The 71,342-nt window shown below is 44.0% G+C and overlaps 5 protein-coding genes and 1 long non-coding RNA gene across 12 annotated transcripts; 3 read left to right on the forward strand and 3 right to left on the reverse strand.

Moving 5' to 3' along the window:
* The first annotated feature begins 22,276 nt into the window (after positions 1–22,276).
* Positions 22,277–28,127, forward strand: LOC127319227 (disease resistance protein Pik-2). Its single transcript, XM_051349459.2, has 3 exons — positions 22,277–23,644; positions 24,323–24,937; positions 26,037–28,127. Exons 1-3 carry the CDS (start codon positions 22,313–22,315, stop codon positions 27,843–27,845), a joined length of 3,756 nt encoding a protein of 1,251 aa, XP_051205419.1. The 5' UTR covers positions 22,277–22,312; the 3' UTR covers positions 27,846–28,127.
* A 3,011-nt stretch (positions 28,128–31,138) lies between these two features.
* LOC127319206 (uncharacterized) lies at positions 31,139–33,754 on the forward strand. The gene is made up of 5 exons (XR_007862451.1): positions 31,139–31,283; positions 31,470–31,586; positions 31,701–32,700; positions 32,838–32,883; positions 33,469–33,754. It is a non-coding gene; the product is annotated as an uncharacterized lncRNA (long non-coding RNA).
* A 287-nt stretch (positions 33,755–34,041) lies between these two features.
* On the reverse strand, positions 34,042–37,145 carry LOC127319205 (cysteine-rich receptor-like protein kinase 8). Of its 2 annotated transcripts, none has more exons than XM_051349436.2 (7): positions 36,907–37,145; positions 36,591–36,782; positions 36,234–36,498; positions 35,799–36,045; positions 35,536–35,686; positions 35,264–35,455; positions 34,042–34,250 (listed from the first exon to the last, which is right to left on the reverse strand). In XM_051349436.2, the coding sequence occupies exons 2-7, from the start codon at positions 36,732–36,734 to the stop codon at positions 34,182–34,184; spliced, it is 1,068 nt and encodes a 355-aa protein (XP_051205396.1). In that variant the 5' UTR covers positions 36,735–36,782; positions 36,907–37,145; the 3' UTR covers positions 34,042–34,181. The 2 variants fall into 2 exon arrangements, with proteins under 2 accessions (XP_051205396.1, XP_051205395.1); XM_051349435.2 differs by having other exon boundaries at positions 36,591–36,736; positions 36,907–37,144.
* A 2,430-nt stretch (positions 37,146–39,575) lies between these two features.
* On the forward strand, positions 39,576–50,631 carry LOC139829703 (F-box protein At5g03970-like). 6 transcript variants are annotated; one of them, XM_051349402.2, is made up of 4 exons: positions 47,038–47,541; positions 47,658–48,322; positions 48,405–49,620; positions 50,325–50,631. In XM_051349402.2, exons 3-4 carry the CDS (start codon positions 48,423–48,425, stop codon positions 50,330–50,332), a joined length of 1,206 nt encoding a protein of 401 aa, XP_051205362.1. In that variant the 5' UTR covers positions 47,038–47,541; positions 47,658–48,322; positions 48,405–48,422; the 3' UTR covers positions 50,333–50,631. The 6 variants fall into 6 exon arrangements, with proteins under 6 accessions (XP_051205365.1, XP_051205362.1, XP_051205364.1 ...); XM_051349404.2 differs by having other exon boundaries at positions 47,658–47,969; XM_051349403.2 differs by having other exon boundaries at positions 47,658–47,857.
* LOC127319185 (SKP1-like protein 1) lies at positions 41,899–42,683 on the reverse strand. The gene has a single exon (XM_051349414.2). It carries the CDS (start codon positions 42,568–42,570, stop codon positions 42,067–42,069), a length of 504 nt encoding a protein of 167 aa, XP_051205374.1. The 5' UTR covers positions 42,571–42,683; the 3' UTR covers positions 41,899–42,066.
* On the reverse strand, positions 44,892–45,601 carry LOC127319186 (SKP1-like protein 1). Its single transcript, XM_051349415.2, has one exon. The coding sequence runs from the start codon at positions 45,511–45,513 to the stop codon at positions 45,010–45,012; it is 504 nt and encodes a 167-aa protein (XP_051205375.1). The 5' UTR covers positions 45,514–45,601; the 3' UTR covers positions 44,892–45,009.
* Positions 50,632–71,342: the final 20,711 nt, after the last annotated feature.

A 71,342-nucleotide genomic window follows, 5' to 3' on the forward strand; every position in this document is an offset into this window, starting at 1 on the left:
GTGAACTGACTCAACATTGAAAGTAAAAGAATGGTCCTCCATAGAGGAAAAGCATCGATTGCTATATTTGTGCTAGAGCTTTGATTTTGAAAACATGAAACAATTTTGTCAACGGTAGTAATAAAGCATATGTATCATGTAAATTATATCTTATAAGTTGCAAGCCTCATGCATAGTGTACTAATAGTGCCCGCACCTTGTCCTAATTAGCTTGGACTACCGGATCATCACATTGCACTGTTTTTACCAAGTGTCAGAAAGGGGTACCTCTATGCCGCCTGTACAAAGGTCTAAGGAGAAAGCTCGCATTGGATTTCTCGCTATTGATTATTCTTCAACTTAGACATCCATACCGGGACAACATAGACAACAGATAATGGACTCCTCTTTTATGCATAAGCATGTAACAACAATTAATAATTTTCTCATTTGAGATTGAGGATATATGTCCAAAACTGAAACTTCCACCATGGATCATGGCTTTAGTTAGCGGCCCAATGTTCTTCTCTAACATTATGCATGCTTAACCATAAGGTGGTAGATCTCTCTTACTTCAGACAAGACGGACATGCATAGCAACTCACATGAAATTCAACAATGAATAGTTGATGGCGTCCCCAGTGAACATGGTTATCGCACAACAAGCAACTTAATAAGAGATAAAGTGCATAATTACATATTCAATACCACAATAGTTTTTAAGCTATTTGTCCCATGAGCTATATATTGCAAAGGTGAATGATGGAATTTTAAAGGTAGCACTCAAGCAATTTACTTTGGAATGGCGGAAAATACCATGTAGTAGGTAGGTATGGTGGACACAAATGGCATAGTGGTTGGCTCAAGTATTTTGGATGCATGAGAAGTATTCCCTCTCGATACAAGGTTTAGGCTAGCAAGGCTTATTTGAAACAAACACAAGGATGAACCGGTGCAGCAAAACTCACATAAAAGACATATTGAAAACATTATAAGACTCTACACCGTCTTCCTTGTTGTTCAAACTCAATACTAGAAATTATCTAGACCTTAGAGAAACCAAATATGCAAACCAAATTTTAGCATGCTCTATGTATTTCTTCATTAATGGGTGCAAAGCATATGATGCAAGAGCTTAATCATGAGCACAATAATTGCCAAGTATCACATTACCCAAGACATTTATAGCAATTACTACATGTATCATTTTCCAATTCCAACCATATAACAATTTAACGAAGGAGAAACTTCGCCATGAATACTATGAGTAGAAACCAAGGACATACTTGTCCATATGCTACAGCGGAGCGTGTCTCTCTCCCATAAAGTGAATGCTAGGATCCATTTTATTCAAACAAAATAAAAAAAATAAAAACAAACCGACGCTCCAAGAAAAAGCACATAAGATGTGATGGAATAAAAATATAGTTTCAGGGGAGGAACCTGATAATGTTGTCGATGAAGAAGGGGATGCCTTGGGCATCCCCAAGCTTAGACGCTTGAGTCTTCTTGATATATGCAGGGGTGAACCACCGGGGCATCCCCAAGCTTAGAGCTTTCACTCTCCTTGATCATGTTGCATCATACTCCTCTCTTGATCCTTGAAAACTTCCTCCACACCAAACTCGAAACAACTCATTAGAGGGTTAGTGCACAATAAAAATTAACATATTCAGAGGTGACACAATCATTCTTAACACTTCTGGACATTGCATAATGCTACTGGACATTAGTGGATCAAAGAAATTCATCCAACATAGCAAAAGAGGCAATGCGAAATAAAAGGCAGAATCTGTCAAAACAGAACAGTTCGTATTGACGAATTTTAAAATGGCACCAGACTTGCTCAAATGAAAATGCTCAAATTGAATGAAAGTTGCGTACATATCTGAGGATCATGCACGTAAATTGGCTTAATTTTCTGAGCTACCTACAGGGAGGTAGACCCAGATTCGTGACAGCAAAGAAATCTGGAACTGCGCAGTAATCCAAATCTAGTACTTACTTTTCTATCAACGGCTTAACTTGGCACAACAAAACACAAAACTAAGATAAGGAGAGGTTGCTACAGTAGTAAACAACTTCCAAGACACAAAATAAAAACAAAGTACTGTAGGTAAAAACATGGGTTGTCTCCCATAAGCACTTTTCTTTAACGCCTTTCAGCTAGGCGCAGAAAGTGTGTATCAAGTATTATCGGAGGGTGGTGTATCGTTATTATGAGCTCCCCCATCCGCAGTGGTACTAAGGGCTTTGTCAATCTTAGGCCTATAGTAATACTTCTTTGGTTTAGGCACTTTAGAGACATACATAAACTTTTGCTCCTTACCCACATAAGCTTTCTCCTTATATTTAAGAGAAGAAAATGTTGAACCCAAGGTTCCCATAGCTTTTTCAAGTTCATCAATCCTATTGATTTGGTCATCATGGTCAACACAAGTTCCTAGGACACTAATTCTTTCATCAATTCCTCCTAAGGATTTATCAAGTTCATCAGTTTTATCAAGTAACATTTCCAATTTAGCTTCAATACTTGGAAAATTTTTCTCTATGGTTTCCAATTTTTTCATAACATCTTCAAGAGAGATTTCAGTTTTAACTTTATCAACAGGGGGTATTCCAAATAAACTCTCAATAATGCAACTAGCTTCTAATGCAGGAGTACTTAGGAAGTCACCTTTTGCGAGACTATCAAGAACATATCTATTCCAACTAGAGATACCAACATAAAAATTCCTGAGTAAAATAATGGTGGAGTGTTTCTTAGTGCATCTATTATGGGCATCACTAATTCTATACCAAGCATCTCTCAAACATTCTCCCCCTCGTTGCTTAAACGTACGAACTTCAACTTCGGGATTACTCATTTTAGTAGTAGTAAATAAAGCAAACTAGATAAAGTAAATGCAAGTAAACTAATTTTTTTTGTGTTTTTGATATAGCAAACAAGATAGCAAGTAAAGTAAAACTAGCAACTAATTTTTTTTGATTTAGTGCAGCAAACAAAGTAGTAAATAAAACTAAGCAAGACAAAAACAAAGTAAAGAGATTGAGAAGTGGAGACTCCCCTTGCAGCGTGTCTTGATCTCCCGACAGCAGCGCCGAAATTTACTTGCTGGCGTGTAGTTGACGTGGGAGTTAGAAATCTTTGTGGTGTAACTTTTCTTCAGTTCCCCGGCAACGGCGCCAGAAATTTAGCTTGATGACGCGTAAAGCACACGCTCGTTGGGAACCCCAAGTGGAAGGTGTGATGCGTACAGTAGCAAGTTTCCCTCAGTAAGAAACCAAGGTTTATCGAACCAGTAGGAGTCAAGAAGCACGTTGAAGGTTGATGGCGGCGGGATGTAGTGCGGCGCAACACCAGGGATTCCGGCGCCAACGTGGAACCTGCACAACACAACCAAAGTACTTTGCCCCAACGAAACAGTGAGGTTGTCAATCTCACCGGCTTGCTGTAACAAAGGATTAACCGTATTGTGTGGAAGATGATTGTTTGCGAAAACGATGAGAACAGGTATTGCAAGAGATTGTATTTCAAGAAAGAGAATTGGACCGGGGTCCACAGTTCACTAGAGGTGTCTCTCCCATAAGACAAACAGCATGTTGGGTGAACAAATTACAGTTGGGCAATTGACAAATAAAGAGAGCATGACCATGCACATACATATCATGATGAGTATAGTGAGATTTAATTGGGCATTACGACAAAGTACATAGACCGCCATCCAACTGCATCTATGCCTAAAAAGTCCACCTTCAGGTTATCATCCGAACCCCCTCCAGTATTAAGTTGCAAAGCAACATACAATTGCATTAAGTATGGTGCGTAATGTAATCAACAACTACATCCTTAGACATAGCATCAATGTTTTATCCCTAGTGGCAACAGCACAACACAACCTTAGAACTTTCACATCCTTGTCCTGTGTCAATGCAGGCATGAACCCACTATCGAGCATAAGTACTCCCTCTTGGAGTTACAAGCATCTACTTGGCCAGAGCATCTACTAGTAACGGAAAGCATGCAAGATCATAAACAACACGTAGATATAACTTTGATAATCAACATAACAAGTATTCTCTATTCATCGGATCCCAACAAACGCAACATATAGAATTACAGATAGATGATCTTGATCATGTTAGGCAGCTCACAAGATCCGACAATGATAGCACAATGGGGAGAAGACAACCATCTAGCTACTGCTATGGACCCATAGTCCAGGGGTAGACTACTCACACATCACACCGGAGGCGACCATGGCGGCGTAGAGTCCTCCGGGAGATGATTCCCCTCTCCGGCAGGGTGCCGGAGGCGATCTCCTGGATCCCCCGAGATGGGATCAGCGTTGGCGGCGTCTCTGGAAGGTTTTCCGTATCGTGGCTCTCGGTACTGGGGGTTTCGTCACGGAGGCTTTAAGTAGGCGGAAGGGCAAGTCAGGAGGGGGCACAGGGGCCCCAGATGACAGGGCGGCGTGGCCAAGGGGGGGGCCGCGCCGCCCTAGGGTTTGGGCTCCCTGTGGCCCCACTTCGTTTCGTCTTCGGACTTCTGGAAGCTTCGTGCAAAAATAGGCCCCTGGGCGTTGATTTCGTCCAATTCCGAGAATATTTCCTTACTAGGATTTCTGAAACCAAAAACAGCAGAAAACAGAATCGGCACTTCGGCATCTTGTTAATAGGTTAGTTCCAGAAAATGCACGAATATGACATAAATTGTGCATAAAACATGTAGATAACATCAATAATGTGGCATGGAACATAAGAAATTATCGATACGTTGGAGACGTATCAATGACGACGTCCTTCTCCCCGTTCCAGCGGGCAGCAGAAGTAGTAGATCCTCCTCGGAATCCCGCCAGCATGACGGCGTGGTGGCGGTGGTGGTGTAGATCTCCAGCAGGGCTTCGCCTAAGCTATGCGGGAGAAAGAGGGAGGAGGGAACCGCTAGGGTTTTGGGAGAGGGGGTGGTGTGGGGCGCCGGCCTTAGGAGCCACTTGAGGTGCGGCTGAAGTGGTGTCCAGCCCCCTCCCTCTCCCTCTCTTTATATAGGTGGAACTCCAAGGGTTAGCCCAAAGATTCGAATAAGACCCCAATTCAAAAACTTCCATATGGGCGAATCCTAGGGGGAGTGGGACTTCTCCCCTTCCATTCCTCATGGCCGGCCAAGGAGGTGGAGTCCACCATGGACTCCACCTTCCCTCTTGGTTGGCTGGTTAGGGTTGGTGGAGTCCTTCCGGGACTCCACCTTCCATGGTGATTTCTTCCGAAAGGTTCTAGAACATTCTAGCGCCTTCCATAAATGCATCGGATCATTTCCAAACTTGGAAAGTGACTTCCTATATATGAATATTATTCTCCGGACCATTCTGGAACTCCTCGTGATGTCCTGGATCCCATCCGAGACTCCGAACAACATTCGAACTCCATTCCATATTCCATATCTACTTAAAACGACATCAAACCTTAAGTGTGTCACCCTACGGTTTGTGAACTATGCAGACATGGTTGACATAGGCATCCCCAATGGGCCTGCCGAAGATAGTACCCGGGGTTTTCCGAAAGCCCACGACCCGAAGTTTATGAAGCCTGGAAGCCCAATTAAGAGATAGTTTGGAAAGATAGAGTTGTACTAGGAATAATGACTTGTAACTATTACGGGACGAACTCAAAGAGTCTCCCGGACTTTGTAACTTGTACATCGCGAAACCCTCGGCTCCGCCTCCTATATAAGGGGGAGTCGAGGGACAAAGAGAGGATCGATTCCATTGTCAACATAACCCTAGCTTTTAGCAGTCGAGTACTTTTTCGGTTGAAACCCTCGAGATCTACTTGCCCTCTACTTCCGCTAAAACCCTAGTCTACAATCCGTAGGCATTGACAAGTTAATACCTTGTCAATTGGCGCCGTCTGTGGGAACTAGAGGCGACAAGGAGCTGATCTCGATGGCACGTTCAACATCGTCGACATCTTCGGTGGCAAGCAATGCGATGGACGGAGGTAAACAGATCGAAACTGGTCTAGTTGATTTTGTTCCTCACCCTCCCGCCCGTTTGGGTGCATCTGCCTATTTGGAAGAGCCAATGGAGATGAAGTTCGGGAGCTTCTACTTCTGCGTCGGGAGAGAAGGATCACGTCGTTTAGCGGCACCGATCCGTTCGGGACCGCTAGCGGTTGGTTCTGATTCCTCAGGATCATCGTCAACAACAAAATCAAGCGGAAAAACCTCATCGACAAGCCGCACCACGCCCGCCGTCGGTGGAGATCTCGCCAATCTGTTTGGCGAGATGTCTTTTGGGTCGTTCACGGACTCCGATCTGGATAGCGACTCGGAAAGCATCGACAGCTTCAGCTTCATCGACAAATCTACCCTTATTCGGGAGGTCTTCGCCGATCGTTACGACGGTGTCACCGACCCAGAGGATAACTACTCAAGGTCAACATATCATCAAGTATACGTGATTGGCGAGTCCAGTCACCCGGAGAGCGAAACATCAGAGGCTTTCGATGATTTGGGAAATCCATACGTCGATCCCGCTGATCTTACGCGAGGTTTAGGGACCAAATATGTCGGGACTACACCACGCCAGAAGTTGCAGCTACCGCAAGCAGCTTGGGATAGAGCGACAACAACCTTGAACGGTACCAATCCGTTGACCACTGCCGCTACGGTGGATGAGTTGCAAGCATACCAATATAGGCTCGCGCGTGCTAGTCGAGAACCGGAGAAGCAAAGGGTGATACTTGAGCAGAGAAAAGCGGCAGCTTCCGCGTCGAGTAGGCGAAGAGCTGAGCTGAGTCGACAATCAGGAACTTCGGGAGATAATCACAGAGAAGCTCGTAATAGAGGAAGATCTCGGCTGCAGCACATACCAGAGGGCGAGAGGGAGCATCTGGTCCAAAACCTCGACATGTCTTTTATGTCGATTGACACGAGAGGAAACATTATTCCCAAAACACCAGAAGCTGGATACATGGCGACTCAGGCTTACATACTGGCATCCAGGCCACCTCCCGGAGATCCAAGAGAAGCGTTGTACAATATGGCTATGGCAGGAGTTGGCGTCATGGGAACAGCGTTTGCGGGTACAAGTACGCCACCCGAAGGTGCCCCAAGGCAAAATAGTCCACGACCTGTGGCGACAGTGCAAGATCCTCCAAGAACGGGTGATGCGAGAAATACAGCAACACAGGCGCGGATCGACAGAGCGCGGCAAGAAAGAAGAGAACGTCAGCAATCACCAGAAGTAGATGAGGAAGATATGTGCGGGCTCCCTTGCTTCACTCGATGAGTTCGTAAAACTCGAGTCCCGTCTGGGTTTAAATTACCCGATAACTACAAGAAGTTCGATGGTTTGCAAGATCCTGAGGACTGGTTAGTCGACTACCTGGAGACAGTAAAATTGACGGGAGGAACCAAAGCAACTGCCATGCAGAGTATTCAGGTACACTTAAGTGGAGCGGCGAGATGATGGATAAAGAAGTTACCACCTGGATCTATCGACAGCTGGGAAACTTTCGAGGACATGTTTGTGAAGAACTTCCTATCCACATGCAAGAAACTAGCGTCAATTGAGCAGCTGAGAGCCTGCAGACAAAAGTATGATGAGCCAATGAGGACATACATCCAGAGATGGAACATCATCAAAAATTCGGCAGAGAATATATCTGACGAAAGAGCAATATACGCGTTTGTCGCTGGTATTAGAAGGAAGGACCTAATCGAGGATTTGGGAAGGACCAATCCAAGAACAATTGCAGCACTCATGGAAATAGCGAATCGCTGGGCAGATGGAGAAGATGCTGTTCAAAATAAACAGCACAGGTCGCCTGAGGACGACCGCAACCGAAATAATTAAAATAGATGGCGTTTTTCTCGACAGTTCTCAGATTATGACGGTCCTGGCCAAATATCGGCTGGCTTCCGAGGAAATAATGGAGAAAATAATCGAGATGACTATCAAAGGGGTAATGAACAGCGCAGCGACTATAGGGATGCTCCCCGTTCTAACAGACAAAATAGTGGACCAAGGTTCCAGAGACCGTATGTATCACCCGAGGACCTTTTGAACGGACCTTGCCAGATGCATTTCTTTCTCGATAATACTGGGAAGAGACAGTCGGGTCACCTCCAGAAAGACTGCCGAACTTTCCTAGCATTGCATAGATATGCGGGTCACGCCAATGCACAGGCAGCAAACAGAAACCCCCAGGGGCCAAGGAGTGAGATTCACCTTCCACCTCCACCCACAATTACAGACGAAAATCGACACCAGTTGCAATTGGCGGCAGCTCCAACCAACGGTCCTTATATCGACACCAATGGGACAGTCTCGATGAATCAGAAGGGCAGACCCTCCAATAGAACTCAAAAAGTGATTTCGCGACAAGTTTACATGGCGGAGAAGATGCCTCCACCAACGGTTGAGTACCTGAATTGGTCGGGGCAAGACATCGGCTTCACCACAGCAGACCACCTGCAGCAAGTTCCACGACCAGGACAATTAGCTTTGATCTTGCTGGCGGTGATTGCAGGATTCGACGTTTCACGGGTGTTCATAGATGGAGGCAGCAGCTTAAACCTCATGTACGCGGATACATTGAGGAAGATGAACATATCTTTGGCGAATCTAAAACCAACTGACACGCGTTTCCATGGCATCACCCCGGAGAAGCCAAGTTATCCATTGGGAAAAATCAGTCTCGACGTTCAGTTCGGTACCCGAGAAAATTACAGAAGAGAAAAACTAGAATTCGAAGTTGTGGATTTCCCGTCACAGTATCATGCTCTGCTAGGACGACCAGCTTATGCCAGATTTATGGCGGTACCACACTACACATACTTATTGTGGAGGCTCCCTGGACCCAACGGCCCAATCATAGTAAAAGGCAGTTTCGCGCTGGCGGATAAGTGCGACAAAGATTTTCATCGGCTGTCAGAAACTTTCGGGATGCAAGCGGAATATATGGCGTCAAGGCTAACAACTGATTATGATGTGTTGCCTGATGGAGGGAGGCCGCTGAAGGAGCCAACCTTCGATACCACCAAGAACTCGAAGGAAGTACAGATTCATCCGACAGATCCCAAGAAGACGACAGCTATCGCAACAAATATGGATAGTGCATAGGAAAGCGTGCTCGTCGAGTTCCTCCGTGAGCGCTGGGAAATCTTCGCATGGTGTCCAGCTGATATGCCAGGAGTACCCAGGGAACTTGCCGAGCACCCTCTTAATGTGGATCCAATGGCTAGGCCAATTAAACAACCTTTGCGGCGTTTTTCGGAACCAAACCGCAAAGCTATGCTGTCGGAAATTAATCGACTTCGAGAAGCAAACTTCATCAAGGAGCTGCATACGGAGGCCACATGGGTCGCTAACCCAGTCCTGGTCCCGAAGAAAAACACTGACGTCCTTTGCATGTGCGTCGACTTCACGTGTCTCAATAAACATTGTCCAAAGGATCACTTTCCCCTACCGAGGATCGATCAAATTATCGACTCCACAGCGGGATGCGAACGTCTTTCCTTCTTGGACGCGTATTCTGGTTACAACCAGATCCGCCTAAAAGAAGAGGATGAGGTCAAAACAGCTTTCATAACACCTTACGGTGTGTTCTGCTATAAAACAATGCCTTTCGGGTTGAAAAACGCGGGAGCTACTTATCAAAGGATGATGCAAAAGTGTCTTGCCGTATAGATCGGCAGGAACGTTCAAGTATATATTGATGATGTCGTGATTACAACAAAGCAGGGGTTATCTTTAATCCATGATCTTAAGGAAACCTTCGACAACCTCGACAAGTTTCGCCTCAAGCTAAACCCGACGAAGGGTTCCTTTGGCGTTCCCGCGGGAGAACTCCTTGGATACTTGGTATCAGCCAGAGGCATTGAGGCGAATCCTGAGAAGATACAAGCAATTGTGACAATGAGAAAGCCGACGAAGCTTAAGCAGATACAGCAGCTGATAGGACGTGTCGCGGCTCTGAGCAGATATGTCGCCAGGCTAGGAGAAAAAGCGCTACCCTTTTATGCGCTGATCAAGCAAGGAGAGAAGTTCGAGTGGAACGAAGAAGCAGATAGGGCATTTGAGCACCTCAAACGCACAATCTCGACACCTCCAATACTGGTGGTGCCAAAAGAAAAGGAACCTCTCCTGTTATATATCGCGGCCACACCTCAGGTTATCAGCACAGTACTTGTGGTAGAAAGAGAAGAAGAAGGGAAACTTCATGGAGTCCAGAGGCCGGTATACTTCATCAGTGAAGTTTTATCGCCTTCAAAACAGAGGTACCCGCATTATCAGAAACTCGCATACGGAGTATTCACAATAGCAAGAAAGTTACGGCACTATTTTTCGGCACACCCGATCATAGTAGTCAATGAGGCACCTCTGTCGAACATCTTGAACAATCCAGAAGCTACAGGCTGTGTCTCCCTTTGGGAATAGAGCTTTCCCCTCGGGACATCACGTATGAAAAAAGAAAAGCAATAAAGTCGCAAATCCTGCCGGACTTTGTTGCAGAGTGGATGGAGCTGCAAAGTACAGGACCCCTGGATTTGTCGAGTACCTGGACTATGAACTTTGACGGGTCCAAGAGGGTAGAAGGAGCTGGAGCAGGCGTGATATTAGTATCACCTCAAGGAGACAAGATGAAATATGTGCTGCGGATGACGTTTTCCAATGCATCCAATAATGAGGTGGAGTATGAAGCACTCTTACATGGGATGAAGATGGCGAAAGCTTGTGGAGCAACCCTCCTAAAAATTTTCGGTGACTCCCAATTGGTGGCTCAACAGGTGATGAACCAGTGCGATGCAGTCAATGACAGCATGATAGCATACAAGGAAGTATACAATGAACTCGAGAAACTCTTTGATGGGTGTGAAGTGAACCACATTAGTAGACTCAGCAACGATGAAGCCGATGTTTTGGCAAACATCGGATTGCAATGCTTAGCAATACCACCAGGTGTATTTTGGGAGGAGATAAGCGAAAGGTCAACTAAGGTGAGGAAAACATCGAAACAGCCAAAGAAGAAGCTCGAGAAAGACTTGGGGGCTCCAGTAGAATCAGAAGCAAATACGTCGGAAGAAGAAGGGGAATCACATGAGGTGATGATGGTTCAAGTTCCTTGGATGCAGGTTTACGTCGCATATATCCTAAGGAAAGAGATACCCGAAGACCCAGTAGAAGCAAGGCGAGTTATTCGACGATCCAAAGCTTTTATTGTAGTCAAAGGAGAGCTGTACAAGCGAAGTATATCGGGAGTATTGCAGAGATGCGTTACACCTGAAGAAGGAAGAATTATCCTGAAGGAGGTACACGAAGGAGTGTGTGGACACCACGCAAGCAGTCGAGCAATAGCAGCCAAGGTCTTCAGGGCAGGATTCTATTGGCTCACTACAATAGAAGATGCGAAGGACATAGTGCGTACTTGCGATGCGTGCCAAAGATTTGCGGCAAAACCTCATTCTCCGGCAGCAGAGTTGATGCCAATACCTTTGTCCTGGCCGTTTGCACAATGGGGTCTCGATATGGTGGGGAAATTACATAAGGCATGGCCAGGAGGATATGTATACATGCTCATGGCTGTCAACAAGTTTACTAAGTGGATTGAGGCAAAACCGATAACTTCGCCAGATGCAGCATCGGTGGTAAGCTTTGTTAAGGGCATCGTTTTTCGTTTTGGCGTCCCCCACAGCATTGTCATGGACAACGGCAGCAATTTCACCTCCAAGGAATTCAAGGCATATTGCGCAGAGGTAGGCATCAAACTACACTTTGCATCAGTTGCGCACCCGCAAACCAATGGTCAAGTCGAGAAAGCAAACGGTATCATCTGCAATGGTATCAAGAAACGATTGTTGACACCTTTGGAGAAAGCTCGACACACCTGGCCAGAAGAGTTGCCTAGCGTGTTGTGGAGTATACGGACAACACCCAATACAGCAACACAGGAAACTCCGTTCTTTCTAGTCCATGGGGCCGAAGCAGTGCTCCTGATTGGAGATCTTGGATCTCTCCCATCCGGAGATCTCGAAGCTTTCCGTTGCCATGGTGGTCTCTGGAGTGGTGTGCCTTGTGAGTCTTGCCCGCGGTGGCATCAAAGTGAGCGCTGGAGAGATTGAGGAATACAGGCGCAGGAGCTTGGTGTTTGCAATGGAGGTTTTTTGGAGAGAGAAAGAGCAGGAGCGCGGCGCAGCGAAGGGGATAACAGGAGGAGGAAGAAGGTTATTTATAGTAAGCCAGTGAATCGCCGCGCCGTTGGATGAGGGGAGAATGGATTCGATGCCCTACGCGTGTTTCTAGGGGTAAAAAGGTCTTTTTACTGCGAAGGAACTGGACAGGCGCTACAGCGCGCATGCCAGGGAAAGTGGAGGACGTGTGCCCCCACTTGCGTAACGTGTCAAACGACGCAGTGGTGAGGGCCCGCATGTTAGTCAAAGAACAGAACTCGCACCTTCCCAACACAGCGATCGTGGCTATCGTCAGCATTGATGTCACTAATTGGGACATTTCGACTTCAGTTCTTTGAAGTTTGGCGACAAAGGAGTTCTTGTGATACAGACAAAACAAACTCGGAAGCCTTTGATCAAATACAAGTTTTTGTTCAAATGCTCGGGGGGCTACTTTTTGAAAGTTCAATATGCAATATTTGGCAAAGATAGAAAAGTTGAGCCTACAGCCAAGTATAAATACTCGACTGTAGCCTCGGGGGCTACTCCCATCGGGAGCGCTGGTCGCGCACCCGATAAAGATGGAAGCACTGGAAAAAGTCGACAATATAGCAATTGAGATCCTAAAAAGGTGAGCCTACAACCAAGTACAAGCACTTGGCTGTAGCCTCAGGGGCTACTCCCATCGGGAGCGCTGGTCGCGCACCCGATAAATATGGAAACATTGGAAAACGTCGACAATATAGCAATTGATATACTAAAAATGTGAGCCTACAACCAAGTACAAGCACTTGGCTGTAGCCTCGGGGGCTACTCCCATCGGGAACGATGTTCGCGTACCCGATGAAATTGAGGAAGTCATGATAAGCATATTTCGAGTTACGATATAACTCTTCATATACTCCCATCGGGAGGACGAGATAAAAAATATATACAAGTCATCATATGACTCGGACAAATGTGCTATTCCAGCAGCCGAAAAAGGCACTCGACAATATATTCTCAGAGCGCCTCAGTCGCGATTTAATCTCTGAATGCCGCAATACTTTGCGAAGGTAAGACCCCAAGATTCGTTCTGCGCGGCGTGGCACCGCACCCGAATGCGCTCTGCTACTTTTTTCCGTATCAACAGATGCGAAGAAAAATCCTAACGGACGCGTTAGGTACCCGATAAAACGCGACTGGAGTTCGGCATATGGTAAGACCTTAAGTGGCGCATGTCGAAACTACGTCAGTATACCGAGATCATGTCCAGGGACTTGATCTTGAAGTAGGTATTTGCGGGATTGCCACGAGAGCAGTTAAATGGTACCTGATCCGTCAGATGAACCAGCCCCAATTACCATATCCCTGTACAATATATGATTGACTTATAAAAATCATTTGATAACTCGAAGAAATTAGGTGTTAATTGTAATGATGGATATTTTCCTTGATTCTTTGATTCAAGCAAAATCTCGGGGGCTACTGACATAGGCATCCCCAATGGGCCTGCCGAAGATAGTACCCGGGGTTTTCCGAAAGCCCACGACCCGAAGTTTATGAAGCCTGGAAGCCCAATTAAGAGATAGTTTGGAAAGATAGAGTTGTACTAGGAATAATGACTTGTAACTATTACGGGACGAACTCAAAGAGTTTCCCGGACTTTGTAACTTGTACATCGTGAAACCCTCGGCTCCGCCTCCTATATAAGGGGGAGTCGAGGGACAAAGAGAGGATCGATTCCATTATCAACATAACCCTAGCTTTTAGCAGTCGAGTACTTTTTCGGCTTAAACCCTCGAGATCTACTTGCCCTCTACTTCCGCTAAAACCCTAGTCTACAATCCGTAGGCATTGACAAGTTAATACCTTGTCAATGGTCGAGACTCCTCTCCGACCAATAACCAATAGCGGGATCTGGAGATCCATAATGGCTCCCACACATTCAACGATAACTCAGTGATCGATTGAACCATTTACATACGATACCGATTCCCTTTGTCACACGATACTTTACTTGTCCGAGGTTTGATCATCGGTATCTCCATACCTAGTTCAACCTCGTTACCGACAAGTACTCTTTACTCGTACCGTGGTAGGTCATCTCTTGTGACCTAGTCACATGCTTGCAAGCTAATCAGACGACATTCCACCGAGAGGGCCCAGAGTATATCTATCCATCATCGGGATGGACAAATCCCACTTTTGATCCATATGCCTCAACTCACACTTTCCGAATACTTAATCCCATCTTTATAACCACCCATTTACGCAGTGGCGTTTGATGTAATCAAAGTACCCTTCCGGTGTAAGTGATTTACATGATCTCATGGTCGAAGGACTAGGTAACTATGTATCGAAAGCCTATAGCAAGTTTGAACTTAATGACTTGATCTTATGCTATGCTTACTATGGGTGTGTCCATCACATCATTCACCTAATGATATGATCTTGTTATTAATAACATCCGATGTTCATGATCAGGAAACCATGATCATCTATTAATCAACAAGCTAGTTAAATGAGAGGCTTACTAGGGACTCTGGTTGTTTACACAACACACATGTATCAATGTTTCCGGTTAATACAATTATAGCATGGAGTGTAAACATTTATCATGAACACTAAGATATAACAATAACTATTTTATTATTGCCTCTCGGGCATATCTCCAACATCATCAACTTCCCCAAGCTAGACTCTTGCTCGTCCCCGAGCAAGATAGAAGCTTTAATGGAGAGAGTCTGTTCATGAAGCGAGAGTCATTATTAAAACAAATGAGGCATTTTCAAGAACAAAGATTATAACATCGGATGTAAAACTAGAGCATGAATGACACCATACTATTCTCAAACTCAAATGACTTAAAGGTCTCCACACCTTTCTAGGTTTAATAAAAGACAAGAAGATTACTTTATCTAAATATCATAGAATCATGAAGTTAGCTTTTCTTCATGAATCTTTTACTAATACTCTTTCTTTTTGCACTTCTTTTTTCTTCCCTTCTTTTTATTTCTCATTTTCCTTTTCCTTTCTTTCTGTGTTTTTCTTTTTCACACGAAGGAACCAATGATCATAAAATACTTTGTTAATAATTTTCCTATATCCTATCAAAACTTTCTGGTGTGGAGGACCATAAAATCATTATCATGATGCAAGTACAATTATACTCATCATAATTCATACACACCTAATGCAATAATCATAATTCAATCACACTTCAGATAGGATAACGGCTCAAGATTCATTGGATAAAAATCATTCACTTTCCGAGCGAAACTAAACAAGTGCTAATGCAATCCTTATCAAAATTCGAACTAAAATGCATGGTGGAAAGTAAATATTCGAACTAAAGGGATAGATTACAAGGTGTTATAGATCTCCCCAAGCTTGGAATCAAGCCAGGTGGGATCAAATAATCCTTGTGATTATTTGATACCGTTGCAGCTTCAAGGTGGATGGATGGCATTGGAGAAGGTTGCACGGAGCTTCCTGTTGGACTCCTCTAGAGCAGATATCCGACGGAAAGCACACTGCAATCCATAGCGCGTCGAGTTCACTGCTTCAGTCATTGCCTTCACCACTCTATTGAGTTCCTTCTTCTCGGCCAAGTCCAGGAGACGCCGGTGCACAACCTCTCGATGGATAAGCTCATGATTTTGGTGCTTTTCCAGCAGGCGAAGGCGCAGCTTGGTCCTCATAGGTGGCTTGACTGGCGAGGTAGGCTCATCCTTAAGCACAAAGCCCCATTCATCCATGGGATTCACGCTGATGCGAGTGTTCAGCGCCATCTTCTTTGTCGTGGAAGTATGGGCGGTAGTCTCCTCATAAGTTCCTGCATCAACATCATTATGCTTACGTTTTGGCGACGCATAGTGAGTGGTGAGGAGCTTCAGGGATTCCACGCGCCCTTTCCTGTGTGGCTTCTTGGCTTCTTCCTCATCTTCTGGAGTCACCGTAGCTAGGTATGGCTGCGTCCAGCCACATGGAGCTGGAGTCATGAATGGCTGATTGTCTTCATCATACGAGTCATAGTATATCTCGCGCTTCCTCGAGCCGAAACCTTGAGCTTCACGCTTGTCATCCTCTTGGGACGATGTCTCGGAGTTGTCCCATGATGGAGGCATGAGGCCGAAAGGCTTCCCTTTTCCCGGAGCTACGTAATGCATCTTGTGGTGAAGATCTGAAAGGATGGAGAAGGAGAGGCTTTGGGAGGCCTTATTAGGGGTGAAGCAGAAAGAAATCTCGTGGGTTTGGAGTTTATAGTCGCACAGAAAAAGAATCCCAACAAATTGGAAACAGATAAACTTGAAAAAGGAAATTCTGGGCAGCACGACGGTTCGTGGTACGGGCGCAGACCGTACCGTTCGCCCGTACCCGACGTCCTGCCAAAATTCGAAAGAGACAAAGTCGGTTCGGGGCTTTGGTACGGGAGGGTTTACACCGTACCGTCCGCCCGTACCGACTTACCGACATAAGAAAGGCGGCTAATTTTTATTTATCTTATGATAAAAAACGAAAACGAAAGAGAAACGTACTGTAACTTTAGCACCCGTCGGTACGGGCAAATATGCCCGTACCGTCCGCCCGTACAACAATCACGGTTAGAAATGAAGTTCGATGACAACTTACTGTAAGTTTAACGACCACTGGTACGGGCGGGTCCGGCCGTACCGTCCGCCCGTACCGAGGTCGCGAAAACTCCAATCAGCTTAGAAAATTGTAAGGACCTCGAAAACGCACATAAAAGAACGAAAATCTAGAAACTTCAAACCTATAAAACCAAAGAAAACTCTCTTGCAACAATTAGGAGTAAAGAGTACCGTACTTTCTAGATCATCATATTATTCCTCTCCTTCTTCCATAGATGGTGGGTAGCAAATTCTTGCTTGCACCATCATAAAGAATAGGAGGAACTCCTTCACAAAGACGAAGTGTACCTAGTGGAACAAAGACTGTAGATATGCTGCATGATAATGTTTCTTTGTCCACGGAATCTCGTTTTTCGAGCTGTTCTTCACTTCTTTGTATAATCTGCAAATCGAATTCTTGCAAAAGAAAAATCCACCGGATCATTCTGGGCTTAACATCAGTCCTTTCAAGGATTTACTTCAAACCCATATGATCAGTGTAGACTCCAACTTTTGAGTCAGTGATATACGATCTAAACTTTTCATAGGCGAATACAACTGCAAAGAACTCCTTTTCTATTAATAGATAATTTTTTTGTGCATCATTTAGAGTCCGGCTAGCATGATGGATGAAATTAACTTCATCACCATCCCGCTGGCACAAAGTGGCTCCAACGGATTCATGGTTTGCCTCACAAAGTAGATCGAAAGGTTTCTTCCAATTAGGTGGTTGTATCATATGAGCCTTAAGTAGAGCTTGCTTAAGAATGTTGAAAGTATTGAGACAATTTTCATCAAACTTAAACCGAACATCTTTTTGTAAGAGATTAGTAAGGGGTCTTGCTATCTTAGAAAAAGTTCCTAATGAATCTTCTTTAGAATCCAGCATGACCAAGGAAACTTCTTATACCTTTGATGTCTCGCGGAGGTGGTATTTTCTCTATGGCTTCCACCTTTGACTTGTCAACTTCTATGCCTCTTCCTAAGATCTTGTGCCCAAGTACTATCCCTTCTTGAACCATAAAGTGGCACTTCTCCCAGTTCAAAACTAGATTAGTATCTTCGCATCTCTGCAACACTTTATGCAAATTTCGCAAGCAAAGGTTAAATGAAGTTCCATAGATGGAAAAGTCGTCCATGAACACTTCCATTATATTCTCAATATAATCGGCAAATATAGCGGCCATGCATCTTTGAAAAGTAGCTGGAGCATTGCATAATCCGAAAGGCATTCTACGATAAGCATATAATCCGAAAGGACAAGTAAAAGTTGTTTTCAATTGATCTTCCGGATGAACAACTATTTGGGGAACCCAGAATATCCATCAAGATAACAAAAATGTGAATGCTTAGCAAGTCTTTCCAGAGTTTGATCTATAAAAGGCAATGGGTAATGATCTTTTCTAGTTTCCTTATTCAATTTTCTAAAATCAATGCACATCATATGTCCTACAACAGTTTTGGTTGGGACCATTTCATCATGTTTATTTGGTACAGCAATAAATACTCCTTTCTTAGGAACACAATGAACGGGACTCACCCAATCACTTTCTTCGACATGATAGATGATACCTGCATCGAGGAGGCGAATGATTTCCTTTCTTACCACTTACTTCATTTCAGGCTTGAGTTTCCTCTGAAAATCTGCAACTGGTTGGGCTCCATCTTCCATGAATATTCGATGAGTGGCTATTGAGGGGCTGATCCCTTTCAAGTCATCCAAGGAATACCCAAAGGCCTTACGATGCATTTTAAATACCATCATTAACTGTTCTTCCTCCTTTCCTGAAAGGTTAGTACTCACAATAACTGGATATCTGTTTGTCTCATCTACGAACTTATATTTTAAATCTGGAGGAAGATGTTTTAGTTCTGGAGGTGGTAAATCTTCATCTCCCTTTCTTTCAGGTATTTCATACTTCTCATTAGTTGAGCTATCAGCTATAGGGAGAGATTCCAAATATTTCTCAATATCATTTTGGTTTGATCCTATAATATTATCTTCATTTCCAAGTAAACTTACCTCTAAATAATCTTCAGGAGTATTATAAAGTATTGCGGAAAGAGTAGCAAGATCAACTACCTCCTCGAAGTCTTCTTCTTCAACAATTGGTTTATGCGTGAACTTCGAGAAATGGAAACTCATCACTTCCTCCCCAAACTTAAGAGAGATAGTTTCTTTCCTGTAGTCAATATTAGCTCCTGCGGTGTTTAAGAAAGTTCTTCCAAAAATGATTGGACAATGAGAATCAATTGGCATATCAATGACAACAAAATCAATGGGACAAGTTTAGGGTCCTATTGTAATAGGTACATCTTTTATTACTCCCATAGGAACTCTAAGAGTCTTATCAGTTAGCATTATTGTCATATTTGTGTCTTCTAAATGTGAATGCTCAAGTTCATCTTGGATAACAAAGTAAAATCTATAGAGAATAACATTAATAGCTATCCCAATATCACAGAGTCCATAATAAGAGGATCCACCAAAAGTGCAAGGTAAAACAGGCTTGCCCGCACCTTTTGCTTTAACCATTCCTTCTACTAACTGTGAGGCTTCGGAATCGAGCTCAACTACGTTGCAGTGTGCAAACATAGCTAAAATACTTTCCTTAGTTACCTCACTTTCTCCATTTGCAGTTTTATAAGTAGGTTCCTCGTTACTAATCTTTAACTCTTGTACTCTTACCTTCCTAACCTCCTCTTCCTTCTATTCTGCAAGGAGTTGAGCTCGGATGTGCCTTGCCGCTGTCATTGGGAAAGGTAGCGGCTCATTGTAAGGCATCCTTTCAATAGGCACCACTTTGGGTGCTTCAGCTTCTACTTGCGTTGCTTCAACAACTTGAGGTGACAGAGTGTAATGAAGCCATTCTTTCTTGGATATTTCAATGAATTCTGTAAAAGCTTGAAGAACATCTAATACCATAACATCATCAAGATTAAGCTCATTAGTTGTTTCTTTTAATTGCCCGGTGTTTTTATAAGAATTTAGACAATCATATTCAATTTCTATTTCTCCCTCACTACCAAGATCAAAGCCCCATGATACTCTATTTCTATGAACTTTGTCTAGACGTATCCAAGCTTGTTCGGCTGTGAGTTCCATAAAAGATCCACCGGATAACAAATCTAATTCTGTTTTATTATCTTGTTCTAGTCCTCCATAAAAGACATGTAAACATACCAAGGTGGTAATCATGATGGGGACATTTTTGAACAGTACCTTTGAACTTGAGATAGGCTCTCATTAAGCTTTCACAGCGGCGATTCTTGAAATTGGTTATAGCCCTTCTTGCTTCCGCATACTTAACTTTGGGATATAACCGAAATATAAATTCCTTCATAAGATTCTCCCAAGTATCAATCTTTTCTGCAGGGCAAGTTCTATACCAAGATAATGCAGTGTTGGTTAGAGATTGACTAAACAATTTAAGCTTAACTTCATCATCAGTGTAGTTTCTCAATTTAATTGTCCAACACAACTCAGTAAAAGAATGCAAATGACTATAAGGATCCTCATCGGGATCATCTCCTGCAAAACTATTCTCCTTCATAATAGCAATAAAACGTGGATGAATAGAATATTCAATATCACTCCCATTGGGGAATTCCTTAACGAAATCTCGGTTGAATCTTCCGAGATATTCAGCTGCATCAAGCTTATTCATAAGCCCGAGAGCAGCCATGGTATTGCTTGAAACTATCAAACAACTTTAGTAAAAACGATAATAGATAAGCAACTAAGAAGAAAGACCAAAAGCGCTGAGCTCCGCGGTAACGGCGCTAGAAAATAGCTTGATAACTGCAAGAACACATATCAGTTGTAGCTAGTTTCGAAATAAGAGTATCGAACCATGAGGAGCTACTGGTTAGGGTCTTAATGCCCCTTGCTACTTTCTACTAAAGATTACTTAATAATTGTCTTCTAATCTCAAAATGCTTAAAGAGGGGTGTTGTAAATGGTTGCAAATAAAGTAAATAAAGCAGTACAAATATTGTAAGAAATGGATTGAAACTTAATAAAACAAAGTGTTCTCAGGGATTATTGGATCCACCTCTAGCACTAGGATTCATGTTAATTAAGATAAAATATGCTTTTAAGCATGTTGTGTGTGGGAGAGCTCCGTAATAAGATGCGCCCAGAAAGCCATCGGTCATCGCATCTCTAAATAACCAAAGCATCTAGCCTTCTGCAACCACATATGGACTAGTGCTATTAAGGGGTGTACCCGTGGTCATCGATATGAGCTTTGTGAAAATCCCTCTTGTCCCCCTTATTCATGTGTCAAAGCGCCGATACGGTAATGTCACTTCCCGCCGTTCACTTTACCACACTTCAAAGAGTTGTTCCCTCTCAAGACCAATAGGCATATATTACATGGTGCACAACACGTTTCTTGTCTTCTCCGAAGTTCCTTCTTGAGATATGATCTGGGGCGGTGTTTCTCTGTTTCGTGGGGTTGTGTGTATCTGATATCTGATCCATCTACGGAAGGTGAAAATATTTGACGAGGCGGTACTCCTGGAGGGTGGTACGGGCGGGCCTTGCCCGTACCGATGCCCGTTAAAGCTCCTGGAAGCTGTCCTCATGTTGTCCTTTCGCCCAGGTGCATTATTAAGTGCAAAAATAATTTCTATCACGTCAAAATACCAGAAAATGACAGTATTCATTGATATTTTATTATTGACTTATTATTTTGAGATGCTGTGTAGACAAGCATAAAAGGGCGTGGTAGCGTGGTGAAATACAAATATCCTACCACTACTTGATGATATCTTGATAAAATAGTAATGCAAAAACATGCTAAAATGCACTCATCACTCGTCAGAATCAGCTGTTGTTGTTGCCGTCGGACAGCCGCAGCGTTCTGCTCCTCCGTGAACAGCTGCACCATCATCTCGCCGTCGCTGTCCATCGCAACAATCTGACGAACACCTTGCGGACGGGGCGGTTGGACGGCGGTGGCAGCGACCTCTGTTTCGGTCGAAACAGCAGCTGCCAGTCGAGGGGGTAGCGGCTGTGTCGATGGACGGCGGTTCCTAGACATGCGGCGGTGTCTATTGCAAGCAGGGGGCGACGGTGGCGATGACGATCTAGAGGGGTGGGAGTCGGCTCGAGCGGGGGTGGGAGGTGCGGAAAGCGGCACGTCTGGCTGCCAGGCGGAGCCTACACGCGATTTCTGACGTGCCGCGAGGCGCCATCACGCCCGATTTGCTCCTTTTGTGAAGGGGCCGGCACGAGGTTGCCAACGCTTATATTGAACTCGAAAACGCGCCGGTGCTGTTTGGCATGCGCCAGTGTGAGCCCATTTTAGCCGCCGACCCCCAAAAAGCTATCTAGGCGCTATGCGACGCCCGGTGGAGATGCTCTAATGTTTTGATTCCGTTAATGAAATTCTGTGGACTCGTCCCTTTTATCTGGCCAGTCTTGTTTGGATTAATTTAATATACAGTGTCGATGGTCCAAGAGTATGCACATCTCACATGTGGCTTTCCTCGCCATATGTGCTGCAGGGAATCCTTTTGTGATGGCCCTCTGTCTTCTTTGATGGCTCCAAATCCTTCTGTGATACAGCTAATCACGTACGACTTCTGGGAAAAATATTGCCAAAACTTGCACATCTCAGACCTGGACAATAGGCCATCTATTTCACCTTCAGAAAGGGCATCTCTGGGTGCTCAGTTGAAGCACAACCCAATCCAGCACTCCCAGCATCACACACAAGATTTAAACACCAGATCGAGAGAGGTAGCAGCCATGGCGGACCTGGTTGTTGGATCCATGGCGGACCTGGTTGTTGGATTGGCCAAATCGGTGGTGGAGGGCGCGCTGACCAAGGCCCAGTCGGCGATCGAGGAGGAGTCCCAGCTCCAGCAGAGTGCGCAGCGAGATCTCGTCTTCATCACCGGTGAGTTTGAGATGATGCACTCCTTCCTCAACGTCGCCACCAAGGAGCGTGTGGAGAACAAGGTGGTGATGACCTGGGTGCGGCAGGTCCGCGAGCTGGCCTACGACGTGGAGGACTGTATCGAGTTCGTTGTCCACCTTGACACCAAGACCAGCAAGACAAACTGGTTTTGGCGGATGATCCCCTCGTGGTGCATCGCGCCACCGCCCACGGCACTGGCGCTAGACAAGGCGGTCAGCGAGATTGAGCAGCTCAAGGCCCAGGTGAAGGATGTGAGCACCAGGAACTCACGCTACAGTCTCATCAGCGACTCTGGCTCCAAGCCTGTCACACAGCATCATGCGGCAATGGCCGGTACCACTGCCCTCAGCTCAACGGAACTCAACATGCTCGCCGAGGCGAGGGACGCCGCCAGGAGGCAGCAAGGCTTGGGGGATATCACCCACTTAATCACCAACAAAGACAATCAAGACCCTCATCTTCAGGTGATCTCTGTGTGGGGGACAGGCAGCGATCTTGGGACAACCTCCATCATCAGGAAGGCGTACTCTGACCCAGAAATCTGCAAGAAGTTCTTGTGCCGTGCCTGGGTGAAGCTGATGCATCCTTTCAACCCCAACGAATTTGTCCGGCGCTTCATGGCTCAGGTCTACAAAAACTCTTGTGAAGAACAAGGAGTAGATGTAGGTGTACATGTCCTGACAAAGATGAAGGCTGAGCAAGGAGATCTCCTAAAGGAGTTCGTGAAAGAAGTCAAAACCAAGACGTACCTCGTCGTCTTGGAGAACCTGACCGACATGGTAGACTGGGATGATGTGAGGACATTCCTTCCTGACATGATGAATGGCAGCTGGATCATCGTGTCAACGCAGCAATTCGAGATTGCAAGCTTGTGCATCGGAGGCTCCTACCAGCCATTGGAGCTGCAGCAGTTCTCGCCTGAGCACTCAGTCTGTGCCTTCTTCAAAGAGGTAAAGCAAGCAATTATAAATATCAATTATGTACTTTTAGAAATTTTCATTTTTAGAAACTATTTTGCTATTTTATTCCGTAGGTTTAAAGATGGGCACATTAATGTTTTACACATATATACTTTTGATCATATTTCTATGTCTTTTAATCAAAATATGCTTATGTGTATTAAAACTTCAAGAAAAAAAACTACACATAGCATTTTTTATCTAACAAGTCTTGTTATGTATTGGCTTAGCTAGCTGCAATATATAGAGTATCTTTTAATAGTTGTGGAAAATTTAGTGATCTGGGTGAAGTATGGGATGGTAGAGCAAAGTATGACTAATTTCTACTTCGGATCCAAGAACAAGAAAAATGTCAATGTTACCCTTCATTTATTCCTTTATTTTTTCTCTCAGGAATAATAAATGTGAAATTAGCAAGGGGAAACAGAAAAATATGAGTAAAAGTACATCGAGAATGTAGAACGAATTAAATGACTAACATATTAGATGGAGAAAGTACATCATTAAAAAGAAATCTAGGCCATTGTATCATATTGGTAGAGCTATAGGCAAGAAAAGGCTGAGTGAATTTTGCTCTGCTAGCACCAGCTTGTGTGGCATCGTTTATCTGTCAATAAAGCTTAACACCCAGTTCAAAAAAAAAAAGCTTAACACATTCCTCACATGCAGGGTTCTCAAGGAGATAAAGATGAGAAACTAGCTTTGTCTCAAGTGGGCCAAAATTCCTCCAATGGAAAAACTCCCTCGTCTAACTGGGAAGCTGCCACTTATTGGATGAAAAACTCTCCCCTTGTTGGACGTGAGACAGAAATGAATGAACTTGGCAGTTATACAGCCAAGGCATGTTTCAGTAATTCCCGAGTGGTGTCCGTTTGGGGGATAGCTGGCATTGGGAAATCTGCTCTTGTTAGAAACTTGTACTATGACAGAATACTTCACAGCAGCCAGTTTAAGCAGTACAGTTGGGTTGATATATCGCATCCATTCAATTTAAGGGATTTTTCTCGAAGCTTAATTTCAGATCATCATTCGGAAAAAGATCCCATTAAAGAGTGTCGTGAGCTTCTGAGTCAAGGTCAATGCCTCGTTGTTATTGACGATCTCCAGTCCAAAGAAGAATGGGACTTAATACAGGCTGCCTTGGTATCTAGACCTTCTTCAAGTATTATCATTGTCATTACAACTGATGCTACCCTTGCCACTCATTGCACAAAGAACGAAGACCAAGTATTTAATGTCAAAGGTCTACAAGCTGATGCAGCCATGGATCTCTTCAGGAAAGAGGTGTGATTTCTTCCGGCTATATTATCAAGTAGCTTTTTAAAGGAATCTATAGTAACTAGCATTTCTTGCATGCATGTCGTCCTAGACTTAACCGTTCAAGCATGAATTGCTCTGTCCCACTTTACTGACCAGAATGTGCAAATGGTACATATATTTTAACATTATTATTAGATATTTTTATAGGTAATAGAAGATTTTTATTTTTGCTCCAAGCATCTACATTACATATGCACATAACTAACCATTATTCCGAATGTGTTTATTTCCATTTTATCTAGAATGGTAGCCTTGAGACTCTAGAATTTTAAATATAGGTCAAAAAAGAAAATCATGAATGCTCAACTTTCATATAACATGTTTTCATGTCCACTTGCAAAGAAGTAAGTACACAATATGTAGCAATTATCTATTTTCGAAGAAAAGTTTCGTCTTTTATGTACATATATTCGTCTTTTTGAAGTGAAAATACTATACTACGTATTTTCATGTATGTGTCTAAAAGGTACAAAACATACTTTAAGAAGTTTAGGAAGGTACCAACATATTTTGGATAGGAAAATATGTAAGTAAATAAATTAAAAGCGATTGTCTAGCCTCCCCCAACTTTCTTGTTAAAAAGGCTTTCATGTTATTTGTTTGTTTGTAAGAAAATTAAGATAATATCACTAGGCGTGGACATAGACTCTAACTAACATGCAGTTTTAACATTGATTTTTTAAGTTTTATGTTGAATACACTTTGCCTGCGGATTCAATGGTATTATTTTCACCTAGCACTTCTACTTAGTTTTTCCCTACTTGTGAAAGTTACAGAAGTAAGTGCACCTTTTTCCTGAAATTACATAAATATTAGAGACGTTTGTCTCTCCATACAGATCCTATAATGAAAATTTCTTGACCACTTATAGAAATAACTTAGAAACATAATGATAGATAACTTAATTAATTTATACAAATATTCATTGAACTGATGCATGCATTTACCATACATTTGTCACTGGATTTGTCGGTCTATATTCTACAATAGAAATATGAGAATATAATTGATTCTTACCATGCTAATTAACTGATGCTAACTAATGTTATTTTTTGAATATTAGGTAAAAAGAAAGAATCCAGCATGCCCTTTACACGATCACAAAGATGAAGACCTAGAAGAACTTATTTTGAAATGTGGAGGTCTTCCCAAAGTGATAGTTTCTATAGCTGCCTTATTGGCCACACAGACCGTCACATTGATGGATACTGTGCGTGCGTTGAATGACAAATTTATGCACGATCTAGAGACGAATCCAGATTATGATAGTTTGCGGGGCCTATTTGACTGGATGTATAACTATTTCCGTACTTGCCCAGATTCCCTCAAGCCATGTATCTTTTACCTATCAATTTTTCCTCGAGGTCACAACATTCGGCGAAGGCGACTAGTAAGGAGGTGGATTGCAGAAGGTTACTCCAGAGACAGTGAAGAAGAATCCGCAGTGGATAAAGGGGAGAATTTCTTCTCAAAGCTCCTTGACCTGAGTATAATCCAGCATATACCACAGTTAGTTACCACTGCATTTAGTGATACAAGGATGGTCACGTGTCAGGTCAATGCCTTCATCCGCGAGTACATCGTGTCAAGAAGAATGGAAGAGAACCTTGTTTTTGAACTTGGGCCCAATTGTGTCCTAACCACCCAACGTACTGGGCGTCACCTTATCATATTGAAAGGCTGGGATAGAGACAGAATTGTTTTCGAGAGCATTGACTTTTCGCGGCTACGGTCACTGACGGTGTTTGGAAAGTGGGAAACATTCTTCATCTCTGAAAGCATGAGGCTACTTCGGGTGCTCGATCTAGAGGACACATCAGGTCTGAAAGATGAAGATCTCAAGATAATGGTACAGTGGCTGCTTCGCCTCAAGTTTCTCTCTTTACGAGGATGCAAGGACATCTCCCGTCTGCCAAATTCACTAGGTGATCTCAGACAGCTCCAGACTCTGGATGTGAGACACACCCGCATAGTCAAATTGCCAGCGAGCATCAGCAAGTTACAGAAGCTGCAGTACGTCCGTGCCGGCACCAAAGCCCCAGCATCAGCGCCACCGGCCTCATCTAGCAGGTTGCCAGAGTTCATCAGACGCCATGGTCTAGTTGGTGTTAAGGTGCCAAGAGGTATTGGAAAACTAACAGCGCTGCACACACTTGGTGTTGTTAACGTTGATGCTTCAGGGGGGAAGGCCATCGTGGAAGAGCTCAAGAAGTTGACCCAATTGCGCAAGCTCGGAGTGTCCGGCATCAACAGGTATAACATCAACGAGTTCTTCTCTGAAACCTCGGTTCTTGTTCATTTGGAATCGGTTTTGGTACAGCTTGATGAGGACAGTCGAGGTTGCTTGGAAAAAATCTCCCTTCCTTGGAAGAACATGCAGAGTCTTACACTATATGGCCTCCAAGACATGTTGCCGCCACTGGAGATGGACACTCTTAAAAAGCTCAGAAAGTTGGATCTGGAGATGGACACGTTACAGAGTATTGGAATGGAGTTCCTAGCCAAGCTACCAGAGCTACGTATCATACACCTTCGAGTCAAACAGCTTGTGGATGGAAAACTCCATTTTTGTGCCAAGATGGAAGGTTTGGAGTTGGACACCTTCGAGAAGGTGAAGATCCTCGAGGTCACTTGCATGTCCAGCAGGTTACATGTAAGCTTTGGATCAAAATCGATGAAGAATCTTGAGCTGCTCAAGATTGACTGCTCCAGCGCTGCATATGAGCTTACAGGCCAAAACAATCTTTTGGAGCTCAAGGAGGTATTTCTCAAGGGTACTGACGATGAAGAAGTCAAGACATCCGTTGAGAACCTGCTTGCCGATCATCCAAGGAAGCCTGCGGTGAAGCTCGGACTACAACGCTCATCCTGAAGGGTTGGCATTTTGTCTGTTTATTTCGCCTACCACTAGCTGGATCCAGCCCTTGCCATTTCTCGTTTGCTTTTTAGGGTTTTGTTTGTACATGCCTTGTGTTTTTATCTGTTATAAACATCTATCCTGTAATAAAATACTATGTCCAATCTTCTAACACCTTACGTTCTTGTAAAAATAAAAAGTTTTACCTTCATTCGAACGGTGGTTGATGTGATGATGGTACGTAACTAGCCTGTTGCGGTGTACTAGCTTAAAAGAGTTTGTTGGAGTTTGTTTTTAGTGTGACGGCCTTTCAAAGGATGCTCAGGTTTGCTTTTAGTGTTTTTCATGTGTGTTAAATTGATCCACTCCTCTTGCAGTTGTAGTTAGAGAAAGGGAATCCATTTGGTCATCTGTACGATTCAGATCGGGAATCTTGCCGATTTGTTTAATTCAGTTTTTCAGTAAATTAGCTGGGTACTAGCTGAAGAGAAATAGTGCAGTACAAAATGCCTAATTCGCTTCACTAGTTTGCCTCACATTTTCACCTTCAACGTTTAGTACCTGTATATACGCTGCAGAAAATGCTTAATTCGCTTCACTAGTTTGCCTCACATTTTTAGTTTGTTTCATATGAAAATCAAAACGGTACTCCAAGACTGCAACTATCAGACACTGAGTAAAAAAAAATATAGAGACAAAGAGGAGAAGAGGTACTTGTGCGCTGGTCGCCCGCTTGGCCCAAGACAGGTAGCAGAACTACTAGCAGGTCCGACGCCGAAGCCACCGCCGGCGTGCCGGCTGCACCGCGACAGGTCACCGCCGTTGTCGCCGTAATCAGGCGTCGTCAGAGCGCGCGCACCTCTACCCGCTGCCGGAAGGGGACCAATCAGGCTGTCCGCTGTGATCCCCACACCTGCATCGCCGGAGTTTGTTTTTTTTAGATGCCATCGCCGGAGTTTCATGTCCATATTATTTCATATTTTTATCCAAATTTAAAAACACTTCAACCAAAACACGACTAATTAAAAAATGAAAAAGCTTGGGGGTGATTTTTTTAAATCCAGGAGAACAACACCATTAAAAAGATAGAGTAAATGACAAAAAAAAAACTACGACAATTGAGGCAATCGCGTCACATAACGACCAAACGTGTTCGTTTTGTCACATGACTACCACTATTGGGGCATGTCCGTGACGAAAAGCACTGATCCATTATTTAGACGTGTTAAACTGTTTTTGGAATATTCGGGCCCACCTGTCAGTACTACGTGGCAGGTGAAAACCAAACTGCTCGTTTCATTTTGCAAATATAACCTTACAATGTATTTTTGGGTCACACATAGATCCACTTCCCCACATAAAAAATAAAAAATAGATAAATTAAGAAAATAAAAATCCGTCCACCGGCACTCCGACTGAAACCTCGCTATCCGCCGTCGCACTGCCGTTGTGGTCGCTCATCTCCGGTCGCGCTTGCTGCTCCCCGACATCGTCTCCACCATCCCCGAGCGCGGCGAGCTCATCGGAACCGCTACATTGGTATCCTATCATCCCCGTGCTGCAAATCGTCGACATCGACCCCGACTCGAGCTCTCCCCGCCATGGACGAGTTGGGCAAGCTCTGGCCGCCAAATCCATGTGCCACCCACGCCTTGGATTCCATATACTGGTCGCGGAGCGGCGTTACATCCCGGCCTCGACGGCTAGAGGTCATCATGGCACCTCCTGTAGGCAAAAAACGAGGCTGGCCTCTGCAGGTCCCCCGAGGCGGCGGCGGTGCATAGCTGCAAGTGCTAAAACACGGGGCAGATGGACTCGGCGGCGACGGAGTTGCGGCGTGTCCGGCGGAGCAAGCTTGGCCAGCGGCGGCGGAGCCAAGCTGGCGGGGGCGACCAGCTGTGGGACGGGACATGACAGAGGGGTTGGGACTTGATTGCCTTTGGGAAAGGGAGGTAGAGGGTCTTCTGTAAAATTAGCAGAAACAAGTCATTTGTTTTTGCCACGTAGGACCTAACAGTGGGTCCCAACTATCAGAAACTGGATTAAGATGGAAATCAGTGCTCTTCATCACGAACATGCTCCAATAATGGTAGTCATGTGACAGAACGAACACGTTTGGTAGTTACGTGACACGATTGCCTCAATTGTGATAGTTTTTTGTTATTTTCTCAAAAAGATATGATTATTGAAACACAAAGGTCATCACAAAACTCAAAGGTTTTTGAAACACAAATATTCTCTTATTAGGAAGACAAAGTAAGTTCACATGGATTCACTAGGTCCCATGGAGTTATTGGTATGTTGGTCTCGGTAGCTAATACTCAGTTTATTTTAAGTGGTACTAATCACTCGCATGATGGTCAAGTATTTAATGTCAGTTTCAAGATTAACTATTGGGGAGGGTGAGCACATCACCACTTGGAAAAAGGCTACCGCCAATGCAACAAAAAAAGCTACCGCCGGCGCACCAGCGCCCGCCAATGGTAGCACGCCGGTTGTAATGGTTTATCGCCGGCACACCATCTGGTGCACCAGCGGTAGCGCTGTTACCGCCCGCGCACCAGCCTGGTGCCCCGGCGGTATTTTTGTCAAAATTCAAAAGAAGGCTCGGTCTAGATCTAGATTAAGATCAAGATTTGGCTGTCGCTCGGGAACCGTGGCCACCGTGGCCGTGGGAGTCACACGGGAGGGAGGTGGTCGCCAAAGGAAGGGACGCCGGAGAGGATGTGGCCATCCTAGCCGGAGGTGGTGGTCGCTGGAGGGAGAAGCTCGAGCTCACGTTCGTCGGAGGGAGGTAGATGCTCGGGCCCGAAGGGAGTGACAGGACGGGGCGCCGGAGGGAGAAGGTTAAGAAATGGAAGAGAGGAGGAGAGAAGGAGAGGAGAAGATGGAGAAATAGAGTAGGAGAAGGGTAAAGTGAAAGAGAAGAGACACGGGTATTAAAAAACAGTAAAATGGAACCACTGGGACCATTCCTCAGCGATTTGGCATTTTTGGACGTTCGATCGGATGATCCAATGGTCTAAACTTCTTACCATTTCCGAAGTTCAGCGTTACCAGTTTCCTTGGCGTCAAAAGGCCTTTTCGTACTCCCGGCGTGAACTTAGGCCGTATCACATTTTTGGGGCCCAAAATGCTCAAATGGGCCTGTGTGTTTGGGCTTCAAAGATCTATCCTAACATACTGGTGATGCTAAGAAAAAAAACTCAGTTCTACCTCCTTCGTTCCGCCTGTGTCGCTCTTCCTCCTCGGCCTGCGCCACCGGCCAATAGTTCATTGGAGAGACCCAAAAAAATGAGGCACGACTTCCAATCCTAGCTGAACAGCGACCGTAGGTTACTAAGTTCCGCATCTTCATGATTTTGTTCTATTTCAGCTGAATTTAGAATAGCGGCGGCCGAGCTTCCTGTCTCCCTTCCATTTCTCTGTTTCTTGCTTGGACTGGGAGTGGAGGTGCGTTCTCTTCGAAATCCATGGATTTTTTTCGTTGATTTTGCGGTGTTGGTGTTGGATTTGGTGTTTATTTTTGCGGTTGTGGTGTTGCGGCCTCACGATTCCCCTTGTGCCATTCCTCACCCCGATCTGTCTCCTGTGTATGATCTTCATTCCTTCATGTTTTTCCCTTGGTTGTAACTGCAGGATGATGAGGTGGGCGCGGATTCCTCCGAATACATGGCGCTCCCTGCCCCCATGGAAAGTTGACGCAGACGAAGCGCCAAATCCAATCCGCACGCGTGGGCATGACCCATGATGAAAGTAAACCACCGATCACAACTCTAATAATTGTTGGGAATTGTGGATTTTTTGTTTACTCCGTTCGGTAGTCTTTTGGTTACTCATTTTTGTAGTGGATTTGTTTGAACTTGCCAGCCGCCAGGATACTCGTGCTCTCGAGTCTCGAGCTCCGACGCAACTCTGCACAGAGGATGGTTGTGGCGCGGCCTGTGGATAACTGCTGTTGGTTGGTAGACCATGTCGATCTCTCCTCCTAAGTATGATATTTCTACTCCCTGTACCAGTTCGATGACTAGATATTTATTGTTATTGGCTTTATCTTCTGTCTCTTGTTCTACATGAGTTCATATATGACATACAGAGATTAACTTTAAACTTATGAGAGGATCCTCGGATGTCTACGTGATTGGCTGAACCAATTCGTCCTACAGGCAGCTTGAATATAAGTTTTTCGTTGTCGGAAATAGCAAACTTCCATGCCCAGTTTTCTTTGGGAGTCGCATAGTATTTGGAATATTATATAATTGATGGCTCCAACATGACATACAGGTAGTCTCGTTCATGACTTTGGTATAATGCTTTTGGATAATCTTGCTTGAAGATTTTCAAGTGCATAAAGCATTTGTGATATTCATGGTCACTCTGAGACTGCATCTTTATGATTCGTGGGTGGCAGCACTTGGCATTATGCTCTAATTTCTTTGATGAAATTGATTAATCGATGACACTTGCATTGTACATCAGCCTAAGGACAATCTCGCCTTCCTTTTTGTCTTTGATATTTAGTCCTTTTTAAACACCGTAGTATAAAAAATAGAAGATCGCAAACGATTGATCAAAATTGTTTGCGAGAGAAGAATTTAATAGGGATATATGTTATAATTTTTTTACTTCGGTTTCCTATTGTTTTGTGCTATTCCCTTGTTAGATCTAAGAACTAACTGAAGTTATGGTTTGCCTTTCATTAGAATTGACTTTTTTTCCTCTTGACATTAGTAGATAACACAAACCTTTGGTGGATATCATAGTCGGCAAATCAAAACCATGTTCCTGAGTCTCACACAGTTTTGCAGCAAGTGCTAATTGCAAGAAGCAACCTATTGCAGCAGCTGTGGTCTTTGTTTTTCCTGCTCAGGTATAGTTTCGATCAAGCAATATTTTTCCCTTTGGTTTGTAATGTGAGGAGTAGCATGGATGTCTTACTTGTTAATGAATCTGCTGAATTTCTAACAAGCTTATGTGCACATGCTCGTGATTATCTTAAATTCACAGGAGCTTTGATCTGTTGCCTCTGCTAAATTCTAAGCCAATACTCTAGGTGTGTTTCTCATCTTTCTGATGTGTTGTGCATAACGATATATAGTAGCGTGTTACCTTTTGATCCCAAGAAAGGTACACGATGCTATAATTTTAAATTTTCAGTATTAGAATGATTGTAGTGAAAATATTTTTATATTAACTCATGGAATCAATGGATTTGAAAGATATTAAGTCACTGCTTTCCCCTATGTTTAAAAAAAAACTAATTTGTTGTGAATACATAATTTTCTTCGTTTTGCATAGAGGAAAATAATTCAGATGCAAGAATATATGAACCCCATGTATTTTAGTAGTGCATGTCTCTGTTTGCTTGTGAATCACGGTTCTTCTTTATTGTCATGCATCACATGTCAAGTCAGTGGTTACCTTTTAGCCTTTGTTCTTATGATTATTTCCCTTTTTAAGAACTAGCAAAATATTAAAATTAGAACCCTTCCGGGCATATATATTTAGGTGTTAATTTGAAATATTAACTACTTCCACATGCCCAAATATACTAGCCATGATTCGAAAAAGAGAAGTGGTATAAGCATTTTTTTGCAGCTCTGTTAGGTTGTTCATATCATCTTATTTCCATGTTCAGGTGTCATCTAGGCTTTGCTGGCAACAATAAGAAAGGCTTGGGCTCAACTGTGCTCTTGTAGCAATTGAAAACTTAAAAAAGTAGATTTGAGAAGTTGGGTACAGAACAATACAACTACAGCAGGCCAATGATTAACTGTGTGCAACAATATTCGTAGTCACCAAGAACAACATGTTTCTAGCAGTTTCATTTATTGTGTTCTATAATGATACTCTGTTTTCTGGACTAACATTAAAGAGTTTCTTGCCTTCCTTAATGGATATACATGATAAACACATATCACTGATGACATCTCTCCTCACTATGGGTAGGGAAAACTACAACAACATGTGAAGAAGTGGGGCGGAATTTTATCGGATGGTAGTAAATTTAGGTATATAGATCCAGTTTACATGGCACATCTCAAAGTTTTTAAATTTTCATTTTTTATCAATTTCTTTTAATTTTTTCAAAACTCAAAAGGCGGTTGGGGGATGGGGGAGGGAGGGTGCAAAATCTGCCTAACTTACTGCCAGCGCACCGTTATAGTGTTGCGCCACCACGGTGACGTGGCCTGGATCAACATCAACGACAAGAGCAGAACTATTACATGATAACACAAGAAATGATTCCCAAAAGGAATTAACATTCAGTTATTTCCCAACTGGCATGACATCAAATGGTCTTATTTCCAAAAATATATGTATGATCTAGTACCAACAATTGAAAATGTTTTATTTCCTGTTGAAACCAAAACGGGACCCTGACTTCTTGCTTGGTGGCGTTGAAGACACAGGGGGGACCTGAAATTTCAAAGAGCATGTTAAAATCATATGGAGTTCCTATGCATATGCTATATGGTTATGCTTTTTTTTCCTAGAAAAGAGATGTTTGATTACTAAAGTAATGATATATATACAGTAAAATATAGAAACAAAGTAAAATGTGCATTTCCTGATTAACATATAATAGTATAATAGACCGGCTGATGCGACCAAGATTAGATTGCATACTTTTTTAGAATGAGTTGCATACATCTGAATGGAAGCATTTTATGATATGTGGGAACATGCATTGTGTTCATAAATATACCAAGTACATCATCGACACACATAAGCAGTTAAGCGGAAACCTTGTGCCACTTGCAGTAAGTAATGGATAAGGCTACCATGATAGTAAGAACATCATTGAACAACCCCTTCAGAAATATCTACCGTGGTGATCCAACCTAGTTTGGGTTGCAAATTTGCAGCTATAAAAGGACTCTTCAAGCATTCCACTCATCTCGCTACATAACTTTTATGAAAAAATATCCACTCCTTACTGGAATATTGAGCCCACCCACATAAATACACAGGGTATATATTTTTAAGTACTCTTTGATTTGCAGCAATTTCACTTGCATATCCCAAATATTCTAACCAGATATATATATGGTTGTTCCTACGCTCAGAGTTGAAATACAGGAGCAGGAGCTCACTTTCTAATGAATACTAAAGCGTATGTGTGTGTTAGTTTTTATACAGGGTAACCATAGAACATAAATAAATTCAGTATTTTTGGTGTGGAAATCTTAAGTGTATCAAAATATCTAACATGATGTATACACATGAATATGAGTGTAACTCTGCCAATAAAATGGTTGTGCATTGGCACCATGAATCCTTATATACAAGGACAGAAGTGATACACCTTTAGTTACCAAAGGGTAAAGAGTGCTTCATCAGTTCCAAACAAATAATCGGATTAACACTCAGTGTTTATGAAATTAAATCATTCAAGAAGATAACCTCTTTATTTTTTGTCACTGTCTTACCTCGTTTTCCATTTGAATTGCATGTAGTCCATTGAGTGCTGCAACAATTTTGTCTATGGGAGGTCTTTTCTTCCGATCAATCTCAACACATTTTAATCCAACATCAATGCATGTTTTAACTTGTCGAAGGACTTCTGCATTTGAGGATCCATACTTGTCTGCTATGTGCATCTCTGTCCAATCTTTACTGACCTATAGAGAAGGAATACTTGATCATAATATACAAAATAAATGTAAAATAAGTTCAGAACACAAATAATGTTTCCTCTCACTTTATCAATAAAACTTCTTGCGGATGGTTGGTCTTTGTCCGGGAGGTTCTTCTCTCTTGTGGTGATCTCGATTATGATTAAGCCCAAACTATATATGTCTGATTGTGCTGATATTTCACCTCTATATAGATATTCTGGAGCCATGTATCCACTGTATGGCATTAACATTGATATTAGAGAGTTAATGGGAAATAAAAGAGCAACCGGAAAATAATCTACAATATAGTAAAGAACAAATTTTATGGATTTCATGATAATCTTACTATGATCCCACAACTCTTTGGGTGCACAATCGAGTTTGTTCTTCGCCAAAGACTCTCGAGAGTGCAAAGTCCGCAATCTTGGGCACCATGTTATCATCCAACAATATATTTTCGGGCTTTAGATCCATATGGATAATAGGAATATCCAACTTGTGTAAAAAATGTAAACCCTTGCAGATGCCCTTAATTATTTTGAAACGTGTGTCCCAATTGATACCGGATTCAGCGGAAGATGTTGCTTGGGGTCCTGTATATCAATGTAATCTTTTAGGGAACTGAGAAGATAAATAATGTAAATAAAAAATAAGAAAGAACTAGTCGGGATGATAAAACACCTAATAACTTTGAGAAGTTACGTTGTAGCTCCAATTTCAAAAATAACCACTAAAAGAGACAAAGAGATGTAAAATATATGGGAGATAATGTATGACATACCAAATAGATTATCTTCAAGGTTCCCTTTAGGCAAATATTCATAGCAGATTAAACTTTCATTAATGTCTGCCTGTATATATCTACTATCGAACTGCACCAATTTTTTTGATGTTTCACTGCAGTATCCAACTATCTGTACTATGTTTTCATGCTTGAGCGCCATAACATTTGTAACCTCCTTGGTAAATGTTTTGTCAGCTGGCATTGGTGCGTTTTCCTGAAGTTTCTTCACAGCAATCACTCTGTCATCATTTGGAATTATTCCCTGTATAATCCAGTAGACATACCATGTATTAAAATATGTTTATCGAACTTGATTGAAATTAAGGAATGGGAAATACTAATGATAGATTTTACCTTATAAAGGGTTCCAAATGGACTTCCACTAATTTTCATATCGTTGGAGAAGTCATTTGTAATTTTCTTCAGAAAATCATATGGTAGTTCTGTTGGAAGTTCGGGGCTCGGTTTGCTCTCTTGGGTCTTACTTCCGGTGGCCATTTCTAATAAAAGAAGCAAGAGTATCCAAATTATGTTGGATTGCTACAGCTTCGAATTTCACAAAAGCAGTATAATTGTTCAGCAACATATATATAAACAAGACTAAAAGTGCAAAATTTAACATGATGGTTCTACGAACAACTAAAATAGGAGGCTGCACAAAATCACTAACCTTTGAGAGGAGCAACTTAGGTCTTGAGGGATCCTCGAAACAGGCAGGTCTTGAGGGATCCTGGCTGCTGGGAAGAGAGGAGCGGGACGAATGGTCTCCTTGCTAGCTATGGGAAGGTGAGAGTAGATCGATATATGAGCAACCCGGGGAGGAAGAAGGACAAGTTGACTTGACTGGAGAGCCAAAGTTGAGTCTTTCGATCGGTCGAGATAACAAAGCATATATTATGTCCCACTAGGTCCATGTGATTAGATGCTCAGCCAATATGTATGTAGAAAACGCGTGGCCACCTGATCACTTCATCACCGCGTTATTTACAAAAAAAAATTGCAATTAATCAATTTGCCTAATTAGTGAGACCCCAGTGTAGGGCATGATACTCGTAGGACATTTGATTGAACGTACGGCATATCACATGGCTAGGTTTGATACCATTAACAAGTTCGTTACTTTAATATAGCACCACGCATCTACATCGATCGCTTAGGGGAAAGTGTAATTAAGGCAGGAGACGCGCTTAAGTTACGAGCTTCTTCAAAATTAGCATTATGAAAGTAATAGGTAGTTGTTAGCTAGTCGTGCATCAAGCATATCCATATTAATATATTATAGCTAAATGAGGACTCTCCGTCCAGAAATATAAGATGTTTAGCTATTTTAAAGGTTCACTCACTTTTGTTTGTATATCTAGTCTATTTTTAGTGTAGGTTCACTCATTTTAGCTTGTATCTAATCTATTTTAAAAACATCTTATATTAACGCACAAAGGGAGTAGATTACAGAGATAGGTGAGGTGCAGCTTAGTCTTCACTCTCTACTTGGTTTAAGAGATTAAGCAAAGACTGTACGTCTTGCAGTTTTGGCTCTTCCTAACGCGCTGGCCAACATGTGACTTAGGGCATCTTCAACGGACCGATCCAAATTGGCGATCTAAATGGTCCGTTTCTGTTCTTTTGGGTCCGTCTCGCGGTTCGGCCGGCCCGGACAGAGCGCCCAGCGGCTGACCCATTCGATCCGGTGTTGGGCAAATCTTGCATAGAATTTTCTCACATTGCATACATTTGGAGATTTGCTTGAAGTAAATTGATAGAACTTTAATAAAAACATAGTAGAAGACTACATCGTCTTCATCATTCCGTCTCCTAGTCGTCCTAGTCGGTGTGGTAGTGGCGGCGGCACATGGTCTCGTCGAAGACCTTGACGCTGAAGTCGTCGTGGCCGTCGTACTTGAAGACGACAAAGTGTCCGACGTCGATGGCGTGCGAGCGGGTGAAGCGCCTCCAGCCGTTATGGAGAAACATCCACCCTTCGCCGTCAAACATCACCTCCGCGGGCCATATGCCGGTCGCGCCGCCGGACACATGCAGGAGGACATGGTGGGGCTCTTGCCCATCGACGATCAAGGCGAACCTCTGGGGCAGGCGCAGCCTATCCCAGCTCATGCCCTGGTGGATGGTCACGCCGAACTCGAAGCCGGAGAGGTCGATGGCGATGGGGTCGGGCGACGATGGTGGCGATGGCGACGGGGACGGTGGTGGCTGACTCTGGCCTCTCCCGCTACTCCTTCCTCGTCGGCCTTGGCCATGGCCTCGGCCATTCCCACGCCCACGGCCCGAAGGCCATCCTAGGCGCCCTCCCCTCAAGCCTATGCCGCCAGCCATTGCTGCAGAGATGCATATGGCAGTGGTGGTGGTGGGGAATGGAAGAAGTGAGGTTGTCGAAGAAAATGGCCGCCGCTGGCCTGCTTAAAAAGGGCCAGAGCATTGGATGCCGATGCGTAGAACGAAACACCGACATTGATGAACGGCAGGCGGCGCGGCCAGAGCAGGAGCACAGGCGTCGGGCGGCGTGGCCAGAGCAGAAGCGCCAGAGTCAGCCTACTTCCGTTGATGGCCAGAGGAAGAAGTCCGTTGGGCCGCTTCCATGCGGGCCCTAGGTCCACGCGTGCTGTCCACGTCGACGCATCGGTTCCCCAAATTTGGTGCGCCGATAGGTCGAGGTGGACGGGTCGGTCCGTTTGGGTCGCCCTGCTTGAGCGTGCGCGGCCGGTCCGTCTGTCCGCGCAGACCGATTCGGACGCGCCAGGACCAGATGGGTCGGCTCGCTGGATATGCCCTTAGCCATGGGTCATGTAAATTATAGCTTAGGCCGTGCTTGGTTCAACGTATTTTTAGTCAAATGAGCCGTAAGTTTAGGATCCGTAACTTACTCCCTAATGAGAACTTGGTTTTCACACAAGTGTGGATGCTATCTTGGAGCAACCATCTCTCCCTAAACCTCGTAACTATTTCATAGAAGAGGGCTCTTCTCATCCGGAGCATATGGACATCATCTACATCATTCGTATTGTAGATAAAATTCAGATTGCCAATCCTCTCTTGATTTCGGGGAAGCATCGTACCATAAGTCACTGGTGGATAGGCAGCTCGCAGAACTGATCTTTTGTGGAGGAGGAGGATTCACGCCTGAATCACAGCTACCAGTGCTGCTGCCTGGTGGATCAGGCTCATCCGATCGCCCTAAGCAAATAGATCTAACATGAGTGTCTCCTAAATCTATCGTTCAGGCTAACCACTAACTACGGGGACACAATAAAATTGGAGGGCACGGTGATTTACCTCCACCATTGCACACGAGGTAGAGTTGCCGGGGTCGGAGAAGAAAGAGATATCTCCCGCTGATCCCTGGCCGGGGAAGAAGGAGACCAGCTGCTGCTGCGATGGACAACCCCTATCGGAGTGGACGGATTTGGAGGGGTGAGATAGATCAGTACCGCCACCGCCGGTGTTGAGAGCGAAGAATGGTGATGAGACACTAGCTTAGCCGCCCAAATCTGCTCAAACCTACCTGTTCGCTGATCGAGCCCAAATTCCCCAATCACCACACGCGCCGGAGAAGACTAGGGTTTCCCCGCCGCCGGCCTCTCCGGCCGCGCCGTCGGCTGGCACTAGCTGCACCCACGCCCCTTGCGTTTCTCTGCCCAGCCCGTCCGCCGCCCTCCGCGTCTCTCTGCGCCGCCGCTCCCTACGTCTCTCGGGCCGCGCCGTCGACCGGCCTACCGGCCCTGGCTATCCTCTCCTGGTGAACGACGACGGCGGCCGGCTGCTGCTGCTGCTGTCCAACGTGCGTCTCCGATCTGCTTCTGTACGGCTGCTGCTGCTGCTGTGCGACGCCGTACCCGGCTTCTGCTGCTGAACGACGCACCTACGCGCGTCGGCAGCGACCGCGAGCTTCTCTGCCGGCACCGACTGCAGGTACTGCTCCTGTTCTCGCCAGCGATTCCCACATGTTGCTACCGATGTTGATGGTTTAACAGTATAGGGGCATTCGAATCTTCCAATCAAGCCGTAGATTCCCTCACCAGAGTCCAGAGATTAAGGGGCTAAACCGACAGTTGGACACTAGATGCTCTAGGCCCCCACTATACCAATTTCCTGGGCAATGTCGCGAATCTGAGTCACCATTTGACGTTCCCCGGTGTGAATCCTATCATGTAGAACTTGAACCCCTGATTTTTTTTGCGGGGAAAAGAAATACATTAAACAAACACAGGATTATAATCGGCAGTCATGGCTTGAGAGATCCCAGGTGGCATGTAACTCCCCAGCCAGACTTGAGTCTGTCTGACGCATAAGCCTGCCCATTTTGAGCTAGTTCATGGCTAACCTGGTTACGATTCCTACTAATCTTTACAAGGCTAGAATCTCTTTCCCGTAATAGATCACGAATAACCTTTATTCCAAACGCATAGATGGATGTGTTGAGGGTGCACTCCTTAATCAGCCCCAGAGCTTCTGAACAGTCTTGCTGTTGATATACAATTCTTTCGATCCACCAAGCAAAACTGCACTAGTAAATCGTTAGTCCAAACGAAACTGCTTCACCGCAGAGAAAGTAAGCAGTAAAAGATGATAGGGAATACGAAACTGATTCAGGATATCTCCTCATACCGGATTCATTCCGACTGGAGCTAGTTCTTGCTAAGAATCTGCACTGGACTCTCATGGGTACTAAGCACGAAATCATCAGGCCATAGTTAGCACTTAGCAGTGAATGAACAGCAACAACTGCTACCACAAGGGTGACACAGATGATTTGCATCCCTCCACAAGAATTCGTGGAGCAAACTGTCTTTGTAGAATCCACAGGGAATACTGGTAGCACCGCTGATGAAGGATGTCTACAACTTGAGTATGCAAGGTATTAAATGAAACCACCAAGTGCAGCCTTCCAAAAGCATCTAGAATAGGCAAACCCAAATTTGGAACAGAAAAGATGGAACACATTTTGGCAGGTGATTAAGATATCGCCAATCGCCTATCAAAATTGCTGTCAGTTTACATCTCTTTCGATCCAACTAACATCACCAGTAAATCGGCTTCACTGCGGCGACGTGGAGACGGTCCAGCCTCATTACACGTCACTCCGCAGTAATATACACCGGGCGCAAACCTTGCCTTTCCTACGAAAGCCCAGGGCATTTGTATGCCACACAGAACCCATGCACAAAAATATGTGAATGAAAAACAAGAAAGATGGTAAGCTGTGAAGAGACATGTGTGTAAAACCATTAGGGTTATTCTGGCAAGCTATGATGGTCGATACAGATTGCCACGCAAGCTGTTGCTGTGGCTGAAGAGAAGACCATGTGGAAGCAAATAGTGCAGGGGGCTGAGTGGTCTGAAGCTATCTTAGCATCAGATTAAACTATCTTGCTGGCAGTCTGTTCTCCAGATCCTTAACCACATGCTAATCTGATATGGTGTTAAACAGCTACTGTTGATGTAAATACAGATTGTAGAGCAAAAGCTGTCTTAGCAGATTAACTTGCTAGCATTCTGTATTGTTAAACTATGAGTATATGATTAGTGTTAGCTTTGGAGGCCAGCAGGGTTGAAGTGCGTTGGGGTTCTTGGTTAAAATGGCATAGGAACTGCATAAATAAAGATGCAAAATCAATTTCAGTTGACGATATGAACTCGGTTGTGCAGCACAAGCGTTGACCACTGACCAACGATAGATAGATAGTTTTTCTTCTTGCAGACATAAGCAACCACTGAGGATGTTCACAAAGCAGACCTCGACTCTAAGACACTAATTCCGACATTAAAAAGTAGCGTTGAAATACGGAAACAACGAGCAACGCGGCAGGTTGTAGATTTACTCAAAGGCCCACTGGTACTCCCTGCGGATCTCCTCTTCCTCCTCAGCGGTGAAGTCGTTCTTGATGTTGAAGGTCCTGCGGATCTCCTCCGGAGTCTTGCCCTTGATCATGTCGGCGATGGTCTGGCAGGTGAGGTGCAGAAGCTCCTTGATGTCGAGGTAGTTGGCGGCGAGGCTGAGGTCGAAGAGGGTGGCGTGGTCGACCTTAATGAACTCGGCGTCCCAGTTCTTGAGGTCCTCCGCGGGGGACAGGGCAGAAGCGCCGTCTGCTGCACCATCGGCCACGGGCTTGGCCGCCTGGGCGTGCTTGTTGCAGTACTCAATTACCTTGGAGAGGATCTTGGAGTTGACGTTGGGGAGCAGGATCCCGTTGTCGGCGCACTTGTCCTCGATCATGTGGCGGATCGTCTGCGACTCCATCACCACCGCCTCCTCCACCTTGAACTCCTCCCCGTCAGAGGACTTGAGCATGATCATCTTCTTCAGATCCTCGGCCGCCATGGGAGGGTGAGGTTGGGGATCTGGGGTGGATTTGGGGGGATTTGGGAGGAGAGGAAACCCTAGCGAACGAGAAGGGGGCGGCTGCAGAAGAGAGAGGAGTCTGGGGGCAATGACCCGGTGTCACCGAACGCTTAAGTAGAAAGTTTTTGCCCTCTGAAAAAAAACACCAGCAATCAGCCGCTGATATTTTATTTCTCGTCGGGACTACTCTAGCATCATAGGATAGGTTCTATATGAACTCTAAATTGTACGATGTCCCACCAAAACAGGTACTTCTAAATCTGTTGTTTCCTAATTACTCGTGTATATCTACTACAAAAAAAGTAAGCAATAGAAGATGATAGGGAATACGAAACTGCTTCATGTGACACAGTGCGTCCAACTAACATACCAAGATAGCTCCTCATAACAGATTCATTCAGACTGGAACTAGCGAATCAGCAGGAAATCTTCAGGCCTAGCAGTGAATAAACAACAACTGCTACCCACAAGAGCAGTACAGATGATTTGCATCCATCTACAAGAATTCCCACAGCAAACTATCTTCTAAAGTCCGCAGGGAATACTAGTAGCACCATGCTGATCAAGGATATCTACAAGTTGAGCATGGAAGGTATTAAATGAAATCGCTAAGTGCAGCCTTCCAAAACATCTACAATAGGCAACCCAAATTTGGAACAGAAAAGATGGAACACATTTGGACGGGTGATATCAACCATTACCTATTGAAATTGTTGTCGGTTCGCATCTATTTTTATCGAGCTAACATCACTATTAAATCAGCTTCACTGCAGCGAGATGAAGCTGGTCCAGCATTACACATTACTCCGCAATAATATACACCTGGCGTAAATCTATGCTACACAAACCCCAGGAACCCACACACAAAAATATGTGAATGCAAAAGAAGAAAAAAGGTAAGCTGTGAAGAGGCATGTGTGTAAAACCATTGAGGTTATTCTGGCGAGCTATGATGTCAATACAGATTGACACAAGCTGTTGAGGTGGCTGAAGAGAAGACCATGTCGAGGCAAGTTCTGCAGGGGCGGAGTGGTCTGAAGCTATCTTAGCAGCAGATAAACTATCTTGCTAGCAGTCTGTTCTCCAGATCCTTACTGTCTAACAGAAGCTGTCTTAGCAGATTAACTATCTTGCTAGCAGTCTGTTCTGTTAGACAGTGAGTATCCATCATTTGGCTGTGGAAGTGATAGAAAAAAGTTAAAGTGTGATGCATCTTGCCCTTCTCCATCTCAGCCTCGGGCCACTGCTTGATCAAGTGAGTTTAAGTAGCTTACTAGAAAACGTCTAGAGCCCTCAATTGAGGGGCAAGGTTTATCATGCGTGAGTTCATTATTTCCATGCCATATTCTCCACAATACCATCAGTGTTCTAGCGCTGGTTCATGGAGCAAACTGTCTTTGTAGAATCCACAGGGAATACTGGTAGCACCGCTGATGAAGGATGTCTACAACTTGAGTATGCAATGTATTAAATGAAACCACCATGTGCAGCCTTCCAAAAGCATCTAGAATAGGCAAACCCAAATTTGGAACAGAAAAGATGGAACACATTTTGGCAGGTGATTAAGATATCGCCAATCACCGATCAAAATTGCTGTCAGTTTACATCTCTTTCGATCCAACTAACATTACTAGTAAATCGGCTTCACTGCGGCGAGGTGTAGATGGTCCAGCCTCATGACACGTCACTCCACAATAATATACACCGGGCGCAAACCTTGCCCTCCCTACGAAAGCCCAGGGCATTTGTATGCCACACAGAACCCACACACAAAAATATGTGAATGGAAAACAAGAAAAAAGGTAAGCTGTGAAGAGACATGTGTGTAAAACCATTAGGGTTATTCTGGCAAGCTATGAATACAGATTGCCACGCAAACTGTTGCTGTGGCTGAAGAGAAGACCATGTGGAAGCAAATAGTGCAGGGGGCAGAGTGGTCTGAAGCTATCTTAGCATCAGATTAAACTATCTTGCTAGCAGTCTGTTCTCCAGATCCTTAACCAGATGCTAATCTGATATGGTGTTAAACAGCTACTGTTGATGTAAATACAGATTGTAAAGCAAAAGCTGTCTTAGCAGATTAACTTGCTAGCATTCTGTATTGTTAAACTATGAGTGTATGATTAGTGTTAGCTTTGGAGGCCAGCAGGGTTGAAGTGCGTTGGGGTTCTTGGTTAAAATGGCACAGGAACTGCATAAATAAAGTTGCAAAATCAATTTCAGTTGACGATATGAACTCGGTTGTGCAGCACAAGCGTTGACCACTGACCAACGATAGATAGATAGTTTTTCTTCTTGCAGACATAAGCAACCACTAAGGATGTTCACAAAGCAGACCTCGACTCTAAGACACTAATTCCGACATTAAAAAGTAGCGTTGAAATACGGAAACAACGAGCAACGCGGCAGGTTGTAGATTTACTCAAAGGCCCACTGGTACTCCCTGCGGATCTCCTCTTCCTCCTCAGCGGTGAAGTCGTTCTTGATGTTGAAGGTCCTGCGGATCTCCTCCGGAGTCTTGCCCTTCATCATGTCGGCGGTGGTCTGGCAGGTGAGGTGCAGAAGCTCCTTGATGTTGAGGTAGTTGGCGGCGAGGCTGAGGTCGAAGAGGGTGGCGTGGTCGACCTTAATGAACTCGGCGTCCCAGTTCTTGAGGTCCTCCGCGGGGGACAGGGCAGAAGCGCCGTCTGCTGCACCATCGGCCACGGGCTTGGCCGCCTGAGCATGCTTGTTGCAGTACTCAATTACCTTGGAGAGGATCTTGGAGTTGACGTTGGGGAGCGGGATCCCGTTGTCGGCGCACTTGTCCTCGATCATGTGGCGGATCGTCTGCGACTCCATCACCACCGCCTCCTCCACCTTGAACTCCTCCCCGTCAGAGGACTTGAGCATGATCATCTTCTTCAGATCCTCGGCCGCCATGGGAGGGTGAGGTTGGGGATCTGGGGTGGATTTGGGGGGATTTGGGAGGAGAGGAAACCCTAGCGAACGAGAAGGGGGCGGCTGCAGAAGAGAGGAGTCTGGGGGCAATGACCCGGTGTCACCAAACGCTTAAGTAGAAAGTTTTTGCCCTCAGAAAAAAAACACCAGCAATCAGCCGCCGATATTTTGTTTCCCGTCGGGACTACCCTAGCATCATAGCATAGGTTCTATATGAACTCTAAATTGTACGATGTCCCACCAAAACAGGTACTTCTAAATCTGTTGTTTCCTAATTACTTGCGTATATCTACTACAAAAAAAGTAAGCAATAGAAGATGATAGGGAATACGAAACTGCTTCATGTGACACAAGCAAGGCCCAACTAACATACCAAGATAGCTCCTCATAACAGATTCATTCAGACTGGAACTAGCGAATCAGCAGGAAATCTTCAGGCCTAGCAGTGAATAAACAGCAACTGCTACCCACAAGAGCAGTACAGATGATTTGCATCCATCTACAAGAATTCCCAGAGCAACCTATCTTCTAAAGTCCGCAGGGAATACTAGTAGCACCATGCTGATCAAGGATATCTACAAGTTGAGTATGGAAGGTATTAAATGAAATCGCTAAGTGCAGCCTTCCAAAACATCTACAATAGGCAACCCAAATTTGGAACAGAAAAGATGGAACGGGTGATATCAACCATCACCTATTGAAATTGTTGTCAGTTCGCATCTATTTTTATCCAGCTAACATCACTATTAAATCAGCTTCACTGCAGCGACATGAAGCTGGTCCAGCATTACACATTACTCCGCAATAATATACACCTGGCGTAAATCTATGCTACACAAACCCCAGGAACCCACACACAAAAATATGTGAATGCAAAACAAGAAAAAAGGTAAGCTGTGAAGAGGCATGTGTGTAAAACCATTGAGGTTATTCTGGCGAGCTATGATGTCAATACAGATTGACACAAGCTGTTGAGGTGGCTGAAGAGAAGACCATGTCGAGGCAAGTTCTGCAGGGGCGGAGTGGTCTGAAGCTATCTTAGCAGCAAATAAACTATCTTGCTAGCAGTCTGTTCTCCAGATCCTTACTGGCTAACAGAAGCTGTCTTAGCAGATTAACTATCTTGCTAGCAGTCTGTTCTGTTAGACAGTGAGTATCCATCATTTGGCTGTGGAAGTGATAGAAAAAAGTTAAAGTGTGATGCATCTTGCCCTTCTCCATCTCAGCCTCGGGCCATTGCTTGATCAAGTGAGTTTAAGTAGCTTACTAGAAAACGTCTAGAGCCCTCTATTGAGGGGCAAGGTTTATCATGGGTGAGTTCATTATTTCCATGCCATATTCTCCACAATACCATCAGTGTTCTAGCGCTGGTTCAGTGGTATTTCATGTAGCAGGCCACTCCTTCCCTGTATTCTTAAGCAGAGAATCAGCTGGGAGATCCCATACTTCTTTCATTGCTAACCAGAGGCTGCGTGCATGCAGGCACCGTGTGAAGGTGTCGAAGGTGTCCTCATCCTCTGAACCGCATAAGCTTGATGTAGCCATGCCCCTGCGATGCATGTTTACCTGTGTTGCTACAGCATTGCAGGAAACCTTCCACGCCAGAAGCTTTGACCTTTGGAGGTACAGGACAATCCCAGATAAGCTTCCACGCCGGTCTTTCGCCATCCGGCATGCAACTCGTTGCACCACGGTCTGGATCCTGCATGAGACAGTTCAGGCCAAGGCGATAAGCGCTCTTTACAGTGAAATTACCTCGTTTTTCTGGAAACCAAGCAACGAAGTCGTCGTCATTGTGTTGTGAGGGTTGGATCTTTAGAATTTCTGTTATGTTTTCCTCTGTAAAGTACTACTCTAAACGTTGTAGGTTCCAGGCACCCTCTGGTAGCAGAAAATCTGCAACCCAGCGGTACCTACATCGTCCTTGGCTTGATCGCGGGAGGTGGTTCGATTCCCTGGGTATCCGGGGATCCCGCCATGCACATATCTTCGACCCATGAATTTGCAATGGTAAATAAATAAACACCAGCGTTAGATTTGTTAACATTCAATTGGAAAGGATCGATGCTATCAAAATCTTCCACATTTTAGTGCTCACACTACTGTGGTGTGAATGCTATTGGCAGGACCTGTCATCAATCACAAGCATCATCCTTAATGTGGACCATTGTGTGTACACCAAATTTGACGTCTCTACCATGGATACTGGCTGGAACTGTCTTGCTCGCCTACTGCAGTTGCTCCCTGGACCCTAACTTGAAGTCTTCAAGTGTGGAAGACTAATCTACTCTGTTTGGTCTAGATCTAAATCTGGAGGTCTTTAAAGGTGGGTCTGGTGTTGGGTACTGGAAGGTCTTCCATGTTTCCCATCAATTTGCCTTTGCCCTATTCCCCTGGGAGAAGGCACTGGTGTTGGGTATCTATGCCCGATTTCGCAGGTGCCCATTTGGCCTAGCCCTTGAGTTCTAGTCAGTGAACGATTGAACCATGAATTGCAGTCTTTTCTCCTACCTAAATGTTCCTAGGAACAACCACATTTACACGAGTGATGCTAGCGTCAATGTATTATCAGGGAACTTTTAATTTAGACTTCATAGTTAAATAGTGGTCTCGGCTGACTATTGAAGCTCTCTGCTATGGTAAATCTGTATACGCATAACCGCACAACATAGTTGAAATAATTTTCCCCATGTACATTTTGACTGTCGGTGAGGTTGCTTTCATTATCGTCAATCTGAGAATGTATCTATTCTTCATCTTTCGAAAAATTTAAAAAGATCTTTGGAAAAAGGTTTGTGTACCAAGAACCCCATAAATAAATTTGAAAAATCTGAGAATGGTTACAACTAATTATGTTGTGCTTACTTCAACAGGTCAAGAGATCCCCAGCGATGCAGGTCAATAATGTGAGGACTGAGGATGGCGAGATGAGGAAAAAGACGGGTGAGATGACGGTGAGCCTTGGCCACTGCCCCGATTCACCGCCGCTGCCGCTACTGCTGGAAGTCGACCACCTGCTGGAGGAGATCCTCCTCCGCCTCCACCCACTGCCGTCATCCCTCCCGCGCGCCTCCCTCGTCTCCCATCGCTGGCGCCGTCTTGTCTCCGATCCCGGATTCTTCCGCCGCTTCCGCCTCCACCACCGCCGGAATCCTCCACACCTAGGCTTCTTCGATGTGGATTCCCACGACCTCCACTTCGTACCAGCCCTGGATGCCCCTGATCGTGTCCCGCCTGGGCGATTCTCCTTGCAGTTCAACGAAGGTGACAAGTTCCATCTCCTCGGATCTCGCCATGGCCTCGTACTCGTCCTCCAACCACCACGGAAGCAGCTCTTGGTGTGGGATCCAATCACTGCTGACCAACACCACATTAACCTTCCCCCAGGGTTTGCAGGACCTGTGTTCGCGATCCATGGAGCTGTACTTCGCGATGCCGTAGATGCTCAACACTTCCAGGTGGTCTTGGTAGATGTAGAAGCCGAAGACCCTCATCATAGCCGAGTGCTCGCCTGTGTTTATTCATCGGAGACCGGCGTATGGGGTGATCTCATCTCGGCACCGCTTCCGCCCATGGTTCCTTCGAGTAACCGTGTCGTCTTTGTTTATCCAACCAAGCCGGCTGTGTTGGTTGAGAATTCCCTTTACTGGATCCTTGATGGGGATTTGGTTGGTATTCTTGAGTTTGATTTAGAGAGGAAGAGCATAGCTGTGATACAGCCGCCAGTAGATGTGCTTACCAAAAGTAAATATCAATATACAGTTATGTGGACTGAGGGTGGTGGGCTTGGTTTCCTCTTTGTGTCAAGATCACAATACAACGCACAATTATGGAAAAGGAAGACCAATCTCGATGGTGTTGCGTCCTGGGTGCTGGAAAGAACTATTGAACTGGAGAAACTACTTTCCCTGAATTCTGGGGCAAGAGTGAACCTGTGCGTAAGAGGGTTTGCTGAGGACAATAATGTGCTCTTCCTGGGGACACCTATTGGCGTATTCATGATCCATATTGAGTCACTGCAGTTCAAGAAACTTCCGGACCACACGTTGGTTTCTTGCAATCATTCATTTGAAAGTGTCTATGCAGCAGGTAATAATTCACCTTCAACCCATTACACATGTCAAATTAAAATAAATTAACATGGCTCTAAACCACGAGTATAACAAGCAAAGTTATTTCTTCACCAATTTGTCTGGTCCAAGTTATATGCATGTATGCTTTGTGTGCAGTGTAATATTTTCTGTTTTGGCTACCTTGAATGTTTAATACTATTGAACACATGATCCAGATGACATGATAGATTCATCTTTAAAAAGTTGTGATCACTAGTAATAGTTTGTAATGTTTATGCATATATTATCATCAATGCTTGATGTTGTGCAGTGTAAAAAAAACAGTGACAGTTTTTATTTGATCAATGGAAGTACCAATTGATAAGATGATGCACGATCCCTTTCTTGAGGTTTGTACCTCATGAGTTATATTGGGGTGGCTGAGATGTAGAGTTTCTGGGTGTAGTTTCTTCTTCCATTTGTATGCGGGACGCTAAGGTTGACCCTCTATGTAGCATGCAAATTACCTATTGTTGTTCTCTCTGAAATGTTTGCTTTGTCTAATTATGCTGATACTACGATTAGAATTTTGTGCTTTTGGCACAAGTTCCACGTTCTCAAAGCTCATGTTTACTGTTTGTGCCTTACAAAAATTTGTGAGAGTAAGTCCAATGGCTTTTACTGAATGAATGGTACCGTTCAAATTTTTTTAGCTGATGGTATTGTTGCTTTGCTCCGCAGGTACCTGAGTTGCATTGGGGTGGCTAAGACGCAGAGAGAGTTTTTGGGTGTAGTTTCTTCCATTCATATGCTGGACCCGTAGGTTGACCTCAATGTAGCATGCGCCGGTGAGCTATGAAGTGTAGCTGTGGGAATTATTAAACCTTAAATTTGCTAACTTCCTATTGTTATCCGATTTCCGTATACATTCCCATCTGTCATGAAGGTTGAATGCACCTGCCTTGGTCTAACGATTCAACCAGGTTCCTATATGGCTTTCTCTGTTCTGCCCATGAATATGAATATATAGCTCTTCCTTGAACTTTTCCGTATTCTTCTCCTTCCTTCAACAGTTGGAAACATTCTGGCTGACTGTATATTGAATCTGCCATGGTATCAAGTAAGCCATTATCTGTCACACATTCGTGCTTCAGTGGTGAGGCTGCATTTATAAAAAAAAAATTTGTATTGGATGATTTACGACCGCGTTAAGCTATTTCGTCATACATTTGTAAATCGGTGATATGCTTTTGTGGAGCTGCTTGATGCGTGCAGAGCAAGCTCGCAAATAAGTGGGTGTCAGGAAACAAAATGTAGCCACCACGCCAGCCAGCATAGTGGTAGGGATGATGAACATTGCAACTGGCTGTGGGTTCACGTTGGTTGGGACTTGGGAGATGAACACTACAACCCTCGGTTACTGTCGGTTGAAGCTCAACTTCTTGGCAACTCCGTCACATAAGAGCTATTGGTGTTTGGGAGCAGAGAAATATTCGGAAATATGTCAATCGATATTAGTACTTGAGAGTTCGGTCGCTCTCACTGGATAGTCTGAAAAATAATGGTTCTGCACGCGAGTGATAAAAAGAAATTAGCAGCTGTAAGTGAACAGTGTCACAGCATGCTAAGAGCATCCTCCCAAAGGTTTTTGGAGCACGCCGGACATATTTTCGTCCCCAGTCGCGCGCCCCGAAGCCTCCTTCCGCCCAGCGCGGCCTAATACGATGTCCGGCGCTCCGAGGTCGTCCCCACTCCACAGGGGACGCTCTTGGCGTGTCGGATAGAGCGAGGCGGATGCCCACCTGTCAGCGACCAAAACCAGAACGGTTCGTTCGCGCCTCCCACTCCTCTTCTGCCGCTCGATTTGCCGGCCGTCTTGGCGGCCAATCTCTCCTGAGTCGGGAACTGTCGTGACGGCTAGCTCCCTCGCCGTCCTTTTCGCCGCCACTGCTTCGGCAACGCTAGAACGTGCCGGCAAATCCGCCCCTCCTCCACACACAGAAGTTGTTCGGCGCCTTGTCTGGTAGGCGCAACAACAGGTCGCTGTTTGTTGCCTCCTCTGCTGCAGCAGATGAATTTTAGCCATTTATTTTGCTTATATATGGATAGCGACGACGAGATGATCGTCCAGTTGATGGAGTAAGAGCAAGCCTTCGACAACGACATTCGGGAGCATTTGTGGATCATCGCGTACCTCCAATACATACTTGACGCCGAGGCGGAGAAGAGGAAGAGGCTGCACCGCGGAGGTTCAAAGGCGGGGAGAAAGAAGTCGAAGCCCCGACAGAGGATGGAGCAGCATACCATGCTGCACAACGATTACTTCGCAGATGAAGCACCACATGCCGACAATTTGCGGCGTCGGTATAGGATGAGCAAGGGTTTGTTTATGAATATCGTCCACGACGTTCGAGAGTTCGACCCCTACTTCAAGCTGAAGCACGACATTGTTGGCATTGTCGGGTTCTCGTCGATTCAGAAGTGCACCGCCGCCATGATCAAGGATGCTTGCATACGGAGCACCTGTTGACATACAGGACGACTACCTTCGCATGAGTGAGTCTACTGTCATTGAGTGCATGTACGAGTTTTGACGAGCTGTGGTCGAAAGTTTGGTAAATACTACTTGAGAGGGCCAACTGAAGAATAGACTGCAAGGATCATGGCCTAAAATGCAGCGAGAGGATTCCCTCGGATACTTGAAAGCATCAGTTGTATGTACTAATCATGGAAGAACTGCCTGTTTGATTGGCAAGGTATATACAAAGGACATTATTGATATTGCAGTTTGGTGTTTGAAGCTGTGGCAGATTATGACCTATAGATTTGGAATTCTTTGTTTTCAGGGTACCTCCATCGACAGATGGCCGACGCTGCATGCGGCCCAGCGCGCACCCGTTGCCGGATGGAGACCCATGGGCCATGGCATGCACGTATTTGCAGGCCGCCGGAGCGAGACGATGTTCTGTTGCTCTGGCCAAGGCGGCGGCGGGTCGTCGTCCGTCAGTCGTCACCGTCGCCCCGCTCCGCCTCTGCTGGATCAACCCAACCTCGCCATGGTGCATCCCTCCGGCGGAGATCAACGGGAGGCGCGCCGGAATAAGCACCTGCGCAGTCCACTCCCCCGCCCGCGAAAGATCAAGCCCGACCCCATGCTCGATCATGCCGACTTCGTTTGCTGCCGTTAGGCCATCTCCAACGGGGCGACCCATCCCGCACCCGTGCGTCCGGATGGGTCAAAACGGACAAAAACCTGGCCCAGCGCGCGGACCCATCCCTAAAACGGATGGTCGCAGCGTCCGGAACAACCCAAACCCCACCCAAATCTGGGCCTCATTTGCGTGGCCGCGGACACCGGGGGCTGGCCGCTCGCATCCTCCCCTTGTCCTCCCCTGGCTTGCATGTCTACCTCCCAAAACACAGCCCCCTCGCACACATCTCCCCCCTCCCGCTCCGCCGCCACCCCAGGACCGGCGATTTGCGACCGCTGTTGACGCCGGCCACCGACATCGAGACGCCGACAAGCGGTGCGGAAGACGAGGACGTGGCCCCGCGCTTTCGCGCTGTGCTTTCACGGCCTCATAGCAATGTCGGGGGACGCCATCGTAGGCGCTGTTGTCCTCTCGCCGTCGCGAGACCTTCCGCAGTCAGCAGCTTCGCCGTTGCCGCTAGAGGTGAGCTTTCGTGCACCGAGCTTCCAGGCCGCAAGTCCGCTGGGATGGCCATTGCCTTCAGGTCCCTACGTCCGTATTGGATTGCCTCCGCCTGCGAGGTGTTCGATGAATTGGGCGAACTAAAATTTGTCCTATTTCATGTGTAGATCATGGCGGGCAGCGACGATGAGTTCTTCTTCAAGAACTTCATTGACACGTCCTCAGACGAGGAGTCCGACATCGACTTTCTCATGGAGGCTGCGTTGATCATCCACGAGCACAATGTCGCGCAGATCCCCGTGTTCCGGGGGTCCTTGCCGGGGCGCGCGGTGGCCTTGGACCGCAAAAGAGAACGCGGCCACGACATGCTCTTCAACGACTACTTCTACGCAAGGTATTGTTCACACCAGTCTTGTTTCGCCGTTGTTTTCGGATGTCTAGACCGTTGTTCACCCGGATAATGGATGGCGTCAAGGTCTACGACAACTACTTCGTCGCCAAAGTGGATGCAGTTGGCAAGGTAGGCCACTCTTTGTATCAGAAATGCACGGCAGCGATTAGGATGCTCGCATATGGTGTTGCCGGTGATTTTGTAGATGAGTACATCCGCATGAGCGAGTCGAGCTGCTTGGAAGCGATGTACAGGTTCTGCAGTGATCGGTGTGTTCGGAGAACAATATCTGCGACAACCTAATGCAGAGGACACATCCCGTCTGTTGTCAATCAACGCTTCCAGGGGTTTCCTGGGATGCTTGGCAGCATAGACTGCATGCACTGGGAGTGGAAGAACTACCCCTTTAGTTGGCAGGGGGCGTACATCGGCCATTCTGAGGGGTGCACAATGATTCTTGAAGCTGTTGCTTCACATGACGCATGGATTTGGCACTCATTCTTCGAAATGGCCGGCTCACACAATGACATTAATGTGCTTCAGCGCTCTCCGGTGTTTGATAGGCTAGCGCACGGTCAGCCCCTGATGTGGATTTCAGATCAATGTCCACCACTACAACAAGGGGTAGTACCTGCTGATGGTATCTATCCACCTTGGGCTACACTCGTGAAAACAATCCATCGTCCCAACTCAGAGTAGGAGGCAATGTTTGCCAAAGAGCAAGAGGTAGCCCGGAAAGATGTCGAGCGGCGTTTGGCATCCTCCAAGCTCGTTGGGCTATCGTCAGATACCCTGCTAGAACATGGAGTGTGCAAACTCTGTGGGAGGTGATGACCGCTTGTGTAATCATGCACAACATGATTGTTAAGGTAGAGCGGGATGATTCACTGTTTGATAATGAGTGGGATGGCTAGGGAGAGTTGGTTGCTCCTCAAGGTGGTCCAGCATCATTCCAGGATATCCTCCACGTGCACCACGAAATTCGGGATCAAGCTGTTCACAACCAGCTCCAGACTGATTTGGTTGAGCACATGTGGGCGCATGTTGGCAACAATGCTCCAAACAACAACAATGAATAAAATCCCGAAGAAAACAATGCCTAGACCATTTGTATCATTTTACATTTTTATTTGAATAATACTTTGTCATTGAATACGTGGACAATAATCTTATGTAATAAATCTTGAATATTTAAACTTATTTATATATTTTTTATGACTTTTATGCATTTATATTGAATTTAAAGGCAAATACCAATTTCTACGGCGGCGATCCAAATCTGACCGCGTTGGTAGCAGCGAGCGACTCAAACGAACGCGCGCGGCCACTCAAACGGCCCAAAACGAACGATCCAACACGTCCGTTTGGGTACCGCGTTGGCGATGCCCTTAGCGCCGGAGCCTGACCCCGTGCTCTTGATCGCCCCGGCCCATTGCCTCTACCCGTTCAAAGGTTTGTATACTAGTAGTAGTTCAATGGCTCTGGCGTGTACTGAGTCAAATACGAACCAAATTAGTGGTTCCCATTTCATGATTTTGCACGGACTAAAATACCAGGAAGGGAGTAGGGACTGTTTCTTCACATGCAACCGAAAATGCAATTTTCTCAATATGTTATTGTTTAATGCTCAGCCAACGTGGTTATCTATCCGTGGCCGAGCTGGAGTTCAGGACCCGTGGGCGCACGCAGCTCTGCTGCTCGGCGGGATACAGGTGCAGGTAGTGTTCCTGTTCTTCACCTCCTTGCCTCCACTGGCTCCAGACATGTATACCGCTTTTGTTTCTCTGGTTTGTACTGAATCAAACCTCGTGCAGGTAGAGGCGTTTCTTAAGGCATGGTTTGTTAAGTCACGCAAGCAGAAAAGATATTCCTGGTATTTTAGTGCTTATCTAAGGTGGTTACCATGGATGTAGCTGTTAGCCATCGCATGCATAACCCATAATCAATGTGTCAAGCTGTTAATTGCGAAGTGGTCTTCTTGATTGCTTCTATATTCGAAAGTCAATGGATCTCAGCTGTACCTAGCGTCTCCTCTTGCACCTCTCCTCACCACCCTGACTCCAGTCCGTCCTTGATCTTCTCTTCTCCTATGGAAGGTTATCCTCCAATTCTTGTGTTCCCAGTACGTAGCTTCTCCCAAGAAGCTAGCAGCATCCCTTCAGATCTTACAGGTTAGTGCTTCAGCTCTTTAGTCTTTATCTGTGGGTTCCTTTTCCAACAACATACCACTCTTCAGTATTCAATTTTTGGACGCTCCTTTGGATGCTCTATATATGTTTACGATTAAACTTGATGGAATATGATCTTTTGTTTTGTTTTGATCGATTAAATACACACAGCTAGCTTGTTTGTGTAACCGGATCGTGGATACAGGCTATTGCTCACATCGTTGGATATCTGACCTGCGACTTGTCAGATAGAGGTGTTTTCTCAGAATATAACCAGGTAGGTTGTCTGCTCCTCTCGTTAATGACTACTCTTCCTTCAGTAACCAACCAATAGACACGTGGTGGTTTTGAGCTAGCGGCATTGCGATGCTAATGGCATGGTGGATCTGGAAGAATCGCAATGCTATGGTCTGTGGCAACGCGTCCCCTAGCATTAGTAGTCTCCTCGACACGATTCGATCCGAAGCTCGATCTTGGGCCTCGCTTGCAAGTCTTGATCCCCGGTGCTTCGTAGGTCTTGACATCTAGTGGGTTGAGTTGTTTGGTGCGGGTGTTGGCTCGTCCCAAGCTTGTACATTGTTGTAAGAACTCTTTTCTATCAATGCATCGAAACACGTTTTTGCGAGAAAAAAACATGGTGCTTTTGAGCCATTGAGACATAAATAGCCCAAAGTGCATTCAAAGAAAACCAAGTTTGATGCAGAAAATATTATACAAAGGGTACAAAATCATCCAATTTATACACGAGGAATATCATATAACAACAAATTAAGCTTTAGTGCTATATGTGTGTCACTTGGGATCCGTTCTCCTGCTCTCTGGTCATATCCATATTTACTTGTATCCTTGGAATAACCAGCTGTAGCCTGAGATGATTAGATATAGCTGTAAAAACTTGCAATTATCCTCGTCATAGAGTGAATTGGCTACAATGAAGTGCCCGCACCTACTCAGCCAAACATCATGCATGTTATTGATCATGCACCTTTTTTCTTAAAAACTCTTGTAGAACTTGGAGCAAGTAATTCACTTTGGAAATTATTGGGGTTGAAATAATCTGCTTGTACTGACCTAAACGTTGTTCTGGAGAATACTATCTCAAACTCATATCATGTTTCTATCTAATAGTTGCTTTTTTTTCTGAAATATATATTCTGTAATCAGAAATGGCTAGATTACATGATGAATGGGAGAGGAAGTTGCAAGATTCAAATGGAACGCCAATCTCACTTCCACTAAACTTTTTAAAAGCCATCACAGGTGATTTTTCCAATGAATCGGAACTCGGTAGAGGTGGGTATGGAGTGGTTTACAAGGTATGACCGATTTTGCTTACTCCAATTTTCAAATGTTAACAACAGTAATAACCAAAGAAGAGATATGAAGAGTGGTTTAACTTACAACACAGGGAATTCTTCCGAGTGGGAAAATCATTGCTGTCAAGAAGATTTTTGATATACATCTTGTGGACGATAAAATTTTCCAGAAGGAAGTTTGTGCTCTTATGGAGATCAAGCACCAACATGTAGTACAATTTATCGGTTACTGTTCTGAATCAAGCTTTGAAGCAATAAAGCAACCAAGTGGGAATTTTATTTGGGCTGAAATACCAAAAAGGTTGCTCTGCTTCGAATATTTACGCAACAAAAGCCTTCGCAAGTATATTTCCGGTACGATCACCAAACAATCCACATATTTATTTATTTATTTATTTTATCTTTAGTTTGTGAAGTTTACTTATAATATGGCTCAAACTACTAGTGCACTGGGTCTAACTATGCTATAGCTAGCTATCGAGCAGTGGGTCAATAGGAGCTAGCCATGTATATCAATCATTTCCCCATGCATGCATGCAGAAAAGGGGTTGTTAGGGGAAAATGGGAAAAGAGAATGCAGATGAGATACTGGATAATTTTTATTGAAAAAATTAGGCACTAATATTTAAGTTGAAGAATCGCGGATATTCACTTTGGCTCATATATGAAAATGCACCCATTGTATAAAAATCATATTCAAAATGTTCAAAAAAATTGAAAAAAAAATCTGCGGCTACATCTAGATATTCTATGTCCGCACACAAAATTTGGCGAAGAAATGACATTTTTTGTGGCTTGTGAAAAAAGAAAAAATTGTATGCTTCAAAATAGGTTTTTATGAAACGTTTTTTTGTCTTTTTTTCATAAAACACGCAAAATGCCTTTTCACGGCCAAGTTTTGTGGCCAAATTTTGTGAGCAAGCATAGAATGGATGGATGTACGTATTTTTTTAATTTTTTGTTTGACATTTTGAAATGGATTTAAAATATAATTTTCCTAATAGTTGCATATAAACCGATGAGCCAAAACACCAAGTCCGAAGAATCTTAACTACATTAATGTAGGGTATCTAGGCCCTCACCTCAAGCGACTGAGCTAGCTTAGTTCTTAGTGTTACTGCTTACAGTTTCTTCTATTATATGTATCCGTTCCTACAGATGAATCTCCAGTCCTTGAGTGGAACATGAGATACAAGATCATCAAGGGTATTTGCAACGGCTTGAGTTTTCTTCATGAGGAACGTCTTATGGTTCATCTTGACCTTAAACCCGAAAACATACTGATGGATGTTACAATGGTACCAAAAATAGCAGACTTCGGTTTGTCGAGGATCTTCGGCAACCAGCAATCACGAATTATAACTAATAATTATGTTGGATCACGGTGAATTCTGCTCTTGCATCTGCATTACTTTATCTTTCCTAGGCTATTTTGCATCACTTTGTTTATGCATGCGGTGCACCGTACTTTTCTATTGCATTGCAGAGGATATATGGCGCCCGAATACATAAACAAAGGCCTAATCACTAAGAAGGCAGACATCTTCAGCCTGGGTGTTATAATAATAGAGATAGTCACAGGTCGTAGGGACTATCCAAATTTCCAGCTCGGTAGTCCCGAGAGTACTGCTACGTCCTGCCAGCATTTCACGGAGGAAGTATGTTGAATTAATCCAGCCTTTGCATATGTCCCATCATTCTATCTCAGTGGTTGCAAATGTGTAGGTACTTGGTAGTTGGAGGAATACATTCGAATCCACAGTGAAGTATATATCAATGGAAAAATATAACCAGCAAGTAAAGGAATGTATCAGTATAGCCCTAAAATGTGTGGACCCTGGTATGGAGAGAAGACCTACAGTGGAGGATGTAATGCAAGTGCTTAACGCAGTAGACAAGGTATGATAAGGATTTTATATGATCTCCTAACTAATTTTATGAAAAGCTTTTACAGGAAGACTTTACACTAAACAGTTCTTGTATGTCTATTTCATACTGTACTATGTTCCATCTTTTTCTTGCTATGAAAAAAAGTTCAGATTCACAAATATCAAATAAAAAAGTAACTTAGTTAAATGAATCTTAATTTCATTTGTTGAAATGTCTCACTGGTTGTGTCCATATTACATAGGTGGAAGCGAGCAAAGAGTTGCCTTCACAAATGCAATGCATGGACAAGTCGCAGGTTCTAGACACTAGTGCAAGCAACGAACAAATACTGCACAGTATCACTGAAGACATGTCCAACATTAAGACAGGTGATACAGTGGGGGAATTGAAGAAATCCCAGGATTGTTTGCTGCCAACGCCGTTGTGGACGTCAACTAAGGAGTCTAGTCAGCCACAACAATCAAGTGACAAAACCAGTGAGGTGAGCCAATTAAGAATACTAACTTGCAAAAAATGAGTATTTGATTAGTGGTCAGCGCAAATTTTGTTTGTTTTTAGTCGAGTACCAGTAATTGAAAAATATTGTGAGTTAATTATGTAAATGATTTAATACTGTAGTATAATTTACAGTGCAGTAATCCTATAATATGTAGATTAGACTAGCTTAAGCTTCTTTTCCTTTTTGTAGTTTGCTTGGTATTTTCTGCACTTATAAATGATCTCCAATTTTCTAGCTCTTTGTCTGAGATTTGAAGCACCTCACTTGATCCTTCTGCAGTCAAGATTATATTCGTCGTATTCTACTCCACCATCAGTCGAGCCAATTTCTCAAGTAGTTTCTCAGACTCCTTCAGAGAAGCACTAACACTAGTTATATTGAGCGGTGGAACAGTACAGGAGCCATACTTCTTCCTGATAGCACACGAAGCGCAGAATACACCGCCGCTTACACTCGAACTGCTCCACATGGGCCATCACATCCGCTTCCTAGCTGCTTTTCCTCTTCCCCTCAGGTTTTCTAGACAAGCCGCTGCTGTCTCCAAATTACTGCAGCCCCATAGGACCGTCAGTCCGTCACTACAAATAGATTCGAGGCCGCCGTCTGGACACCCAACCACCTTCCAGAGCCTGCGCCCCCGTGTCTGCTACGCTCGACCACGGAGCAAACAACCAACCGCGGCGAACCCGTCACACCGCAAGGGTCAAGAGATTCAAGGCGACGCCTCCAACAAGGTTGTGACGCTTTCATCACCCTCCCGATGAATCTTAGGTTTTCATCCGAAGAACTTGAAGCCACTTGCGTTGTTCGGGATCGTAATTCCACCACGACACCATCAAGAAATACGACGTGTGAAAGCGCCGCCCAGAGTCAGTATAGGGCTTTCACCCGGAGTTTGACCCGAACACGAAGCTCGGTGAGCAGCAGGAAGGCAGCCAGACCACGTTATCAACCACCGAGCTCCATCGAAAGATCATCCACCGCTGCAGCTCACGCCGCGGCAGGGGAGGGAGCGAAGCGGGGCTTGTTCGGGATTGTTTTGGAATTATGCTAAGTTACTAGTATTCTTTTCAGCGAACATATCCTCTTTTTCTATATGTATATGTATACAGTCTTTCTTGTACTTGCAATAGAAATTTCCATTTCAAATGTTGAAATGCTGGGGTGTTGACTATGTGAACTATTTTTTCTTTGCAGCTAATCCCAGACTCCAGCATGATTCTTGACATTCACCCGGTTGAGCTCTGCTTTTTTTATGAACCAGATAAGATGATCGCATGCTCACTTGACATAACAAACAATACAGATGAAAAAATGGCATTTACACTTGAAACGAAAAGCAGTGAAAAGATCTGCTTCTTAAGCAGGTGGCCAAAGTTTGGCTTCATGGACCCGAGGACCACTTACACGCTCGTACTGATAATGGGTAAACACAGGACCATACCACGACAAAGAAATGTCGATTTAATCCTGCACACCAGTACATATTGTGAATCTACTAGTGATGAAGATACGTGCATACAACATTTTAAGAATGCAGAACAGTTGGGGATCACAGTGCATCATGTGACTTTAAAATGTGTTTGTGCTCCTCGAGGAGTGACAATATTTGAGGTGAGCTTGTTCTAGTAAATTTTTTTTTGCGGTAATTAAAGTATTGGTTACTACTGCTTCTCAAACGCTGTTAGTCCAAGACTGCATATAACATGTAGAGTACTACGATTCTTAAATAAAAGTAATAGAGAGTGTCGAGTATGTACTGCTTTCCACCGCAATAATGGCCCAACTGTACATTTACCTTGTAATGCACCAGAATAATGCTCGAACTATTGAAATTGGTCGAGATATAGGAGGCTACAGAATACAATTCCTTTAGTATTATGTTTTATTACCTAATAAAACGGAATGTTTCAGCCGGTATGAGAACAAAATTGATATAACCATGGATAGGTGAAGTATGTTTACAAATCAAGCGCCTGCCAATAATCCACGGCAAACATAACTGGTCTTGGATAGAAACTAAAGAGGTATGTAGGAGTGTATAGCTTACTCGACATAGGAATAGGTCTTCGAAAGTGTCTGAACTATTTATCAAAATTTAAATGCATCTAAACACTATTTAGTAGGTAGATACATTCAATTTTTGATAATTTAAGACACCTTTAGCGGGACAGAGGGAGTACTATACTACATACAATACTAACTAAGCATTTGGCTGACACGTCAAGTTATTAATTGAAAAATGATAGAGTTGTGGTAAGTAGATATGTTACCATCACAGATTACAAGGCAAGATGAGTCTATAACCTAATAAATATAGTTTTACATGATACTACACATATGTTACTATTTCCTATGAATGTAGTAACATAGATTAGTAACATGTGTATGTTACTACTATATTACTTTTCACTATGATTAGTCTTAGTAACTATAGGTCAGACGACTTAGAAATAGTTATTTCTCATCAATTTGAAAATAGTTATTTCCTAGTCGGTATTGATAGCCATAGTAGATCTTAGTGGTTCTTGTATTTATATTGGATATAGTTCTCAGCCCGTGACCTAGAAATAGTTATTCTCGGCCACATCATAAATGGCATATTCTTGGATATAGAAAAATGTACTTTTGAAGTAGCGATGCTATTACTGAAAGAAAACAATGCTGCCAAACAAGTTTGTTGTAGCAATCAGTCCAAAAATTATTCAATACTATTACTAATCTTAGCAAGTTATTCACAAGGCCATGATCAACGAGAAAATTTAATAAAGTACTACCTCCATACCGGTTTATTAGGTTAATACATACTTCGAGAAAAAAACTCTAACTATTAATTTGATCATCAAAATATGAGATATATGCCAGAAATATAAATTTATGGCATATATCTCATGTTTTGTTGAGCAAATTAAGGGCTAAAGTTTTGTCTCAAAGTGCATATTACCCTAACTAGCTGAATGCCCGTACGTTGCCACGGTTCTTCAAATTTTTATCCCATGCGTAAACACTATGCATACAAAAATTCACGTGTATAGAGCCACTATATTTTTGCTAACTAGGCATAGCACTTTTTATATAGTAGAGCCCGTGATTTTGGCACTTAGGTCTCCGCATCCATTGTGCATTACACATATGTTATTTCAAAGAATAATTTGTTATGCTCTTTTGGATGGGCGGCAAATTAGCCTATAGCTTGTTATTGAGATGATCAAGCAGACGTTTTCAAACATGTAAATGCTAGCATCTTTTGGACTTTTACCACCTTTTACGTGGTGTAGATTCTGACATCATAAGATTGTTTTAATGAAGAAACAGTTACAAGAAAATCATGAAAATTTGCATATATGTATAGACAATAAATTATCCAAAAACAATCTGGATTATGGATATCAATTAATCCATAGTATAAAAGGCTAAACTTTTCAAAAGCTGCAAGGAGTCAACCATAACAATTAAAAAACAGTTGCCCCTTTCTATTGTTCTTGTAAGAATCTCTTTATGTATATGGATGTCGTTGATTGATTTCATGAAATTTGAAAGGCTGCAGAAGACTTTCCCCTCGCCTCGTAAATCAGATAGACAAAAGCATCATATCTCTCTTCTCAGCCTAGCTTGTGAATCACCATTTATCCTTGAAGCACCAGATTAAAATAGTTTCCATATACAAATATAAAAGTGCAATATTCGATACCGTGAGATATTTCCAAAAAAACTATAGCACAATCCTTTGGGAGCTACAAAATCTTAACAATCATGTTAGAAAAATTCAAGCTATTATAAGCTGAACCAACCATCTCCATTGTACCAACCATGTATTGACGATGGAAAATATCTAAAAAAACAATGAATGGTGACCACTTAAGGCTTAGTATTAAAGAGGTAGTCACAAATAAATTAAAAAAGCAATAGTACTTTTTTCTTGAAATAGAACTAATTCTTCTGTACAATGTTGAAACTCTGATGGTCAAAAGAACTCAACAAAGAACGAAACAAATAAAACATAGAATCCAATAGCTTGAGTTTAAAAATCTAGAATCCCTAGCTAGATCAAGAGCTGCTTGTGTGTAAGCATGTCTTGCCCTATCAACAATCATGACCATTCTCGCGGCGCTGTCGCATCTAGTAGAATAATCACTAGTAGAAAATAGAGCTTTCGTCCAGCACCCCTGGAAGATTTAGTCCCGGTTTAAACAGGAACCGGGACTAATGGGTCGCATTAGTTCCGGTTCAAACAGCGCAAGCTCTAGTCCCGGTTGGTAATACGAATCGGGACTAAAGGGGTGGCGGCAAGCTGCCTCCGGGGCAAAAGGGCTATCTAGGTTTTTTGGGTCCACACGCACCTTCACCCACACCCTCTCCCCGCGTGGATCGCATTTTTTAGTTGTAAAGTACAAAAGAAAATGATAGAAAATTCAAGAATAAAATCTTTTGAGATTCATGTATGTTACGCAACATACTATTAGGGTAAATTAACAATTTTGACTTTTGACTTTTTTGCAAAAAAGGTTTACAAAAAGGGTAAACGGCTTTTCTGGTTGCATACGACGTTGAAAAAACGTATAATATATCAAAATGATCGTGGGAAAAAGTTAACATCCGAATTCACCAGGGTTTACCTGGTTAGCCAATTTTTAGATTTTCAAAATTCCAAATGGAAATATGAAAACGGGAAGATTTTAGTTTTTGCCAGAAATTTATGATTTTATATTTTTTTAAATTTTAATTAATAATTTCATCCTGCATAAAGATTACTATTACTTAACCATAAAGGAGGTTAGCCAATTTTTAGATTTTTAGGTTTTAGGTTTGGCAAAAAAAATATTTAAAAATTTTAAAAAAAATAATACAAATTAAGAATGTTAATGTATACTTATTTATTCAAGATTATTATTACATCATTACTTTTTCTTATTAAAATAATTATTTGAAATTCAAAAAATAAAGAAGTGTGATAACGACCAACATGTAAATAGGATTGATATGATACTAGTATCAATAACATGCGCGCGAAGCACTTGGAGGCGGGATGGGAAGGAAATTCGGAAGTTAAGCATGCTAGTGCTGGAGTAGTGGGAGAATGGGTGACCGAGCGGGAAGTTTGACCACAAGTAAGTAATTTGACTAGAGATTAAGTGGTAGTTAGAGACTAAACATGTTGTGGACAGAGGTGAGGGCCTAACCTGAGGTAGAAGGAGGCTGCAGGGAGGAACTCTCTCCTATTAGGGTTACAGAGATAGAAGCACCTTATATAGGTCAGGACTGGGCTGGGCCAAATGGGTCATAACAGAGAACAAGAAGACAGCCCAACAGATACACCAACAGTTGTCCAACACTCCCCCTCAAGATGGGTGATAAATGTCAATCATCCCCATCTTGGCACAGGCAAGATTACACTCCTTTGAGCCCAGTCCCTTTGTTAAACAGTCTGCCACTTGTTGTCCCGATCTCACATAAGCCAATGAGATAATTCCTGCATCAATCTTTTCTTTAATAAAGAATCTGTCTATCTCCACATGTTTAGTTCGCTCATGCTGGACAGGGTTATTTGCTATGTTTATGGCAGACATATTATCACACCACACCTTCAAGCTTCCTTGCCTTCAAATTTTCAGCTCTCTTAGAAGGTTTCGTACCCACAACATTTCACCCAGGCCCTGTGACATAGCTCTGTACTCAGCTTCGGCTGTTGATTTCAAGACAACAGATTGTTTCTTACTTCTCCATGACACCAAATTTCCTCCAACAAAAACACAATACCTTGAGGTGGATCTTCGATCATCTAAGAAGCTAGCCCAATCCGCATCACAATATCCATCTACATTTAGGTGTCCATTACTTTTAAACAACACTCCTTTTCCCAGAGTGCCCTTCAAGTATCTCAAGATTCTTTGAGCTGCTTCCAAGTGTCCATCCCTCGGATCATGCATATAGCGACTCACTACACTTACTGCAAATGATATATCTGGTCTCGTGTGGCATAAGTATATTAGTCTTCCAACAAGTCTTTGATATTTCTCCTTGTTTATGGGTTGTCCAGACTCTGCTGTGATTTTAGTGTTCTGGTCAATAGGTGTTGAAGCCACTCGGCACCCCAGCATGCCCATATCATCTAAGAGATCCAATGTATACTTTCTTTGAGATAGTGATATCCCTTTTGACGATCTTGCAACTTCTATTCCAAGGAAGTATCTAAGTTTTCCCAAATCTTTCACCTCAAAGGCCTGACTCAAGCATCCTTTCAGTTTTGCGATTTCCACAACATCATCTCCCGTGATGATAATATCATCAACATACACAGCAAGGATAGTGATTTTCTGCTCCGAATGTCTGTAAAATAAGGTATGGTCTCCATTGCATTGACCATAACCCATGCCACACACCACTTGTCTGAACCTGTCAAACCAGGCCCGTGGAGATTGTTTGAGACCATATAGAGATTTCTTCAGTCTACATACCTTCCCTTTAGTTTCAGGTCTGACAAATCCTGGTGGCATCTCCATATACACCTCCTCTTGAAGATCACCATGCAGAAATGCATTTTTGACATCAAGTTGATGCAAGGGCCATCCGAAATTTGCTGCACAAGAGATCAAAATTCTGACAGTGCTCATTTTTGCCACTGGTGCAAATGTCTCATCATAGTCAATGCCATAAGTTTGACTGTATCCTCTTGCCACAAGTCTTGCCTTATATCTCTCCACTTTTCCTTCTGCATTTTGTTTTACAGAATAGATCCACTTACAGCCAACTGTATTCTTTCCTTTAGGGAGATCTGTCAACTCCCATGTTTTATTTTTCTTCAAGGCCTCTAACTCTTCCATCATAGCATTGCACCATCTCGGGTCCAACCTGGCTGCCTTCCAATCCTTAGGAACAGATACAGTTTGCAGTGAAGCAACAAAAGCCCGAAAAGAGGGTGACAATGCCTCATAAGAAATATAATTTCCTATGTCATAGTCATCATAACTCAGTCGCTTTGGGGGTCCAACTTTCCTTATCCCTTTCCTTATTGCAATTGGCAAGTCTAGGCTATTATTGGACTCAGTCTGAGATTGATTCTCCTCTGCAGAATCTACACTTGTGCTTCCTTGATTTTCTGGTCCAATGGGTTGCTCCCCCTGCCCCTGGTCTTGTTGCTCCTCCAGTGCATCTACTTGTTCCCTTTGTACTTGTCTTCTAGAGTACACAAGTGGATTCTGCAGCCATCTTTGTGGTGGTACAGGTATAGGTGGTGTAGGTGTACCAGGAATTGCAGGAATCTCCGCAACAATAGGAGTTTGTTGATGTTGTTGTTGGTCACCATCTTGCTGCTCTTGATCACCACCTTGCTGTTGCTCCCCCTCTTGAGCATCACCAAGATGGTCAAGCCCCTGGAACAAGCCACTAAGATCACTCTCACCGTCATAAAATGGTTCTGACTCGCGAAACGTAACATCCATGCTTACAAATGTCCTCCTGTCAGTGGGACTCCAACACTTGTAACCCTTACATGCGGAGGAATAGCCAATAAAGATACATTTGATAGCCCGATGATCTAGCTTGCCAACAGATGGCCTGTGATCCCTTACAAAACATGTACAGCCAAAGAGTTTGGGTGGTACAACAAAGTCATTGTTATTTAGAAGGAGTTGGCAAGGAGACTGCATACCTAGAATCTTTGAAGGCATTCTGTTGATCAAATATGTAGCAGTCATAACTGCCTCACTCCATAAGAATTTGGGAACATTCATGGTAAACATAAGAGATCGAGCCACTTCAAGAATGTGCCTATTCTTCCGCTCAGCAACTCCATTCTGGGGAGGAGTGTCAGGACATGAAGTCTGGTGCAGTATACCTTGCGAAGATAAGAAAGCAGCAAAAGGTTTGTTGATATATTCAGTACCATTATCGATTCGATCACTTGCACCTGAACATTGAATTGGTTTTTCACATAGGCACAAAAACTCTGGAAACAAGTGAACACTTCATCTTTGTGACGCATAAGATAAATCCAAGTCATTCTGGAATAGCAGTCAATAAAAGTCACAAAGTACTTCATGCCACTTACTGACACAACAGGACACGTCCATACATCAGAGCGCACTAACACAAATGGGGATACACTTCTGATCCCTCTACTAACATAAGAGGTTCTCGTATGCTTAGCATATTCGCAGGCATCACAACATAATTTGGTTTTGTCCACTCCATTCATTACATCAGGAAAAACTCAAAACATTTTATCAAACGCCATGTGGCCCATTCGACAATGATGAACTAGTGCCATACTCTCCTTTCCTCCAACAATCGCAGCGAGCACAGAACTAGCATCATGCCCCATCTTGTCACGATCTATGTGCCAAAGACCTCTATGCCTGGTTGCAGTCCCAATCTTCTTGCTGCTCTCCCTTTCCTGAATTAAACACATATATCTATCAACTATTATACGGTAGTCCTGCTGATCAATCAGGGCACTTAGAGATAGCAGATTTACTGGAAAAGCAGGAACATGTAGAACTGATGACAATTTTATGTTGGGTGTACATTGCACCGACCCCTCCCCTTTTATAGATTGTGCTGTGTCATCTGCTGTTTGGATAGTGCCTCTATGTGTGGGAGGATACTGAGTATAAGAGTCAAACTCACTAATATTTCCAGTAACATGTTTGGATGCTCCAGAATCAAGAGTCCAATCTGAATTAGCATTATGAGTGGCTATAGAAACTCTATCAATATTACCTTCATCTTTGTAGACATAGTGAGCAAAGTTCCCAAAGGTTGCTTCATTTTGTCCTTCTCCCTTTGATTGTCCCTGAGAGGTACTGGTAGTTGACTCTGAAGCTGATGTCATATGTGCCTTGGGTGATATAGCGTGCTGCTGTCCTCCACCCCTGCCATACTGACATCCATATGGCTGTCCACTACCTCTGCCATAGTGCTGTCCACCACCTCTTCCATAATGCTGTCCATATGGCTGTCCACTACCTCTGCCATCACCTCTTCCTCTGTAGCTTCCTCTGCCATGTGTGTATCCTCCTCTCCCCCTACTGGATGTAGCAAAGGAGGTACACTGATGCTTCAAGTGTCCCTTCTGCCCACAAGTATAGCAGTCTCTCATCTCTTGTCTCTCGGTAGTGTAGAAGGTCGGATGAGGGACAGAATCGCTTCCCTTTGTCATATTCAGACGCACTTCCTCTCTGAACATAGCTGCAATGGCTTCTTTGAGAGAAGGGGTAGTGGTTTGATGCAGTAAAGCAGCCCTTCTCCCCTCAAAATCTTGATTAAGACCCTTCAAGAACTTCATGACTCACCGACGTTCAATCCAGCTTGCAGCAACACTCACACATTCCCCATGGGCAAGTTCCAGAGGATCCACATGATCTAAATCTCCCCAAAGATGCTGCAACTCAGCCACATATGCCATCACAGTTTTGTTTCCTTGTTGCAAGTCATGCACTTTATCCTCAATCTCAGCAATCAACATAATGTTCCCCTTTCCAGAATAAAGATTTGATAGGGTGTCCCATACCTCTGAAGCTTTTGTGAGTGCCTCTACAGAAGCAGCAATGTTGGGAACCAAAGAGTTAAGCAACCATGCCACAATCAGAGAATTTATGACATTCCACTGTTTCCATTCCGGACTGGTCTTGTCTGCTGGTTCTGCAGCTTCACCACTCACACGTTCATCCAACCCTTTCGAATTCAAAATCAACAGCGCCCTCCTTGACCACCGGAGGTAGTTGGCCACTCCTTCCAACTTGATTTCGTTCGCCGGCAGCTCAAGTTTCTGACCGATGTTGGTATGGGGAACGATTGCTCCCCCTCCAGCAGATCCTCCTCCATCTCCTTTGGTAGTGATAAGTTCTGCCAGCTTCTCCAGAGCCTTGGCCAAATCCCTGTTGTCCCCCATGCTTGACACCAAACTAACCTCTCAGAACCACCAAAGGACTTACCCGCAGGATGCCCCTACGTCTCCTTACTTGTCACTGCCTTCCCCTCCTTGCCGCCGCAGCAGCCTGCTCCCTTCCTCTTCCTCTTCCTCCTAGCTGCCACAGCAGACTAGGCTTCCAGATCGGCAGTCCTTCCCGTCGTTGCCCTCACTGCCCCTTGCTTTGATACCATGTGGACAGAGGTGAGGGTCTAACCTGAGGTAGAAGGAGGCTGCAGGGAGGAACTCTCTCCTATTAGGGTTACAGAGATAGAAGCACCTTATATAGGTCAGGACTGGGCTGGGCCAAATGGGCCACAACAGAGAACAAGAAGACAACCCAACAGATACACCAACAGTTGTCCAACACATGTTAAATAACTGAAATATTAGAAATTCTGAAAAAAATAAAAAAAAATGAACATGATTTGAATTTAGACTTTACTGCAAAACTGAGAAACAACATGATCACATAAGTTTTCTGGATTGATGGTCAATATATAACTAAATTGTTCGGAATATACTTTTTAACAAGTAATATGTTCTCTTTCGGGAGGTCGTATAGTTCATGTGTTACCATGACTGTAGAAATGAACGTGGATAATATAGGAGTCAAGAATACTTTCGGACCTCACATGTCAATTTGTCTCGAAAAGAAAGCCATGACCATTGTATTTAGCTTCTCTCCCAAAACAATATAAGCCGCTGTACTTTCCTTTCCACAACAATTGTCAGAAACATATATACAATTTTTTCCTTTTTCATTTCGTTTTTTTGCTTTAGTTCCCGATCCTGTTTTCTGGAGTACTCAAATAAGCGAAGTACCAATAGAAAAATCCAGAACATCATTCCAAGATTCAGTATGTACCAAGATTTAAAAAGTGAAGCAGTTAGAGCATGCACAGAGTAAGCGATGTATATACCTTGCTGCCCTGGTTAATTTGAACCACCTGTGAGAGCCGACCACGCAGGGCAGATGACAAACCTGAGAACGACCACCATGGTACGTAGTCGTGACGCCGCAGCAGCCGCAAGCAGGGGATCCCAACGTCCTCTGGTTAGCCATGGTAGTCACCTCTTATTTGTAGACGGCGTATAGGCAGCACGATTGTTCCTCTCGGCTGAGGAGGGGTAAAACCACTTCCACTTCCGCTTGGGTGATCCACGCTTGTTGAGTTGCTATCGCGTCACCGGCTATGCGCAGTATGTAAAATAAAAAAGAGCACACAGCCATAGCAACTTTTGCCATCCACAACAAGTTGTCCTGGACAAGGTCCGGTCGATGGATATGGTGATGTGCCTCCCTCACATGGCTGAGCTGCGTGAAGATCCGTCGAGGGCCTATGGTCGTGGCCGGAGGATGTCTTTGTCGCTACCAATGGAGAGGAGGGCGTAGCCGTAGGAGGGTGGAGGCGAAAAATTTGGAAGATTGGCTAGGTTGTTACAATTATTATTATTACTAGCAGAAGTGCTCGTGCATTGCTACGATCAAACGAATTTAGCTTTTAGACACACATATATATAGGAAAATGCAGATGATCAGCATGAGAATCAATCCTCCGGTTTTGTTCGAACGTTTTGCATGCAAAGGACCACATGTACCCGTTCCGTAGGGTGAAGGAAACAATATGGCCTGCCTCTACCTTGTCTCCTTCCCTGATTTCGCCCCTCCGCTTGTTCATTGTCTCTTTTTCTTAAGAAGATGCTTCCATTGACCTCACCGTCATCCTACCGCCGTACGCGCTGCCGGCCGTTTCCCTGCACACAAATTTTCCTCTATATTATATCTCTGGTTCTCACATAGCGCCGGACTTCCAAAGCTCCCTAGCCACAGACGTTGTCGACTATTCCTCTCCACACATTTTTTCTCTGTATTTCATCTCTGATTCTCACACAATGGCTGACTTCCAAAGCTCCTCCACCGCCAGACCTCAA

Source organism: Lolium perenne, chromosome 7 (assembly GCF_019359855.2).
Source record: "Lolium perenne isolate Kyuss_39 chromosome 7, Kyuss_2.0, whole genome shotgun sequence".
NCBI classification, from domain to species: Eukaryota; Viridiplantae; Streptophyta; class Magnoliopsida; order Poales; family Poaceae; genus Lolium; species Lolium perenne.

What these genes read in the sequence shown, in the direction of transcription:
- LOC127319227 (XM_051349459.2), top strand. Translation starts at nt 22,313, where the DNA reads ATGGCTCCAAATCCTTCTGTGATACAGCTAATCACGTACGACTTCTGG. An exon ending in TCTGTGCCTTCTTCAAAGAG is followed by an intron (nt 23,645 to 24,322) that starts GTAAAGCAAGCA and finishes CCTCACATGCAG; the next exon opens with GGTTCTCAAGGAGATAAAGA. An exon ending in TGGATCTCTTCAGGAAAGAG is followed by an intron (nt 24,938 to 26,036) that starts GTGTGATTTCTT and finishes TTTGAATATTAG; the next exon opens with GTAAAAAGAAAGAATCCAGC.
- LOC127319205 (XM_051349436.2), bottom strand. Translation starts at nt 36,734, where the DNA reads ATGGCCACCGGAAGTAAGACCCAAGAGAGCAAACCGAGCCCCGAACTT. An exon ending in CATTTGGAACCCTTTATAAG is followed by an intron (nt 36,499 to 36,590) that starts GTAAAATCTATC and finishes TGGATTATACAG; the next exon opens with GGAATAATTCCAAATGATGA. An exon ending in CAAAGAGTTGTGGGATCATA is followed by an intron (nt 35,687 to 35,798) that starts GTAAGATTATCA and finishes AATGCCATACAG; the next exon opens with TGGATACATGGCTCCAGAAT.
- LOC127319185 (XM_051349414.2), bottom strand. Translation starts at nt 42,570, where the DNA reads ATGGCGGCCGAGGATCTGAAGAAGATGATCATGCTCAAGTCCTCTGAC.
- LOC127319186 (XM_051349415.2), bottom strand. Translation starts at nt 45,513, where the DNA reads ATGGCGGCCGAGGATCTGAAGAAGATGATCATGCTCAAGTCCTCTGAC.
- LOC139829703 (XM_071823140.1), top strand. Translation starts at nt 48,384, where the DNA reads ATGTTGTGCTTACTTCAACAGGTCAAGAGATCCCCAGCGATGCAGGTC.